Below are 72,089 nucleotides of genomic sequence, written 5' to 3'. Positions count from 1 at the left end.
TCACTACAGTCATGACAACCTGAAAACATCTTCACATAAAATCAGACTATGAAGCAATGAAATGAATGTTAAAAATTACTGAAAAAACAAACCAGAAAACGTAGCACTTTCTTATCAACACATCCATCCTTATTTTAAACTGTTTATGGTTGCAGAAATTCTGTATGTTTTCTGACAGCATTTAGCACAAGGTAGAAATCAACCCCAGGTTTATTTAGGGCACACATACAGTGCCTATAAAAAAGTATTCATACACCTCTGAAATATTCATATTTTATTATTACAGAATATTGAACCATAGAGGATTTAATTTGTCTTTTTTGACCCTGATCAACAGTAAAGACTACTTAATATTAAAGTGAAAATAGAGCTGTACTAAATGGTTTAAAGTAATTACCAATATAACACACAAAATAATTGATTGCATAAGCATCATCCCCTTAAAGTCAGTATTTAGTTTGTGCACCTTTGGCAGCCATGACTGTCTTCAGTGCACAGGTCTCTATCCGCTTTACTCATCTGGGCACTGCTGTTTTTCCCCATTCTGCTTTGCAAAACTGCTCAAGCCTTGTCAGATTACATGGGGATTGTGAGTGAACAGCCTTTTACAACTCCAACTACTCATTCTCATTTCGATTGGCATCTCGACTGTGACTCGGCCACTCCAGAACATTAACATTGTTGTTTTTCTAGCCATTCCAGTGTAGCTTTGACTTTATGCTTGTAGTTGTTGTCTTGCTGCAAAACAAATATTATCCATGATCCAGGTTTCTTTCAGACTGCACAAAGCTTATCTGCATGATTTCCATGTGTTTAGCTCCATTCATATTAACCTCACAAGCCTTCCAGGTCCTGCTACAGACAGACATCTTTACAGCATGATGCTGCCTCTGCCATGCTTCATGGTGGGGATGTTGTGTTTTTAAAAGCGTGTAATGTTTGGCTCAGTTTTATTCTCATCAAACTGCAGTTTAAGTTCTTAGAGCTGACTTCAGAGTCTGCCAAGTGCTTTGTGGCAAACATTTGTGTGTGTGTGTATGTGTTTTAAATACTGGCTTTCTCTTCTCCACTCTTCCATAAAGCTGTGACTGGTGAAGCACCCTTGGCAACAACTGTTATCTGCACAGTTTTTCAAATCTCAGCGACTATAGCTTTTAACTTATAGAGTTATCATAGGTCTCTTTTTGCCCCCTCCCTCTCTAATCTCCTTCTTGCATGATAACTCAGTTGTTTTGATGGCTTGCTCTAGGCTGATTACAACTCTTTCCATATGTTAATGATTGAATTAACTGGTCTCCCAAGGATATTCAGTGATGTGGCTATTTTAAGTCTCCATTCCCTTTTCAATCACCATTTCATGGAGTTGCTTAGAGTGTTCCTTTGTCTTCATTCTATAGGTCAGGCCACAATTCTGTTTCACCACAGGTTTGACCTTCCAGTTAAGATGCATTTATACTACAATTAAGAGAAACCCCTTTGCTACAGACAGGTTATCTCCACTGAAGTAATTATCCATCCATTATCCAACCCGCTATATCCTAAATACAGGGTCACGAGGGTCTGCTGGAGCCAATCCCAGCCAACAACAGTTTTAATCGAATCTGCGCCTCCGGATTACAGTTTTACTCGTGCAGACCGCCAGGGGAAAAAGGGGGGCGGATTGGCAAACATTTACTCGAGCCGATTAAAATGTAAAGATGTTAGTTTTGGTAAATTTAAGTCCTTTGAGTATCTCGCCGTTGTTATTCATGGAGATTCTCACGTTCTCGTATTATCCGTGTATAGACCTCCTAAATATAACGCGTCTTTCCTTGAGGAATTCTCTGACTTAATGTCAATTTTAGTTACAAACTATGACGCACTCTTAATAGTCGGCGACTTTAACTTTCATGTCGACAATCAGTGTGACCAAAAGGTAAAGGAATTCATGAACCTCCTGGACTCTTTTGATTTGAGGCAGCTCGTTAATCAGCCTACACATAAAGCAGGTCATACGTTAGACTTAGTGATTACTAAAGGACTTAAAGTTGATATAAAGCAGGTCATTGATATCGGTCTATCAGACCATTTAATTCTACTATTTAATATAGAAATAAAGATAGAAAACGCTCATGAGAAGTATTTTGTTAAAAAACGCTTCTTTGACTCAAAAGCAGGTTTAAAGCTTACAACTATTCTAAGCAATCAGTCCGTTTATAGTGCCAACTATAATACCGAGGATAATGTAAATAGTAAAGTTAAAAAATCCTCTAGTACTGTTATAACATGGAAGACCCAAAGAGTGTCTGATTTAAAAAGAACATGTCGTAGAGCTGAGCGTAAATGGAGGAAAACTAAACTAACTATCCATTATGAGATATTGAAGGCTAAAATAACAGAATACAATAACACAGTCCGCCTTGAGAGGCGCTGCTATTTCTCTAATATTATAAATAACAATGCTAGTAATCCCAGAGTCTTATTTTCAACAATTGATCGTCTGTTAAACCCAGGTAACACAAAGGAATGCCCCCAGAATACTTCCAGTGAAACCTGTGAGAACATTGCTGTATTTTTCACTCAAAAAATTAATGATATTAGAGATAACATAGTATATCTCCCCAACACTGCAGAACCTCCAAAGCCCCGGTACTCCATTATAAACAAATTAAATGCTTTCACCAGGATAGATTTACCTGAATTACATAGTATAATCTCTCAACTGAAACCCTCCACCTGCGTCCTTGATCCAATACCAACAAGGTTTTTCAAAGAAATATCAGGCGTGCTAATTGACAATATTCTGGACATAGTTAATTCGTCATTAGATACGGGGGTCTTTCCAGACTGTCTTAAGACTGCTGTAGTTAAACCCCTGCTCAAGAAAAATAATCTTGACACCTCTGCCTTTGAAAATTTTAGACCCATTTCTAACCTGCCCTTCTTAAGTAAAATTCTAGAGAAGGCAGTCATTATGCAGTTAAATGACCACCTCAATAAACATGCTATTCTTGATACATTTCAGTCAGGCTTCAGAACAAATCACAGTACAGAAACTGCACTCGTTCAAGTAGTAAATAACTTGCGGGTAAATGCAGACAGAGGCCATTTATCTGTTCTCATCCTGTTAGATCTGAGTGCTGCATTTGACACCATTGATCATAATATTCTTAGAAATCGCCTTAGTCAATGGGTGGGCCTCTCTGGCAGTGTCTTAAATTGGTTTGAATCCTACCTGGGTCAAATTAGGTCAGATTATCTCAGGTTACAACGTGAGTTACCACAGCTATGCTGATGACACACAGCTGTACTTATCTATAGCACCTGATGACTCCGACTCTTTCGATACACTAACATAATGTCTTACTGGTATTTCTGAATGGATGAATAGTAATTTTCTCAAACTAAATAAAGAGAAAACTGAAATTTTAGTAATTGGCAATAATGGATTCAGTGAGGTTATCAGAAATAAACTTGATGCACTAGGATTATGAGTTAAGACGGAAGTAAAAAATTTAGGGGTAACCGTTGACTGTAATCTGAATTTTAAATCGCATATTCATCAGACCACTAGGACAGCATTTTTTCACTTAAGAAACATAGCTAAAGTTAGACCTCTTATATCATTGAAAGATGCGGAGAAATTAATTCACGCTTTTGTTTTCAGTAGACTAGATTACTGTAACACACTTCTCTCAGGACTACCCAAAAAAGACATAAATCATTTGCAACGAGTGCAGAATGCAGCTGCTAGAATCCTAACTGGGAAAAGAAAATCCGAACACATTTCTCCAGTTTTGATGTCACTACACTGGTTGCCTGTGTCATTCAGGATTGACTTTAAAATACTGCTTATGGTTTATAAAGCCTTAAATAATCTCGCTCCATCTTATATATCGGAATGCCTGACACGTTATATTCCAAATCGTAACCTTAGATCTTCAAATGAGTGTCTCCTAATAATTCCAAAAGCTAAACTTAAAAGAAGTGGTAAGGCGGCCTTCTGCTGTTATGCACCCAAAATCTGGAATAGCCTGCCAATAGGAATTCGCCAGGCAAATACAGTAGAGCACTTTAAAACACTGCTGAAAACACATTACTTTAACATGGCCTTTTTATAACTTCACTTTAACTTAATACTGATACTCTGTATGTTCAATTCTTCATAATTATTATTCACAGTGGCTCCAAAATCCATACTGACCCCTACTCTCTTCTGTTTCTTTTTCCGGTTTCCACCTACTCAAAGCATCATGATGCACCAACATTGATGGACTGAAAGCCAGAAGTCTACGTGACCATCATCATCAGGTCCTTCCATGAAAACCCTAAATACAAAGAGGACTGTTTGGCTTATGTTAGGTAGATTGCCCAGAGGGGACTGGGCGGTCTCTTGGTCTGGAACCCCTACAGATTTTATTTTTTTCTCCAGCCTTTGGAGTTTTTTTTTGTTTTTTTCTGTCCACCCTGGCCATCGGACCTTACTTATTCTATGTTAATTAATGTTGACTTATGTTTATCTTTTATTGTGTCTTCTATTTCTCTATTCATTTTGTAAAGCACTTTGAGCTACATTTTTTGTATGAATATGTGCTATATAAATAAATGTTGATTGATTGATTGATTGAACACAGGGTGCAAGGCAGGAAACAAACCCTGGGCAGGGCACCAGCCCACCGCAGTTGAACTAATTATGTAACTACTAAAACCAATTGGCTACACCAGTAATAATTTAGGTGTATCATATTAAAGGGAATGATTACTTAAGCAATCATTTAATGTTTTATATATATATATATGCAGAGAGCTGTTTCCACTTTGGCATTAAAGAGTCTTTTTCTGTTAATGAATGTCAAATAAGCTAAATTAAATCCAAATTAAATACACTGTGATTTGTTAAGTAAAATGTGAAGACTTCCAAGGTAGTGAATCCTTTTTATAGGCACTGTATCTTTATAATCACTAGAGTACTTTTAAAGTCACAAAGTAAGATATCTTATGCATTTTATATTGAAGGGGAGTAGCAAATAGAAAGAAAATGTGCAAACTACACACAGAAAGTGCACAAAGTGGATTTTAACCCTAGGACCCTGGAGCTGTGAGGTAGCACCATTAACCACTGTGTGTCCATAGTGTACATGAATGAGTCAGTTACAGTATAAATGAAAAGAACAAATCCAAGGGAGAAAATGTATTTCATCAGGCATGATTTAAGTAATAATATCTACAGCATAGGACTCCTTGGACAAACTTAGACACAGCACACAAAGCTAAAAGAGTCCTTACTGACAGTAAGGTAGCAAGAAGGACAGTGTCTGAGTACCTCACAGGTTTATGCAGCTTGGTAGTGACACTAGATATGTTGAAGTGATGTCATCTTGTAAAGTAAAAGTAGAAGATCAAAAATGATTTTTAAATAGGTAGAAAAGCAGTTTCCCCATTTATAAAAATTACACTTGTTCTTAATAACTTGAACAGAAAACATATATCAGCAAAAGAAAAGAGGAGTGACTTAATACTTAACAGGATGTTATTAATTTCACATCTGTGAGATGCAAAAAAGTGTGAAAAGTGTGAACATTCTAAGAAACTCGTGAAAATGATAAATAAATATAAAAAAATTCCAGAGCTTTTTTTATCAACAAATATGTGCTTGCAGTGCTCTCGTCACTTTAAAACCATCTGTTTTCTGCACCCATATTTTTCATTACGGAACCAGAAAATAATGCAGCAACTGATCCCAGACAGAACTGGCTCACATGCAGCAGGGCAAACAGACAATGCAGCTTTTGTAAATATTCTAGTTCCTAAATTACTTCTTTTTTTTTAAACAGTTAACACACATTTCAGATGAAAACCCTTTAAGGCAATCTGAATTATTTTCACACCATCTGTGTTTGTATTCTTTAAACTATGAACATGTCTTATGGATGCAGATTTATATTGGCAGTGTGAAGACTTCATACAAGTTTTTCTTTGATGTGGGATATAAAATTAAACTACTATAAATAACAGTCTTATTCAGTCTTGTTTTAATATAGTGCTAAAAAGAGAGAACATCAAACAAAGCAGTGAAAGATTACTTCAGCAATTTGAGAAAACAAATATTCACTATATTAAGTTCAGTAAGTGGAAATTATTGAAACAAAATCTTATAACATATAACAGTCTTTAGTTTCTATTTAGCAGTTTGCAAAGCAAACAAGAGTACAAAACTAAGATCTCATATTCAAAATAACAAGATAAAGAATTGTGCAAAACCAATCAATAAATCAAAATATTGAGAGATATAAAGTGTGAATAGCAGGTAAACAATAACTTATAGTAGAGAGGAATGATGAGATCAAAGTCAAAGTGAACTTTATTGTCATCTCAACCATTTACAAGCATACAGATAGACGAAAGTTCGAAGCTCAGGGTTCACAGTGTAACAACATGATGTGCAAATAATAAATTAAAAACAGAATTTAAATTTAAAATTAAAACACAAACAAGAAAAGACAAAACAAAGTAGTAGCAGCAATACTAACGTGTAGTTAGCAAACAAACATTGATGCCAATGTATGGTATTTGCAATCTAGATACATAAATATAGTCAATAAATATGTAATATAATAAATAAATAATAGATACAGATAATACAGAAATTATCAGTGTATGATAATAGTTGTTTAAGACATGTGTAAACAATGACAGGTCAGAATGTTTCACAGTAGAAGGATATCAAGAGTTTTTAAATGCAAACTAGTCTTTGCAGGAAAGTGGCTTGCATGTATAAAAGTTCTGTTTTTAGAGGTGGTTGAAGCAGTGTGGAAGATTCCAGGGGCAGCATGGTGTTAAGGAGTCTGACAGCTTGGGGGGCAGTATCTTCTCTTGGATGGCAGAAGTGTGAAATCCATTTGAGGGTTGTAAGGGGTCCTGCACAATGCTGCAGGCCTTGCAGACACTGCGTTTGTAAAAAACATCCTGTAGTGAAGGGAGAGGCACCCCAATAATGTTCTCTGCTGTCTTCACTATCATTTGCAGGCGCTTGTGGTCGGATATGTTGCAGTTGCCATACCAGGCAGTGATGCAGCTGGTCAGAACACTCTGATTGGTGCCTCTGTAGAACATGGTGAGGATGGAAGGGGGAAGAATAGCTCGCTTCAGCCGCCTCAGGAAGTGTAGTCTCTTCTGGGCTTTCTTGATTAGTGATGAGGTGTTATGCATCCATGTAAGCTCCTCAGTTATGTGCACACCAAGGAATTTGGTACTCCTAACAGTCTCCACATCTAAACCGTTGATGCTGAGTGGGTTGGGGGCAGGATGTGATTTTCTGAAGTCCACGATTATCTCTTTTGTCTTGTCGACATTGAGAGATAGATTGTTGTCTTCACACCATGCAGACAGCCATTCCACCTCATCTCTGTATGCTGTTTCATCATCCCTGCTTATCAGTCCCAGCACCGTTGTATCATCTGCAAACTTGATGATGTGGTTGGTGTTGTGCATGTCTGTGCAGTCGTGAGTCAGCAGGGTGAAGAGCAGTGGACTAAGCACACAGCCCTGCGGTGCTCCAGTGCGCAGTGTGATGATGCTGGAAGTGTTGCAGCCCATATGAACTCAAGGGAGGCAGGGAGATTAGTCTTTATGTGTGACATGACTAACCTTTTGAAGCACTTCATGATGATTGGCGTGAGTGCAACTGGTCGGTAGTCATTCAAGCATGTCACTGATGACTTCTAAGGCACTGGTATTATGGTGGTCAACTTGAAGCATGCTGGGACTGACGACTGGCTCAGAGATGTGTTGAAGATGTCTTTGAGGACACCAGCCAGTTGATTGGCACATTCTTTGAGCACATGACCAAGTATGTTGTCAGGTCCTGCAGCCTTGCGTGGATTGACTCTGGATAGAGTCCTCTCACGTCAGTTATGGAGAGACAGAGTACCTGGTCAGTGGAGGGAGGTGTTGCTTTTCTTGCAGGCTCTTTGTTCTGTGCCTCAAACCGTGCGAAGAAGTTGTTCAGCTCACCGGAATGGCGGCATCACCATCGCTGCTGTATGGGTTGGGCTTGTAGTTTGTAATTGTCTGAATGCCCTGCCACATACAGGTGCTGGTCATAAAATTAGAATATCAAGACAAAGTTGATTTATTTCAGTAATTCCATTCAAAAAGTAAAAGTTGTATATTAGATTCTTTCATTACACACAGACTGATGTATTTCAAATGTTTATTTCTTTTACCATGGTCCTTAAACCAGGTGCTGGTAGCTTTGGCACTGTGTGCAGGTGCCAGGTCCTGTTGGAAAATGAAATCTGCATCTCCATAAGGTTCGTCAGCAGCAGGAGGCATGAAGTGCTCTAAAACTTACTAGTAGACGGCTGCGTTGACCTTGAACCTCAGAAAACACAATGGACCAACACCAGCAGATGACATGGCACCCCAAACCATCACTGACTGTGGAAACTTTACACTGGACCTCAAGCAACATGGATTCTGTGCCTCTCCTCTCTTCCTCCAGACTCTGGAACCTTGATTTCCAAAGGAAATGCAAAATTTACTTTCATCAGAGAACATAACTTTGGACCACTCAGCAGCAACCCAGTCATTTTTGTCTTTAGCCCAGACGAGACACTTCTGATGCTGTCTCTTGTTCAAGAGCTGAAACCCATGTCTTTGCATACGTTTGTGCGTGGTGGTTCTTGAAGCACTGACTCCAGCTGTAGTCCACTCTTTGTGAATCTCCCCCACAGTTTTGAATGGGTTTTGTTTCACAATCCTCTCCAGGGTGCGGTTATCCCTATTGCTTGTACACTTTTTTCTACCACATCTTGTCCTTCCCTTTGCCTTTCTATTAATGTGCATGGACACAGAGCTCTGTGAACAGCCAGCCTCTTTAGCAATGATCTTTTGTGTTTTGCCCTCCTTGTGCAAGGTGTCGATGGTCGTCTTTTGGACAACTGTCAAGTCAGCAGTCATCCCCATAATTGTGTAGCCTACAGAACTAGACTGAGAGACCATTTAAAGGCTTTTGCAGGTGTTTTGAGTTAATTAGCTGATTAGAGTGTGGCACCAGGTTTCTTCAATATTGAACCTTTTCACAATATTCTAATTTTCTGAGATACTGAATTTGGGTCTTTCATTAGTTTTCAGTTATCATCAAAATTAAAAGAAACATTTGAAATACATCAGTCTGTGTGTAATGAATGAATCTAATATACACGTTTCACTTTTTGAATGGAATTAGTGAAATAAATAAACTTTGACATGATATTCTAATTTTATAACCAGCACCTGTATGACGTGTGTCTCTGGTGCTGCTGAACCGATTGTTAATCCTCTGCGTGTATGCCCACTTAGCTCTCATAGCACGTGACAGGTTGGCTCTGGTCATCCTGAGGGCGGCCTTGTCTCCAGATCTGAAGGGTGCAGTGCTAAAAGAATAGAAAAATGAGTTAGAGAAAAAAGTAACCAGTATAACTGATTAAAATGTAACAGGAAAAAAGTGGGATTTCAAAAATTGTTTGAATTTAACCTCTGGTAAAGCTTCACAAGCTGACATAGAAATCCAGAGAGTAGGTGCTGGAGTAGTAAATGAGAGGTGTGTACCAAGTTTTTAGCTTAATAAAGAGGTAATAGGAAGGTCAGTACTGGAGGATCCAAGTTGTCTGGCAGGCTGACATAAGACAAGTCGACATGATAGTTAATCTAGGGTCTTGAAATCAATAGATTTTTAAAAGTAATGCAATAGTATTCTACAGGAAACTGAGAACACAGTGTTTATTAATTTTTGTCCATTCTAGAACTCTGGCAGTAGCATTCTTAATTTGCAATCTGTTAACAGTTTGTCCAGGAACACACTGAAAAAAAATTGCATGAGGTATAACACAATATTTCTGCATCAGGCAAGGAAAGGAAAGATCAGACTCTGCCAATATTTCATTGGAAGTATAAAGGTGTATGGAAATTATTCAATATTCAGAGCGCAGTAATCTTACGTGAAACAGATTAGTGATTTTCAGAATTTAGAGTGTTGTTGACATTGACTGCAGAGATGGAGACAGAGCATGACTGGACAAATTAGCAGGAACAAAGATCAGTTTTGAGCATGAGCATGAGTAGTTTTGTTTTAAGCAGTGTCAGCTGTAGTTGTTATATGTATAGATTACAGTAATATTCTCCCTTGTATATCTGACCAACATGCAACATGTTACCATTCTACAGAGACGTGATAAACAAGGCTGTATTAAAATACATAACTTCATTTAATACAAAACTCAAATCAACTTATGTTTATAGATTTGTATTTAGTTTATTGTGATTCACTTTTGTTTCATATTTATCATTTGTGTTTAGTTGTATATGTTAGGAATTGGCTTTTTGCCAGGTATTCACTCCTGGCCTTTCCATCTGTTGCTATGCAACACTAATTATGCATGTGGTGAAAAAGGCAGAGACAATATATATGAGGAACTAGGACAGTGGTGTTGCACTTGCTTTGTCTACCTAAGTGTCTGTGAAACAGCCACTATTCTGAGCTGCCTTCACAAATAGAATAACAGATTACAAGCAAAATGGCAAAGACACATAGGACACATTTCCAAGCAGTGTGGTGGAGAGTAGGACTTTAGGGCCCTTCAAATCTCATCTTGATATTACTTTAGACATCTAAGTGAATAGAATAGATGAGCTTATTAGTCAGAATGGCCTGTTCTAATCACAGTTGTTGTAATATTATAATGTATGAAGCAGATGCATGAATAACATGTTCTGGTATGTTCATCAGACTTCTAGTGGTGTTTTATGATAGATGGTCAACCTTATTGAAGGAAGTGCTGAGCTGAAATGGAAGTCATGCAGAAGGAGATCCAACATCATCAGTAAGAAGTGTATCAATCACATTGCACGCAAGAGTTTCTCGAGTGGTGCAGTGAGTATGAAATCATGTCCAGAAAAACTCCAGTGGTTGTCTATTGAGTATGTACAATGTGTTATAAAGTATTGGAAAGAAGGGGAAACTTTATTACTGTATTTTTATTTGTGATTTAGATTAAGTTGATCAAAATAGAAGAGACAAGGATTTCTTATTTTAGACCAGACAGCTTTTCCAACTATAAGTGTAGCAGTAACAAAGAATGGATTAGAGTGATGGTTTACTTAGCGTGTGTAGTCTAAAACACAAAAAATATCCCTGTATGTGTTTTATAATTACTTTGAGTCCTAAGGATGTGGCTTTCCTGAGTAATTAAGATGTCCTGAACTTATCAGTTCTAAAAATAACCAAGACATCAATGACATACAGTAATCCCTCCTCGATCGCGGGGGTTGCATTCCAGAACCCCCGCGATAGACGAAAATCCGCGAAGTAGAAACCATATGTTTGTGTAGTTATTTTTATATATTTTAAGCCCTTATAAACTCTCCCACACTGTTAACATTATTAGAGCCCTCTAGACATGAAATAACACCCTTTAGTCAAAAGTTTAAACTGTCCTCCATGACAAGACAGAGATGACAGTTCTTTCTCACAATTAAAAGAATGCAAATATATCTTCTTCTCTTCAGGAGCAGAGAATTTCAGAGGGAGAGAGAGAGAGAGCGCTCGCAAAGAAAAGCAAACAATCAAAAAATCAATACGCGTGCTTTTAAGTTTGCCGGCATTTTTTAGAGGAGCGTCAGTATCTTCTAAGCAAAAAGCCTCTGTGCAAACAGCCCCTCTGCTCACATCTCCTCCGTCAGGCACAGAGAACGTCAGAGATAGAGAGCGAGATTAAAGCAACAATCAAAAAATCAATACGTGTGCTTTTGTGCTTTTAAATATGCCGAGCACCGCAATAAAGCAGCATTTTTTTAGAGGAGCGTCAGTATCTTTTAAGCAAACAGCCTCTGTGCAAACAGCCCCTCCGTCAGGCGCAGAGAATGTCAGAGAGGGTGAGAGAGAGGCAGAGACAAGCAAACAATCAAGCTCCGCGCGGGATGCATATCTTATAGCATTGAGGAGTTTTAGTTAATATGTAATACATGCTCTGATTGGGTAGCTTCTAAGCCATCCGCCAATAGTGTCCCTTGTATGAAATCAACAGGGCAAACAAACTGAGGAAGCGTGTAGCATAAATTAAAAGACCCATTGTCTGCAGAAATCCGCGACCAGCGAAAAATCTGTGATATATATTTAGATGTGCTTACATTTAAAATCCGCGATAGAGTGAAACCGCGAAAGTCGAAGCGCGATATAGCGAGGGATTACTGTAATCGCAATTACAACTAGAGCAATTGAGTTCACTAAGTTACAAAGCAGCAGACAACATCTTACAACAAAAGGCGATACTTCTGCAAAGCAATTTTTTCATAAGATTCCCTAGTAACACAGTAATGCATATTTGTTTTCTTTAATTAACACACATATTTTTACTTCAGCAACTTAAGTATTGCATTAGGTTACTCATTACTTAATGTTGTGTTTTCCAGGACCGATTTTGCTTTAAATTTTCAATTTGGTTTATATATCGGTGTAACATTTTTAATGGTATTTTGGTTAAAAATTTGACAGTCTGCTTGCATTTATGAAATGTACTGTTTTGTAATTTCAAAGTTTTAAAGTGAAATTTAGTTTATGCTGCAAATTTATACTACAAACTACTTATGGTATTTAACATGGGATATGATGTAAATAGTTAGTAGTATGGTTGTGACTCTAAGAAAATGTGATTATTTTTTGTTGTTCATCTATCACTTCCCCATTAAAGTTTAAATCTCAAATTCCACTAATGCATTGCAGCATATAGCCATGCCAGTCTTCTACACTTTAATCTCCTTTTCTGGCACAAGTTCTTGTCCCTAGCTGTTGCCTGTTTGCCAACATCTTGGAATTAAAGGGGGAAATGTCTGTTTATTTGGGCAATGATAACAAATTCCTAAGCTTGCCTTTAGTAAACTTAAGTTTTCTCAATTGTCTGAAGACTGCTGGTCACTTCTTAAGCAGCTAAGATTCATTGCAATTTTAAGGCCCAAGGAATTTTATATATTAATTATATGGAAATTTGGTTGGCAATATAAATACAGTAAATGAATGGGCTGTTTAATGAGAAATGGTTTTAAGCCTGCACATAACAGTCAAAAAACATGCATTGTGTTTAACATTTTTAGAAGATCTGAGAGATTCATTTTTTATTGCTATTTCTCTATGACTGGTAAGTTATCTACACTGTACATCATCACATTTTACTTGTGTGTTTTTTATACAAGTCTCTAATGGGAGATCTAGGTATAATGTAGCTCAGAATTTCCAATCAGACTTATGCCTAGGGGCAACTAAAAGATTAAACTGGGTAAAGAATTAATGCCCATTTCTAGTTAGCTTATTTAAAAAATTTAAATTTTTGTCTGCACATTTGTAGACCTTGTTTTCTGGAAACCATGCCACAAGGACAATTAAACATACTAGATTTTTTAATTACTTTATAAGAACTACAAAAGTAATTTTAAACATAAATTATGTTGTGATATAATAGTTTCCTGTTAATAAATGTGGTTGGTTTAAACTCCCTTTATGTGAGTGTAGTTATTCACTACAAACATACACTATATTTTGTTGTTTATAATATGGCATGTATCTTGTTTATTTCCTTTTTTAATGAAAATGAATAGATTAAGAAAGTCACATTGCAGATTAGAAAAGTGCACTTTAAAGGAAATGTTTCTTGAAAGAAGAGTAAATAGTCAATTGATTCATTTTTATTTTCTTTTAGCCCCATTGTTTTAGTCTACTGTCCTGAGGTAATTTTAAAAGTATACAAGAACAGCAGGAATAAAATGGTTCTATAGTGCAATCTCCTCTGCATCGAGAGGAGTCAGATGAGGTGGCTCGGGCATCTGATCAGGATGCCTCTTGTCTAACCAGGAGGAGGCACCTGGCGAAGACCCAGGACACACTGGAGGGACTGTCTCTTGGCTGGCCTGGGAACGCCTTGGGATTCTCCCGGAAGAGCTAGAAGAAGTGGCCAGGGAGAGGGAAGTCTGGGCATCTCTGCTCAAGCTGCTGCCCCCGCGACCCGATCTCGGATAAGCGGAAGAGGATGGATGGATGGATGGATATAGTGCAATCTAAATTCTGAAGGAGGCAAAACACTACAAATGCACTCCATGTATATGAAAGATTTACAAAAATGAGATGGGTGATCTTGTGGTTTGTTTCTATATAAGATTTGTAGTTGCTCAAACAGTTATCATAGTTAAACACATTTGATATGTGTTTGGGGTGAGTCAGGACTCAGATAGTATCTTTTTCAACCTGTTACAGGCTGTTAATTCTTATTATGGGAGAAATTTAAAAGTTACTGAGCTGGTTTATTGATAATAAATGATTCTTACTAGTCTCTTACCAAGCTCTTTCTTCCATTTTTCAAATGCTTGCAGGAATATTTGTGAGAAGCAAGAACCACCTACCAGTGAAACAACACCATGGCTCAAAAACCCTTTCCTTTAAGAGGTGTAATGGTGTAAAGTTTTGGTGAAAGTAGCAGTTTAAAATAGGGTTCTGATGAGAAATAATGAAAATTAAATTATAAAATAAATAGGGCATTCAAAATATACATTTTGTGAAATTGTACCAAATGAAATATGCATGAAATGCATGAGACATTCAAAGTTGATATTTGCAGCATATTGTTATGTTACATGTATATAAACAAATTATGGTAAGGTAGAAGGGAAATGAGGTAAAGGGAAACTGTACAAGGAACAACTTCTATACAGACGACAAAGTGGTAGAGCCCTGGGATATTTTATCTTATGAATATGTTAATGGTAAAAATTGGTAAAAATTACAAATTAGTTATTATGGCAGAAAGCTTAGTTGGTATCAGGAAAAAATGGACACATTACAGCAGTACTGTTACATATTTTCATAGAAATCTAATCTAGCTCCAGGCGAATTCCCAAACACGTTCCCTTTCTCATATGATTAGCAAATTCAAAGTAAGGAAAGCCATCCATCCATTCATCTTTTTAAACCCATCATTCCATAGCAGGGTTCCAGGGAATCCACAGCCTAACAAGGCAAGAATTGGGAGCAAGGCAGGAACAGCCCTGGAGAGTGTGTCAGTGCATCGCAGGAGGGGAAATCCTTTTCTACAAACATGGAATCCTGGTTTGTCAATGACGGATTTATTCCTAACACGTGTCATCAATCAGAACAGTCATACTGTATTTAAAAACCCACAAATAGCACAAAATTGCCAGTTTTGCATTCACTCTTATAGTGTTAAAGTAACTATTTAAAATTTGACCAATATCTACACTGCTTATTTAACACTATTTCACTGTGCACAGAAACGTTCTTTGACGGATGGCCATGTTATATAGTACTGAAAATGGATGAATTTGTTTGATGCGGGTTAAAGGTTCAGAAAATAGATACAAGAAAGTTCTCACAGCTGTTTATTATTGCAACTGCTTATTCGTCTTACAGCCCCAAAAACACTCTTTTTCATTTTCCGTCTCTTCCTCCTTTCCTACAAGGTTAATACAGTTAATCACACTATAGAAAGTGCTACTGTTAATGTAAATCCAGCAGTTACCTTAAAAAACAAAGAACATTAAACTTGCAAATGTATAATGACTGCATAAATTATTTAAATGAACAGTTTATCTGTAAAAGATGATTCTACACTATGATGTTTTGGCTGTCGGGGCACTGCAAACACTCATTTCTAGTGTATTACCAATAATATTGTAAAAAGAAAGGGACAGAGCACATTATGATCTTGTTTATTGTTTAGCTGAAGGATGGAGTGTAAATGTTCTAATAAAAATTTTTTTTTAGTATGTTTCCCCTTATATTTTAAACACTTAAGTGTCTATCATTCGCTTCTGCGGTGTGCCTTTGTCAATGTTGAGGAATATTTTGATGTCTCAGGCAAACAGCAAATAGTAAATTAGTAAAATAACAATTATCTGTCTGCTGGCACACTGACAATCGTGTAGATTCAACCACTTGAATGGTTCTTAGCTATTCCTAATGTGGTGAGAGTTTACATCAATTCTCATGGCAAGTGTCACTCATTTCAAGAAAGCCAGTGAAAGTCTTACAAGCTTTACTCACCGGTTTAAATCCCTTCTCATTGATGAGAGGTGTTTGAGAAACCAGCTCAATACCTGCAATCCAATTAAAAGTTTAATCAGGGTGTGATACCAGTACAAAATGTATTTCCTAGAAAGAAGGAGGTGTTGAGGAAGGGTTACACTGCCAAACAGAAAGAATTGATAAAGGTTGATGTAAAGCTTTGCACAGATGAGCATATACTGTAGTGATGCCACTGGTCTTGATATAAAGGATGAAGAGTTACAGAAATGGTAAAGGGGATGGGAAGCAAGATCTGAAGATAAGGAAAGATTGTCAGTTTTAAAAACATACCTTAGTTATAAGTAAAAGAAATGGAATTCCAAACTTGAACATCAGAAACTGGATTGTCCAGAGCCCAGCATTGTTTAAAATATCAGCAAGATTCAATATGCCTAGGGAGTCCCAAGAGGCAAAATAAATGAAATGACTATCTATACATAAAGTGTTTTTGAAGATGGGAGTGTGTGAGTGCCTTTTTGAGCAACTTAATGTGAAGTTCTAAGCATTAACTCCATGGTAAGCTTAATTATTTAGATGAAAATTGAATGCATTATCCCCTAGAACCATACATTCCCTGATCACAGGACCTTTATCAGGAAAAACAGATGGAAGGTGAGATGAGATGAGAAGAGACATTTTAATTCTTCAGTCAAACAAACCATGTACTGGCAGGTGTGTAAGGCTCTTTGCTGCTTTACACCTAAATTATGCTGGATTAGCACTGGTTTACTGCAATCCTGAATTGAATTAATTGCGTTTGTGAATGAGAATAGAGGTTATAACTTGTATAGTGAACAGTGCACAGTGCACTTTAGAAGCTGTGAAATATAGTGCTACTTTAAATGCATTCGTTCAAGAAGCTGAGCCACACCAGCCAAACTTAGCATTTCCTGAGCACAGACAGGGATGACAGCCAGGACGGAGGCCCCATACAGAATGTGAGGACTAAGCACCTTGATATGGAGTGTCCTGCCCAGATGGCAAAACTGGAACCTACAGCGCAGAGTTTGACATTTTGCTTATTAGATTACATCATCCTATTATTCACAGATGGTTTCACATTCCAAATTTAGGCCCTGTCCAAATCAGTACTATGAAGGCATTAGTGGCTGCATTTCAGTCTGATTTTCAATGGTTATAAGAAATCTTGAAACATCTTTATACATTCATTTTAAGAGAACTATTAGTTGACAATTTGACTTTAAATATAAATTGAAGGAGTTATTTTTTCATAAAATCACTTTCATTTAGGCCTTAAAAATGGAACAATCAAAGGTATAACATCTTTTCTGGCTGAGTATTTTGAATAAAATAGAGCTCTGCCTTGAAATATGATAAAAGTAAACAAGGTTTTTCAGGCATTTTTTGTGTTTTGCAGGCTACTTCACATTTTATACAGTGTATAATTTTGTGTGTTTGTTATATACAGTATTTGTTCAGGATGTTGCTTGTGTATTGTGTGTTAAACTTTATCTTTATAAATGGCTTGACCAGTTAGTACATTTAGACAGATAAGTTATGGCAGAAGAACTGGCCGAACCTTTACTTTTACTTGGCTAGGTTAAGTTGACATAATGTCTACTGGCTCCTTGGTGAGCCTTTGATGATGGGTCACAGAAATTATATGACCATAATCATGGGTTTAAAATCATTTTAATTACAATACAATATAACACAATAAAATTTAGTTTTGTATAGCCTAAAATCACACAAGGAGTGCCGCAGTGGGCTGCCTTTTGACTCTCTAAGAAGACAAAGAAAAAAAACTTTGTAGGGAAAAAACAAATAATGGAAGAAACCTTGGGAAAGGCAGTTCAAAGAGAGACCCCTTTGCAGGTATTTTGGGCATGCAATGGGTGTCAAAAAAACGGGGTGGGGGGTAAATAAAATAAACAGAATAGAACACAAGTAATCCTCAATACAATACAACATTGCAATAGAAATATTACAAGTGCAGAACAGAATTCAATAATAGTATCACATAATAGGATTCGGATTTGTTCAATGTCCTGGAGACCTCGGCCATCAAGCTGCCTCCCCACATTGGCCATTCCACAGCTGAGTCATCACTGGGCCAGTCAATCTGATGAAAGGACCCATCTTTCCAATGATTCCTGCGATCATCCATCAGAGATGACTTTACCTTAAGCAGGCAAAACAACCTGGCAGGTGGGGCGTGGCACCAAGTGAAACATTTGAATACAGAGAAGAGAAGCAGAATAGGTGAGGGTTAGTAACAAATTGTAACTATCATATTACTTTTGTTTTAGTGCTGATGACTAACAACGGAGATGCAGTCTGTACAGTTAATCAGCAGCTCTAGTATGGATATGCTAAACTGAAGTAGTGAGTCTTCAGCCAAGATTTGAAAGCTGAGACTAAAGGGGCATCTCTTATAGTAGCAGGTAAACCATTCCACAGTTTAGCGGCCCTGTAACTAAAAACTTGAACGGCCACTGTTATTTTATTAGTCTTTGGAATCATAATCAGACCTGCATCTTAATGTGTACTCTGGTTTGAAAGTCATGATAAGTTCAGATAAGTAAGCCGGACCTTTGCCATTCATGGCTTTATATGTTAAAAGGAGCATTTTGAAATCTACCCTAAACTTAACCGGGAGCCAATGTAAGGATTTAAGAACTGGAGTTTTGTGTTCATATTTTGGATTAATTGGAGGCTGTATGAAGAACAGTGTGAACACCACATTGCAGTCGTCAGTCCTACTAAAAATAAATGCTTGAATTAATTTCTCTAAATCCTACTTATTTACAAAATGCCTTAATTTCCCAACATTTTTAAGATCGAAGAAACATGATTTAGACAATTTTATAATGTGTGTTTTAAATGACATGCTAGAGTCAAAGATAACTCCTAGATTGTGGGTTGAGTCAGTAAAATTAATGGTGATTCCATAAATACACTTTCAAGTAGTACAGTGTTATATTGTCAGAACTGGTATTTTATACCTACAGTATATACATTAATTTACACCTATATTGCAAAACATTTTGTGTCATACTACTAGGTTGTCATTTTAATGCTATTAGTTTTTTATTATGATATTTTTAATTGTGTTCATATGTGTAATTATTTAAATCTGTGCAGCCGTTCAAGCCATTCCATTTTGGAAAATCAATTAATTTTGATTCACCTAATGTAATTATTTAAATAGTAGAAAGAATTGAACACTGTAGCACACATAGCCATTTACTTTTGAGGAGAAAGGTATGGCAGACAAATATGAAGATTATTTCACAAAATTTGACAAAAATGGGACTTTTGTACTTGTAAAAATCTTTAGCAAGCAGAAGTAACACAGAGAGAGTCATAGAACCACTGTAAATAAAGTGTTTTTGAGGGCTGCACATTAATCAAGGACTACGCTACCAAAAATCTATTTCATCTACCAAGGGAAAATCATGTGCATGAGTTCTTATGAAACTAACATGGGCTTTAACATTAAGGGACAATCATTCAAATTCATAAACAGTGAGCTTTGTAACATTTGAAGCTTGCATGCCTTCGAAGCACTGCAGCAGATTGTACAAGAGTATTATGCACAATAACTAATGCATGTGCAACAAAATCTCAAAACCAATATAATCCTTAAACAATGTATAATTAAGCTCAGAAGAGGAAAAAAGAGTTGATAGAGTTGTTGGTATTTTAACAATCGAGTGTATGTATTTAATAGATTTTCCAGTAGAATACTGTATGTTTATCCATGTGATTTAGGGTTTCTGCAAGGATGCCACCACCTGGAAAATGTCCTGCTATTATCTGCTAGTTCTTTGAGTGATACGCTTTGTTAAGGTGACATAAGTGATAACATATATTTAATTCCTTTAAAAAAAAAAAACAACTGGTATCTTTTTAATGTATTCGATGAAATAATTATTTACTGAATGAGATATAAGACTTGTAATGACGCTGAATATAATGAAGTGCTACTTATAAATTTGTAGTCACACTTATTAGCATAATTTCATACTGTGATCATATCCTAGAGTGAATTGAAATATATATTTCTTTCATATGTGTGGAAAACAGTAATAGTATTAGAGCCACTTTGATCCTCTATATTTATATTCTTATATTACTTAATGTATAAAAGAATATACTTGTTTAATATCAGCCCAGCTACTTTTGAGAATGTTTACGTAATGAACAGCACTTTTATTTAAATTTGTCATTATTATAGACTCCTATCATAATGGGTTGAGATACCAACTTAAATAACTCCTATTCTATGTATCTTATTTCTTACAAATTAATAAAAGTCTTAATGTCTGAATGCTAAAACATATGCATTATTCATGAAACCAGCCAAAAGAATAAAGAAGGCATTTTCTTATCCAAAGGTGTACACTTAAGGAGTACAAATGGGGGCAGAATGGTAGAAGAGAATTCTTGAACGGTGTCTACCTCAACACAAACGTCCAAGTACCCCAAATAATTAGCAGTTTGAAGATATTTTTTTTTGTAAGGTAAAGTTTGATATAGTATTTAGACTTCTCAGCATTTGACTATTCAGTTTTTATTGATAATATAAACATTATATATCTACTCTCTATATATAAAATCCTATGCATAAAAGTACAACGATCTTCTGCAATTATTTTATGTGACATTTTTATGTCACTTTTTTGTCACACTTTAAATCAGGCTTATTTTAACACCTACATATATATGATTGGTATAATTCTTTTCAGAAATTATCAGACTTAATGTGATGTTGTTAGATTTGCAGGTTCTTATTCCATTTTTAAATTATAAACTAAAAAATATCAACAACTCACATCCCGCAAGACAAGACTGTGTGCCAAAAGATTTAACCATGCCTGGGGCCGGAAATAAAAGACAAAGAGTAGGACAGCTGCTGTACAGGCTTTTAAATATTCGAAGCACCATGCGAGATGCAGATCACGTGGCACAGCAGCAGCAGCAGCAATCCAGCAGCTGATCGAGCAAAGAGGAGGTAAAAAAAAACTGTATTTGTTTCCCATTGTATCACCATTTAAGAGGGGATTTCGGAGGAGCAGGCACAGTTCAGCCCCCCTCTTCACAACGCGAGTATGCAGAGATAGCTTGCGCATAGGCACAGGCCTTGGGGTTGGCAAGCGAAATGAGCAGGGGGCAAACCCCTTAGTATGCATATATATATATATATATATATATATATACTGTATATATACTGTGGCAAGCGACCTCAGCCATTACCTGGTTGGGACACCACTTGGAAGGAATTGGGGGTACATCTGAGAGCCACTACCTTCCCTGGGACGCTAGAGGGCAGCCCTCCTGACTGGCTGTGGCACAACAGATTCCCGCAGGCATGACAGGACTTGGAGTTTGGAACAGCCCTGTTGGGTTCCGTGGGGGCTGCCAGGGGGCTCCCAGGTACTGAATAAAAGGAGCCAGAGTCGGGAGGTGGAGGACAAATCTTGCTGGGAGAGGAGTGGAGGTGGCAGGGAACGAGAGAAAGAGAGAGGGAAGAAGCAAGAAGGAACTGAGCATTACAGGTTGTGTGCAGGATGTACTGTTCTTTGTGCTACCCCATGAGAAATAAACATGTTTTGCCTTGGACTTGGTGTCTCTGTGCCTGTCTGTGTGTCTGCGTTTGGGGAGCTGTATGCCCCCTAGAGTTCCACAACACATAAAGCAGCATTAAAAATAAACAAATATATCAAAATATGTTTTTAAAGAATTTGTTTTAGAATCTGGTCCCTTCTGGCACCACTGTGGTACTGAACATGTTACAGTAATACCTAAAGCAATAGAAGCATTAGGTAGTTGTTGTTTATTACTACACAGTTTTTGAGGTTCTTTTATGCCTAGACTTTTTTACATTTTTTGCATTGGGGATCAATATTATTATTATCTTCAAGAATAATAATACCTTTCGATTTTATTTTCTATTGCTGTCTTCTATAAATTAAATTGTTGTCTAATATCAGTACCAATGCAGGCTCTGTACGTCTTACATTGTTCTTATTTCGTTCACATTCCGGACTTGCTGCTGTACAATTAATTTATCAGAGTTAAAAATTATTATTCCAGTTCACAAGTATGTCAATAATATTCTTTATTATTCTCTATTCCTATATGTACTGTTTAATGATAACTATGTTATCCATCCCATTGGACAAAGTAAATGACTTTCAGAATGCAAGTCTCTCTCTCTCTCTCTCTAGATAGATAGATAGATAGTAGAGTGGTTCCATCATTTACAAAGCTATCCATTAATGTGATTTTAATTTAATGTTGTAGTTGGGTGTAGGGGTTGCTTTATTATACTACTATAATAAAGAGATTAAAAATACTTCAGGTAACTATTAATTATGAGGCAAGTGAATGGGCAATTTCTTGAAAAGTCATTAGTTGTAATCAGTTCAAACATCCAATATACAACAATCATTAGCTAAAATGATTTCAAGTTACACTTGATATGTTACTAAATGGTGAAAATATAATGAAACATTTTAAAATATAACTCAATACTAAATTAGAACTGGTGAGCAGTCATTGAATGAGAAAGGAGGATTTGTAATTACAAGGGTGCCAAGATATCCATAACAAATGCATGTGAGAAGAAAGCACGTGAAAGTGCATAAAATACAGTGCTGACCAGGTGTATATTTTATGCTCAAGCAAGTGATATTTACTTAAATGAAATGTGTTGGTTTTTAAATAAAAACATCATGGTTGGTTTGCCTCATGTGTCACTACCGTATACTGGATTAAATAAGATTAAAGATGGGTGGATTGATTTCATTGACCTCATTTATAAAAAAAGAAGTGAACTCAAATTTAAGTGTGAAGTGAATGCATGCTCATATCTGTTCAAAATACTTCACACTTTAAAATGTACATGATCCTATTGCTAGATCAGATGTCTTACCTTAGTGCTGGTGTGTGCACTTTCCTGTTACAACATTATTTTTTCCTTTACAGCAAATGAGCAAAAATGTGGGTAAAGTTTTGACAGGAACTGGCCATTTAGCCAAACTTAAATCACTCTTTCCTATTAACCAATTGTGTCCTAATTTGATGCTTGAAGGTCACCGATTTCCAACTTTCAACTATGTTTCTAGGTAGATTGTTCCATGCATCATTTTTCACTGTATTAACATTGATTTCCATCTCTTCCCCTGTGACATTGTTAAAAATCCATTTTAAAGTAACAGTTTGCTATCAATATTGCCTATTCTGTGCAGAATTCTTAACACTTCTATCATGTCACCTTCATTAGAAGAAATTGATTTCACTTTTTCAGTCTTTTTCATAGCCTATGAGCCACAGTCTAGAAGAGGTTTAGTGACTTTTCTTTGGTCTTTGTTTAATGCTGTTATATCATTCTTGCAATACAGAGTCTAAACTACACATAGTAATCAGGACGTGGCATGGCAAATAGCATATACACTTAAGTATAACCCCATTTATTGTAAACATCAAATGGACTCTGTGATGATGAGGGTCTGTTCCATGCTCCCATCTCTACTTTGGAAGCCTCTTGAACAGTGTTCAAATAAATAGTGCTGTAGCTCAAAAATGTCAATAAATAAAGTTTAAAATAATTTCAATCAAAACAAAACGCACTCACGCTCCTACTATATATAATGGGGATGTGGCACAGGTGTGGCGATTAGCAGCTCACAGCATCAATTATGGACGCGGACAATTCTTCACCTGTGCACGTAAGAGAGGAAATGCCCGCAGCACGTCGTGTCCGAGAACCATTCCGGCCACACCACCTGCCCCCTCTATAAGTCGCGAGTGTGGCGATTATTTACTTAAAAACTGCCCTTTTCTTCTAAGCCGCAGACCCACTATACCACAGATCCACTATTACTTTTAAATAAGATGTACTTTTCTGTCCTAATCTAATGCTTTGTAATAATGGCTAATATTTTTTCATTCATTGTGTTAATCCTTATATTTGTTTGCATTTAAATTTGTAGGATATGTATTTGCCAAAATCAGAGTTATGAGTAGATCGGTGTGTAGTTTAGCTGGCTATATGACATCAGTTAATATACCAAATTCACTGTAACTTACAAATGTAACCAAATCCACCTCCTTGGTGTTTTTCTAAATTGAAAGGAGCAGCGGCCTTAGCACTGATCCCTGAAAAATCACACTTTGAAATAATTTCTATGAAGATCTTATAAAATAATTCACTCTATTCTGCAACTATTTAAGTTAGTTGATTTGGTGACTAGGCTCTCATGGAGTACATTGTTAAAAGCTTTCTACAAAAATCAAAGATAATATTGCGCTATTTTATGGTTTTATTGGATTCTAACAGAACTCTAGAACATAGCTGACACAGGATCTTCCCATGTCTAAACATGTACTGACCATCTGAAAGAAAACCTGTATGTTGAAGTCTTTCTTTTTTCTACCGTGTCATTTATAAATCACTTTCTTTAATCTACATGTGATCCATGTGAGCTGCTTGGCCTATAATTGTCAGGGTTGACACAATATGTTTTATTTTACTAGGACAGGCTTATCTAACGTTCTTTTGTTAAAATCTTCCTTGATTATTATTTACTTCCAATAAAGATATTAAACATTTTTATAGGAAATGGATTTTAATATCCTAGTGAGCCTTAAAGCTTAATTGTGTGGAGCCCTGAGCTCCTGATAGATGCCTTTTGGAAGACTGATCTAAGTGGAGGGACCAGCCAAAGGGCAATCCAAAAGTGGCCTCATAGGTTGGTTGAAATGAGAATAAAGATAACCTTTATTGGAACAAAGACGCAGAATGCTACTGATGCTCAAGCTGAGCTTGAAGTAGCTAAATAGAACTACTAAAACAGACTCACCACCCACAAAGCAAAGGGTAGGGATTAGGGTCAAATATGTGCAGGAAAGACCCAGGTGAATTATACCTTGGAAATGGAATTTCTTCTTGTGATGTGAAATGTCACTTCACTTGTGGTGAAGGAGGCTTACAAGTGACAGCTAAATATAGTTACTTTCATCTTTATGAATCTTGGCTCTGTCATTGGGCTTCTTGATCACGTTGGTCTCCCTCCTGCACCACAGTAGGGAAGATTGTCAGTGACCTGTTGGATTATGAACCCACTTTGAGGGAAATTGAGGGATGTTTGTTATGTTTTTAAACTTGAAAACTATTTATGATTGGCTCGTGAAAGAATTTAGGTTTATTTACCAACTCTGCAATGCTACCTATTCAAAAAAAAAAAAAAAAAATCTGATTGAGAAAATTATATCTGTAATATATATGATTGACTGAAATGGAAAAATGTACCATAATATTAGCTTGAACTGAGAGGTAATAATGAACCTACTTAATCTTAAGTTTTAAAAACAAATGGCATAATCAAAAACAAATATATGCTATGTGTCATAAGCTTGAGAGTACCTTATCAAAGAGTTTCAAAAGCACTAGCAAACAACCTCACACATGGAATGATCTTTCATCTTTTGTCTTGTAAAAACATAATCGGAAAACAAAGAATCTTTATAAGTAAAAACATTTTTATACAAAATGCTCTGTAGCACAAAGAAGCTTGAATGAGCTGAAAAAGTTTCAGAAAGAGTTGCCATTCAAAACAATAGGCAAAACAGTCGCAAACAAGTCCCAATACACTAATCCAAAGAGGTTGAAAATCAGAACAAGAGGCTGATAATCCAGTAAATCTACAAAAAGGCACTACAATAAATATGAGTAGAGCTAACCATAACCACAGAGTGTATTCAAATTAACTATACGGGACAGCTTTTTTAAACTTTTATAGGGCTGTGGGCAGTCCCTCGATGGTAAAGGACAGGTGGCCCTGCGTTTTGGGGAACAAACCACATGGAACATAGTAAAAAATACTGTGACACATACATTTATTTTTACATGCACTTTAATAACCAAGTTAGCATATGTAGATTTCTCAGCGAGTAACTTGGTTATTTAGCCATGTAAAACCTTAACAGGGTTACTGATAAGGATTTCATAGTCTGTGCATGTCAATAGCCAGTGCATGTGTTAGCTTCGCACATGCTTCCAGCAGCCATGGGTAGAAAATGGTGGAAGCGCCCGCAAAGATAAATTTCCTGAGGCAAATGCTCAAGTGATCACGTTAAACCTGCTCCTGGCTGAAATAATCTGTCTCAATATTTCAGAATTTACTAAATGTATGTTGATGTGTTGAATGTATAATGTACGTTAAGTAGTCCGATTACTTTTTAAAGTAATGAATAACCCAAAGCAATACTTTTTACTGAAGTAAAAATGTCTGTGTTATTATTATCCCAGCATAACCGAGTGTAAGGCAAGAAGCAAACATACCAGTACGTCGCCTTTTGCAGGTATCAGCCCCACAGCCAAGTACAAAAGAGTTGTGTGCAATCCAGTAACAGAAACCTATTAATAAAGAGTCAATTAGTTTTCCTCTACCTATTTGCTATATATATATATGTTGAAACAGTGGGGTCGGGTAATGTTTATACTGCAAATTATTTGTGGCTCCGGTCGTGAATGTAAAAAGGGTCAGAATATGATTTACTTCACAGCACATGAAGGGCGAAATGTTTTTAGAAACCACAAGAAAATTATAACATTTGTCTGTTTTTCTGGTCAGTTTAATGAAGGTTCATATGATTTAATAACAAATGTCAAATGTGCAGTTTTTCATACAAAAGAAGAAAAACTAACACAAAAGATTACATTTTTATAATAATTAATTATAACACATATTTAGTTACTTTTTTTGTAAGTAATTAGTAATGATTCCACTATGAGACATTAAGGGCTAAAATAACAGAATACAACAACATAGTTTGTCTTAAGAGGCAGTGTTATATCCCTAGAATTATAAATAACAATGCTAGTAATCTCAGAGTCTTATTCTCTACAATTGATCGTCTGCTAAACCCAGGTCACTCAATGGAATGCCTTGTGAGGCTTTTGCTATATTTTTTAATCACAAAATTAATGATGTTAGAAATAATATAGTACATCTCCCAAGTACTGATCCTCTTAAACTCAGGTACTCCATTTTAAACAAATCAAATTCTTTCACCAGGATAGATTTACCTGATTTATATAGAATAATGTCTCAACTGAGACCCTTCACCTGCATCCTTGACCCAATACCAACAAAAAAAAAGAAGTATCAGGCATGCTAATTAATAGTATTCTTGACATAGTAAATTCATCATTAGATATGGGGGTCTTCCCAGACTGTCTTAAGACTGCTGTTGTTGAACCCCTGCTCAAGAAAAATAATCTCGACTCCTCTGCTTCTGAAAATCTAAGAACTATTTCTCACCTGCCTTTCTTAAGTAAAATCCTAGAGAAGGCAGTCATTATGCAGCTAAATGACCACCTCAATAAACAAGCTATTCTTGATAAGTTTCAGTCAGGTTTCATAACAAATCACAGTACAGAAACTGCACTCATTAAAGTAGTAAATGACTTCTGGGAAAATGCAGATGGAGACTGTTTATCTGTTATTATCCTCTTAGATCTAAGTGCTGCATTTGACACCATTGATCACAATATTTTTAGAAATCACCTTAGTCAGTTGGTGGGCCTCTCTGGCAGTATCTTAAATTGGTTTGAGTCTTACCTGGCAGGTAGAAAATTAGTTGTGGTAATTATACTTTGAAGACACATGATATTTTATATGGTGTTCCACAAGGCTCTATCCTGGGTCTGCTGCTCTTTTCGATTTACATGCTTCCTTTAGGTCAGATTATCTCGGGGCATAACGTGAGCTACCACAGCTATGCTGATGACACACAACTGTATTTATCAATAGCGCCTGATGACCCTGATTCTATTGTCTCACTGACCCAATATCTTACTTGTTTTTCTGAATGGATGAATAGTAATTTTCTTACACTAAATAAGGAGAAAACAGAAATTTTAGTGATTGGCAAAAATTGATATAATGAGGGTATTAGAAGTAAACTTAATGCATTAGGATTAAAAGTTAAGACATAGGTAGAATTTAGGGGTAATTATCGACTCTGACCTGAATTTTAAATCACATATTAATCAGATTACTAGGACAGAATGTTTTCACTTAAGAAATATAGCAAAATTTAGACCTCTTATAACATTGCTATTAGTTCATGCTTTTGTTTTTAGTCGACTAGATTACTGTAACCCACTCCTCTCAGGACTAACCAGAAAAGACATCAATCGATTGTAACTAGTGCATAATTCAGCTGCTAGAATCTTAACTAGGAAAAGAAAATCCGAGCACATCTCTTCAGTTTTGATGTCACTACATTGGTTACCCATGTCATTTAGAATTGATTTTAAAATGCTGCTTATGGTTTACAAAGCCTTAAATAATTTTGCTCCATCCTGTATTTCAGAATGCCTTTCACCGTACACTCCAAATCGTAACCTTATATCTTTAAATGAATATCTGCTTATAATTCCAAGAGCTAAACTTAAAAGAAGTGGTAAGGCGGCCTTCTGCTGTTATGCACTTAAAATCTGGAACAGCTTACCAATAAAAATTCGCCAGGCTACTATGGTGGAGCACTTTAAAAAAACTGCTAAAAACACATTATTTTAACATGGCTTTCTCATAGCTTCATTTTAGTTTAATCCTGATACTCTGTATATGCATTTAATTATCATTATCATTCATGGTGACTTCGAAATCCGTACTAATCCCTACTTTCTCTGCTGTTCTTTTTCTGGAATTCTGTGGTGGCGATCTGCGCCACCACCACCTGATCAAAGCACTGTGCTGTCTCTACATTGATGGATTGAAGGCCAGAGGTCCCCAAGACCATCATCATCAGGTTCTTTCATGTGAACCCTGAAAACCATGAGGACTGATTGAGATCTTTTATGTTAGGTAAAATGCCTAGAGGGGGCTGGGTGGTCTCGTGGCCTGGGAACCCCTGCAGATTTTCTCCAGCTGTCTGGAGTTTTTTTTTTGTGTCCTCCCTGACCTTACTTTTTTTTCTATGTTAATTAGTATTGCCTAATTTTATTTTTATATTTTGTGCTTTTTCTCTTTCTCCATCCTGTAAAACACTTTGAGCTACACCTTTTGCATGAAAATGTGCTATATAAATAAATGTTGTTGTTGCTGTTTCTATAATGTCTGGGCATTTTGCTAAAGGAAAACTCTGTAAGGAGATGTACGCATATAAATGCAAGAGCTGAAAATGTATTTAATTTTATGTCATGGTATAGAGAAATGTGTATACAGTAATCCCTCCTAGATCGCAGGGGTTGCGTTCCAGAACCCCCCGCGATAGATGAAAATCCGCAAAGTAGAAACCATATATTTGTATGGTTATTTTTATATATTTTAAGCCCTTATAAACTCTCCCACACTGTTAACATTATTAGAGCCCTCTAGACATGAAATAACACCCTTTAGTCAAACGTTTAAACTGTGCTCCATTACAAGACAGAGATGACAGTTCTTTCTAACAATTAAAAGAATGCAAACATATCTTTTCTTCAAAGGAGCGCCATCAGGAGCAGAGAATGTCACAGAGAGATAGTGAGATAAAAGCAAACATTTAAAAAATCAATACGTGCTTTTAAGTATGCCGAAGCACCGCAATAAAGCGGCATTTTGTAGAGGAGCGTCCATATCCTCTAGGCAAACAGCCTCTGTGCAAACAGCCCCTCTGCTCACACCCCCTCCGTCAGGCGCAGAGAATGTCAGAGAGGGTGAGAGAGAGAGAAAAGCAAACAATCAAACACCGCGCGGGAAGCATATCTTATATCATTGAGGAGTTTTAGTTAATATGTAATACATGCTCTGATTGGGTAGCTTCTAAGCCATCTGCCAATAGCGTCCCTTGTATGAAATCAACTGGGCAAACAAACTGAGGAAGCATGTACCATAAATTAAAAGACCCATTGTCTGCAGAAATCCGCGAACCAGAGAAAAATCCGTGATATATATTTAAATATGCTTACATTTAAAATCCGCGATAGAGTGAAGCCGCGAAAGTTAAAGCGTGATATCGAGAGGGATTACTGTACTTTAATTTAAATAATTAATGTGAATTATTATATTAAAACAGAAAATTAATGCATTTATATATTTAATTGTTCCATACATTTTGTGTTGTTATTAAATACACAAAACTAGTCATTAAAATATCTAGCTATTATATACCAAATATTAATAATAATGAAAAATTATGCAGTATTCTGTAAGTGAATAAATAAGTAGGTGCAACACTCCCAGTGCTTTGAATCCCTTCATAGGTAAACCTCCATGTGCAGTACATATTCTAAATGGCTCTGTCTGTTGTTTTGGTTTCAGAATAGTAACTCAAGCCATTTACCTCACTGATTGTTGAAAAGGGATTGAATGGCTAAATCATTTCTCTAGACATAAAAATGTATTATTTCACGTACTGCAGCTATATGATAGTTGACACCTGCATTTGCATGCATTTCATACAAACTACTGTGCAATCTACTTTGTGCTGATGTCGCACAGGCCAATGAAACAGATGGTTAATAAGGATGATGAGATATTTGCTGATCAAAAGTGAGCTAAAATGAAAACAGGCAATAAATTACAAAAAAATGCATTACTATCATTAATTAAGGCAACCCTAGAAGTTAAACAAGGCTGAATTAAATATGAATGCTACCCCATTCTTCTTGTCCTGTGTTACAGAAATATTAATCAATATAAAAAGATAAGGAAAAAAAAAGCACCAAACATTTTCTTGTTTATTTTTAGAAAAACTTAACATTGTTACCTCCACCTGATTTTCCAAAGTGGACCCTCCAGTGGCCCACTATCCTCTTTGTTACCCTAGACACACACTCTGTCTCTCTTTCTCTGGAAGGGACCTTTCTTTCTTCTACTTTAATAATAAAAATATTAACTAATTACTTAATTTAAAGAGAGAAGAAAACACTGAAATAACAAAGTCAAAGTCTCTCATTTATAAAATAACTTGATATGAACAGAGGTCTAAGAATAAAACAAAACTTTATCCATATTTAATACCTAATTTATCAAATGTGCTCATGAATTTTATTATAAATTGGAGCTTGGAATTAATCAAATTTGATTATCAGCAACTTTGATGTACAGATTTACTGTATCTTAAAATAATATTCAAGAATGTCTGAAAGCACATCTACATTTTTGGAATCTTTGCTCAAGTTATCATATTGTACCACAAACTTGTGACACTGTCTGAATAGTTGTTAGCATCCAGGCTTGATCTCACAATTCTACGTAATTTCATCTCACTGCCGCAGTTTTCTTCAAATTGTGCTTAAACTCTTCTTTGATTAGTAGAGAACCAGGCCTTTTTTAGCCTAAAGCATAACGATCATTAATGATACAATTAGAAAGTGAGACTGACATGATTTGACTTTTATTTTCCATTATAGCCTAAAGGCACGTCTAGGGTTACCTAACAAAATAGAAAGATAACCTTTGCAGCATGATCGGTCATAACATGTTAAATGTACATATATTGCATCTACTTTCCCATTTTTTATCATATTTTGACTCTCTCAAGGTCTGTTAGAGATGGCTGTTTTAGTGTGCCAGAAAGGAGCATAGGTACAAGTCGCTTGGGAAAGCAATCATCAAACCTCCTCATTTATTAGTTTGAATTTGACATACTGTATCTATATCTATATCTATATGTATGTAATGTAAAGTTGGCTGACTGACCAAGTAACCGACTCACTCACTTACTCACTCAATCACTCAATAATTGAGATGTTTCACTTGGGCAAATGAATGTAGCATTATAAAGAGTGAAGAGCTTCAGTAAACTGATGATATTAGACCCTAGGGGAAAAAAATAACAAAATCATTAACAGAAAATGAATCAGTTATTTACCTGATTAACTGACATCACTATGGCCAAGGCCCATTCTCTTAGGAAATTCCACAGACGAAGCTGGATAATACGGCTAGTTAAAAAAAAAAAAAAACTGTCAAAAACTAAAAAAAATACAAGGAAATACAATAGAAATCCACATTGATGAAAGCAAAAAATAATTTATGAAAGCAATAGACCAGCACAATATGGTAAGCTTTCAAAGTGAAGATACCCTTGTGTCAGCCTGGTGGAAGCACCAGAAAAAATTAATACTGTATGAAACTGGCAGTGCATTGGCACTACAATGGCCACACTTGATCAACAAAGATGCTGAGGCTCAAGGCAGCCATCTCTATGGAAAATATGCCCTTTAAATATAAGAAAAATATAAGAAATCACAATCCTGTGTGTAATTGAGTATATGAACCCAGACTCTTGTCTTTTTGTTTGTTCTTAACATTGCAGATCTACTACTGCTACTATTTGAATCTGCTTGACAATGTATTTGAAAATCATTGCAACAGATGCTACAATACAACTGGCATTATGTAAAGAAAATGCAGGTCAGCCCTCAATAAAGATGGCAGTGATGCAAGGATCACTACTTGTTGTTAACATGTATTTACAGCACAAAAATAACTGGGAAGTCAGCACCTAGCCTAGAATGGGACCTCATGAAGCTACTTTCATGAACTTATTTAAAAATGTTATCTCACCTTCCTAAAAGGTTACTAAGCAATAGTTAAAAACAAGAAGAAAATGATATGTGTGCCTTTAGACGTACTGGTCTGTATATTTATTTTGCTTATATCTATGTATAGGGCACATCATGATTTCAGTTTTCAGGTTAAATGGCCAGGTATTAAATTAAAAACCTGTATTCTGCAATTTTGGTTTGGAATTATTTATATTTTTCTCTTTTGAAATGTTTCTCATTTATATATTAACACAGTGAATACTGATGATTATTAATGTTTGATGGTTGTGCATTATTCCTTAAAAAATTATATCCAAGACTTCCTGTTAAGCTGGTAAACCCAGCATGCAAGACATTTCTTGTCACCCAGTTCTATTTTGTTTCACAGTCCATAATAATGTGCAGCAGATGCTTTTTTTTCCCTTTTTTCTTTTTTATGGCAGGCAGCATTTTTTTTCAGCTCCTTGCCTGGCTGATATTTTGAGACCACTCCTTGTGACATGCAAGCAATTTATGCAATCTTAGTTATGGAACAACACCTGCCAGCTACATTCTTCATATCCTGCCTCTTTCAAAGCCCTCAGGATTTGCTCTAATGCACAACTTGGATAGGCATCCTTCATACTGCATAGTCCTTGCACACTGGTGTATTCATTTACATTTGATTTGTTATAAAAATCACATTCCAGGAAAGCAACCGTGGCGAGTCAAGGCACGTCAATTGAAGGAAGTTTATGAACATAAAGTTATAAAATACAAGGCAATAACAACTGTTGCAAGGTTTGAATTTGCAGTTATTCAACTACATTTGTATTATTCTGTGGTGCAGTATATATAAACGAAGTCTGTTGCAAAAGCAATTAATCATCAAATTAATTTATTAAAAATCACCAGGTGATCATTGTTTTCAGAGACATAAAATAGAATGTGGGAAACTGATCTAAACAGAAAGAGACTCTTCCCTAATTAAGAAGAATATGTTAATTAAAGGCTTCAAAGTTGATCAATGAGTCTGATGCGTGGGAAAAATTGAATTACGTTTCCATAGAAATTACAGGAAACCAGATTGGAAGCCCTAAGTTTTCTGTATTCTGATGTCTTCCAAGTATGAGGATGAAGGTACCTATCAGTTTAAGAACATAGAAGTAGCACAGCTTTCTACAGCAGAAGATCAGTAATGTATAAAACTTACCATCAATGTGCATAATGAAATTGAAAATATTAAAAATCTTAAACTTAAACAGATGTCATATTTCACATTTAAACATTAAACCCTAGGTCCTATTGTCACATGCTAGGTTGTCTTACTTTTTATCTTTTTTAATAAAGAGTGTCTACCTTGTTTGACTGACAATAGGCTCTTACTCACTGAGTGAGTATAAAAGAGATTGCATCATATTTTAGTTGCAAATCTGAAAGAATTTAACTAAAATCATTTAAATTACTGTCAATTTCTGTACAATTTATTCTGTTGTCAATATAATTTTAAATGAATACAATTTGCCCAGAAATATATACTCAATAACAACAAAGTGAAAACATGTTTTCCTAAAGGATTGAAAGTTTATTTAAAAAGCAAAATCTGAAAGCACTCTTTCATATAAGTATCCAGATCCTTAATTCAGCACTTTATAGAAGCCCTTTCGGCAGCCCCTATGGAAGCAATAACAACTTGGGGTCTTATTCAGTATGTCTGTACAAGCTTTGCACACCTGGGAATGGGCCACTTATCCCAGTCTTCCTGACAAATCCTCTTAAACTCTGTTAGAGTGGATGGAAAGTACCTATAAACTGCCATCTTCAGAGCTCTCCAAGAATGTTGTATGGGGTTTAATTCTGGGCATTTTACAGTTGATGAGCAAACAATGAATTCGAAAATGTAACCAGGAAGTAGTACAGAAGAATTTAATCCCATTATAATACCTTGAGTTTGGTTTAAAGCTCAGAAGATGTTGAGTCATACAGCCTAACATTTAACTCATCCACAGGCATAAATCATAAACAGAGTGACTTAAATTCCGCATTTTAGAATGACCAAGTAAGAGTCTTGACCTCAGTGCTATTGAAATGTCATTGCTTGATTTTCAAGAAGCACTTCATGCAGGATATTCCACGAATATAAATTAAGCAAAACACACTGGACAGTTTTGATTCACAGCTATGGCAGGACTTGGTTGAAATTATTGAGGCTAAAGGAGGATACAAAATTTACAGCTTGCATGGAATCATGTTTTTTTTCTATCATTGACCCTGATTGTTTAAAATATATTGTATATTCAGAAAAGATACAAGAATGTATAATTTTGTATTGTTTGTTTAATCACACTTTGTTTATTATCACAATTGGAATGAAGATCAGACCACATTTTAGCAAACAGCATGCAAGAAGAGTGTTAGTATTTGTAACTGTTCATACAACTTTAGATACATAAGTCTTCAAATGAAAAGAGACTGATATGTAAATAGATGAGTGGAAAAAGAGAACCAGAACGGCCATTATACAAATATATAGATAAGGCACCATGAAACATAATTGAGATATATATATAGTATAAAGTAATAACTATGGAGGAACATAATAAAAAAGACAAATACAGGGGTGGGCAAAAGTAGGTTTACAGTTGTTCATATGGAAAAAGGCATGCAGATTATTACAATAGCTTTACTAACTCAACAGCTTTATTAACTTTATTGACTCAAAAGAATGTCACAATGGGACAATGCACTTAGGTACAATCTCATAAGTGCTCAAATTACCTAAAAGATATACAGTATATATGTTTTGCATACTCACAACTGTAAACCTACTTTTACCCACCTCTGTATAAAAAAAATCATTAAGTCTAAGCAATTAGAAACCTTGCAGCTGACCATGATGTTTAATTTAGTGCTCTCCCCTGCAGCCATCCTTTTTGACAATGGTAATGCCAAATAATTTATAATTTTTTTTAACTATCATTGTTTTGGCCTGAACACATATATTGTGCTACATCAACCATCCAATTTCCAGAGTCTGATTAATACAATTCAGGATCACAGTAGTATCAAGTGAAGTGCAGCAATCAACCTTGGAAAATTAAACTATATACACCATCAATTTTGAGTTTCCAGGTAACTAACAAATACGTTTTTGGGGTGTGGTAGGAAAATAACTGGCAATATGCTTGAATCCAGCTTTTATTCTGAAAATGTCCTTTATAAATTTTAGTGACAGCTTAAACAGGTGCTGCAACAGGAGAAGGTTATATTATGCTGAAATACTGCTTGTACTTCCTATTTTAGTGATGTCTCACAAATGCAGGCTACGCTTTCATCTATAGTAGTTGTACGCCTATGACCAACGCACTACAACCTGACCAATATAGTAGCAATAGATTTTCTGTCTTTGACCGCAATACTAAAGTCCAATACTGGCCTAGAACTCATCTAAATATCTAATTAACAAACAGATTATGCTGCTGAGGTGGCACAATGTCACAGTGGTAGTGCCACTGCTACACACCAAGGATGCTGGCAATTTAGATGGATTGGCAATGCTAAATTGTACCCAATGTGTGTGTCTCTGCCATGACTTTGCTCAGTATAAAGCAAATTTGGAAGATGGATGGATGGATTGTGCTGGTTTTTGAAAATATATGAATATCACAATGACACCCACCAAAAAATTTTTTTTATTGCATCAACCATGTTTCATGAAAATACTTAACCGACTCCAGAAAACTATAGAACTGTAAAGCTGAAGGTAAGGTAAATGTACATAGCAAGGTAAAATATTTGGGAGTGAAATTGCAACAACCCAATGAAGATTGTTGCTTGGAAAACAGAAGATTACATGAGCAATTTCTCATTGCATCATTTTTTTCAAACATCTTGCCAATAAACTCTGGCAATTCTCCTTGAGAACATGCATTACCATATTTGAAAGGCCACTTTGCTGTTATTGTCTGCAGAAGATTAATTACAGGGACAACTTGAACGTAAAAGATTTCATTAACAGAATGTTTTTACAGTACAGAAAATCTTTATGAACTGTGTACTGTGGACAAGAGCCGGTTGTGCTAAAACAGAATATCTGCAAAAGCCTGAACCACTATCATTAGTCACTTCTTTTCCAATATGACTGAATGTAGGAGATATATGGTCCAAGTTTTGATATCCACTGTTGTGGGGTACAAAATCTGTACATTTTGGTTTATATTTTCATTACATTTTGTTCAAGGCAAAACAACAGATGAGTTTAAACACAGGACACAACAAAGCATGTATTCTTTCCAATTCTGCCTCACTTTTAAAACAGCTGCTCAAGCAAAAGAGGAAGACATGGCAATGCCTCAGGCTATCAGTCAATTTATAACCTGAGAAAGGATGGACATCTGGGACAATAAGTTGCTAAATGGGTTTATAGCCTGGGACATGCCAGTAGGTACTAAGCAACATCAAAAAAAGTTTATTTTGGGAAAACAGACAGTGAATTCATTCATAATATTGACAGCCAGCCAATCAGAATATCTAACAATCACATCTTGCAAACTAACGTAGAATTTTATAATAAATATGCTTAATCTGAAGAGCGACATAGGAGGGAGGAAGAAGACGTCAGGGGAAGAGAACAGATCCAACGTCAGAAGAGGGCGCCGGCAACGTGCAGCCGTTTCCATCCGATTGTCAGAAACGCATCTCATGAACAACTACAAGTGCTAGATCACAAGCCGCCTGCAACATTCATTCTTGTCATCTTTAACTTTTCATAATCTTTTTCTAAAGACTATATGTATCCAGACTTTACTGTCAGTCCTATTTTTTATTATTCCTTGTACCACTGGTATTATTATTATCCTGTAATAAATACCATGCTGCTTTTAACTTCCTATGTTTTGTCTTAATGTCTAGAGTTATTGAAGTAATAAGGTAGATTTCTTTGAGCACCTGGAGAATCCGGAGATTTGCCATTACCTCTGTGCTGTGAGATTTATTAAGGGCTGAGGGTGAGAGCTCCACCCAAAATTAGGGAACAGTATGTAAAGTAAGGTATTGCTGGCGGATAAATTGCCTATAGTCAAGGATGCTGAGCCTTTGTATATTTAAATGTATTCTTAAAGACCAAAAGTAATATTTAGGTGTGAGATATATTTAAAACATTGTATGTTGTTCGTGCCGATAATAAGTAAGTCTCCTGAAGTGCTGAGAGAGTGACAGGTTGTGTTATTCCTAAGGCACTTGTGTGGTTTAAAGTGCTATAGATTAACCAGCTGTGTGTGTGTATATCTATGTATGTATGTGTTAATCTTAAGATGCAACAGTAGACCAACCCAGTAATGAATCTGATGAGTACACTTACCCCTAGGTAAAGGGTAAGTAGAGGGTAATACTATGATGATACATCCACTTTACAGTGCTACTACAGATATGTTACCTGTACTGCAGGGTTTTTTCTAAACCTAATACTGCATTTGAATCTGAATTTAAGAGAAGTCAGGAGAAAATATTCTGTTAAAGATAGTGCTATGATTATGCAAAATGTTATATTTAACACAACTTGCCTAATAGTAAGCAAAGTGAGTAAAGAATTTTGCATTCTTTATATGCTGATTGTTTTGACATAAGCATTTCATTATTTACTTAGCCATGCTGGTCAGGTAAAGTCTATGTTCACTTCTACGGGCATACTCATCTGAAACTGGCACCTAGTGTCTTTACATTCCTCTTTTTATGTTTATAAATGAAAACAAGTCCACTGATGTGCTAACCACTAAGTCCAAATGCTGCCCCTGTAAAATAGCTGTATGGCTAACAAAAAGCTCACAGGGAAATAGCTCTGATGAACCCCACTTTCTTGTAACAGCAAAACAAAATCAACAAAATAGTCAGTAGTGTTAATTAAATAAGGTTCTGTGTTTCTTACAAGAGAAAAGACGCATTGGCACATGAGGAGATGAGTGAAACTTAGACTGATACTGAATAATATTAAAAAATATAGATGATTTTGTCCTAGTAGGATTCCTATACTCTTACAAATCATGGAGACATAAAAAGAATAATTGGTTTCTTCTTGTTTTATTTACTTATTTAAGTGACTTATATGTTACATCAGCATAAAATCTCTTCTCTAGAAGACAGTATGAACTAAACTCTATCTATTTTATAAAAAAATCTTGGGACAAGACAAGACTTTTTCAGAGAGACACGACGAGACATTTTCAGAGAGATAATTTCATGTCCTGCGAGACGAGACATTGTGCCGCGAGATGAATTGAAAACCTAGCAGGTCCAAGCGGGGGCAGAAATAAATGGCAAACAGTAGAAAAAGAAAAGACAAAGTAGAACATTGTAAAAAGGTTTAAAAACTTTGGCACGATACACATGCAGAGCAGGTTAGAGATTATGAAAGTACTAAAATTCAAACATCTCAAAAAACTGATAGTAAAGATCGCATTAGCGCTAACAAACAGAAATTATTACTCGGTGAAATAACGGAACAGCGAAAACAGATGGAATATATGGACATACAGTAGGTGATATGACAGAGCCACTACAAGTTTAATTTCAAAGAAACCACAATGTGGTTTATATTTATGATCACAAAGAAGCGATGCAACATACGTAGAATAGAACAACAACAACAACAACAACAACATTTATTTATATAGCACATTTTCATACAAAAAATGTAGCTCAAAGTGCTTTACAAAATGAAGAATAGAAAAATAAAAGACACAGTAAGAAACTAAAATAAGTCAGCATTAATTAACATAGAATAAGTAAGGTCCGATGGCCAGGGTGGACTGAAAAAACAAAAAAAAAAACTGGCTGGAGAAAAAAAAATAAAATCTGCAGGGATTCCAGACTATGAGACCGCCCAGTCCCCTCTGGGCAATCTACCTAACATAAATGAAACAGACCTGTTTGTAGTTAGGGTTCTCACGGAAGGATTTGATGGTGATGGTCACGTAGACTTCTGGCTTTCAGTCCATCAATGTTGGAGCATCATGATGCTTTGAGTAGGTGGTGGTGCTGCAGGCCGGCACCACAAAGAAACCAGAAAAAGAAACAGAAGAGAGAGTAGGGGTTAGTACGAATTTTAGAGCCACTATGAATAGTTATTATGATGAATTGAACATGCAGAGTATCCGGATTAAGTTAAAGTGAAGTTATGAGAAGGCCATGTTAAAGTAATGTGTTTTCAGCAGCGTTTTAAAGTGCTCCACTGTATTAGCCTGGCGAATTCCTATTGGCAGGCTATTCCAGATTTTAGGTGCATAACAGCAGAAGGCCGCCTCACCACTTCTTTTAAGTTTAGCTTTTGGAATTCTAAGGAGACACTCATTTGAGGATCTAAGGTTACGATTTGGGATATAGGGTGTCAGACATTCCGATATATAAGATGGAGCGAGATTATTTAAGGCTTTATAAACCATAAGCAGAATTTTAAAGTCAATTCTGAAAGACACAGGTAACCAGTGTAGTGACATCAAAACTGGAGAAATGGGTTTGAATTTTTTTTCCTAGTTAGGATTCTAGCAGCTGCATTCTGCACTTGTTGCAAACGATTTATGTTTTTTTTTTTGGTAGTCCTGAGAGGAGTTCATTACAGTAATCTAGTCGGGTCTAAAATTTTCAAAGGCAGAGGGGTCAAGATTATTTTTCTTGAGCAGGGGTTTAACTACAGCAGTCTTAAGACAGTCTGGGAAGACCCCCGTATTTAATGACCAATTTACTATGTCAAGAATATTATCAATTAGCACGCCAGATACTTCTTTGAAAAACCTTGTTGGTAATGGGTCAAGGACGCAGGTGGAGGGTTTCAGTTGAGAGATTATTCTATGCAAATCAGGTAAATCTATCCTGGAGAAATAATTTAATTTGTTTATAACGGAGTACTTGGGCCTAGGAGGTTTCGCAGTGTTGGGGAGATGTACTATGTTATTTCTAATATCATTAATTTTTTGATTGAAAAATACAGCAATGTTCTCACTGGTTTCACTGGAAGTATTCTGGGGGCATTCCTTTGTGTTCGCTGGGTTTAACAGATGATCAATTGTAGAAAATAAGACAATGGGATTACTAGCATTGTTATTTATAATCTTAGAGAAATTGCAGGGCCTCTCAAGATGGACTGTGTTATTGTATTCTGTTATTTTAACCTTCAATATCTCATAATGGATAGTTAGTTTAGTATTCCTCCATTTACGCTCAGCTCTACGAAAGGGTTAAACGATCTGATGTATTAGAAAATCTACAGCCAATAATGGATACAAATCCATACGTCCAAAAGTATTTCTCTTTACATGAAATTTACCTGGAAAACATGGACAAAGAAGTTTTCTTCGATTTCTATAAGAATCCGAAAGATCACGCTCGCATATATTATAAACCAACATGTAACGAATTGTCAGCGATTATAGTTTTGAAAGATGATGATATCAAAGACAGAGTTGATATTCGTGTTTATCCAAAAGCACAGTATGATTTATCGCAAGCAGCAGAACTGGGAAATGACTAGTGACCTAACTTACAATTTTATTACTGGGCAACAAATATACAAGCTGTAAAAAACTGGATATGGACACAAACAGATGAACATACGCAGGTTTGGTCCGCAATAGAAATAAAATCCTGCAGTACGTCTTTATATTCCTTGCTTTGTTACAAGTTATCACCAATATACTAACAACCCAATTGTGCTTCACTCACTCAGAATATGGGATCAATGTAGGAAGTATTTTAAGATAGAGAAGTTTTTATCTGTGGCACCTCTGCACGAGAACCAGCTTTTTCCACCTTCTCAAACGTACACAGTTTTTAATGTCTGGAAAATATTCAGGATTAAATGACTTAGAGATCTGTTCATAGACAACATCTTTGAATCCTACGAACAATTACAGTCCAAATTTTATTTTCCAGCAACACATTTATTTCACTACCTTCAAAGTAGAAACTTTGTTAAACAGAACCTGCCCAATTTTCCTCACCTCCTACCTACCTCTACGCCAGAAAAAATATTGATCAGTCTTGAGGACTCGGACAGCTTTGCATAATATATAACACCATTTTACAGTCCCTTTTAAAGAACCAAGAGTACAGTGGGAAAAGGATCTCTTACTCAATATTTCAGAAAAGGAGTGGAAACTAGCAATGCACAGAATTCACTCGAGCTCCATATGCGCAAAGCATAGAATTAGATATCGAGCACACCTATCTCACTAAAAATTTCCAAAATGTTTCCAGGGCAAGATCCAACCTATGAACGCTGCAATCAAGTTCCAGCCTCCCTGGGCCACATGTTTTGGGCCTGCACCAAATTATCATTCTGGACCAAAATCTTTAAATGCCTATCAGACAGCCTTGGTGTCACAATCCCTCCTAATCCATTAACAGCTGTGTTTGGTGTAGTTCCAGATGGGCTTAAAGTGGAGAAGGACAAACAAACTGTGATTGCCTTTACTTCACTATTGGCACATAGACTTATCTTGCTCAACTGGAACAATGCTAACTCTCCTGTTCTAAGTCAGTGGGTAACTGATGTTATATACTAAAAATCAAATTCACACTTAGAGGATCTGTTCAAACCTTTTTCAAAACCTGTCAGGATCAAATCAAAAACATTTTAGAATAAGCATTTAAATTGAGGAAGCAGGTTCTCTCCCCTCTTTTACTCTATTTATCTTTATTTCTTTATTAATTTATCTATTTGCTTATTTTTACTTGCTTAAAATTTTACTCAGCTGGCCTAGCTGTCTTTCTCAGGGGTGGGGGTTGATTTGTTTTGAACCTATTTCTGTAAAACTTGATTTATTTGTATGTAATGTTATTTGATTTTAATAAAATCAATAAAGTAAAAAGAAAAAGAAGAATTTTAGAGATTATAGTTCACATATGCTTCCTCAGCTTTAGAGGTGCTCCTTATCCTCAGACTCTCAGATTTTCAGGCACTTAACAACTCAAACCTGCCTAAGCTTTGACTGCTTTTACATATTTCTTTTCTTTAAACAAGAAACCAAACACTGTGACTTTCATTATACTAGAGACCTCCTAGCTTCTCCTTTTAAGTCATTTTTATGAAAGGGGTTGGAGTTTGCTTTTGTCAGGTGCCAGTATCAACCTCTGTAGGTTCAAAGCAAGGTGTTTATAAAAATGAATAAATAAATAATAACTAAATGAGTACATACTTAGAAACTAAGTTGGATAAAACTTTCTCTGAAATGAACCTTGTCACCTCTCTGTCTCTTAGTATTAGTCTTCTAAAGTGTATATTGTCATTTGTGAGAACAAAGGGCTTTGCAACTGCCAAGAGAATACATATGGCTAATAAAATTGGTGATTATTTTAGCATATTTGACAGAATTCAAGGATAACAGGGTCCGGAGGTAGAAGAAGGAAGAAGAAGGAACAAAAGGAAAGAAAGAAAAATGAATTTCTATATAGAAGGCAAGGGTGTAATCAAAGAATGCAGACATTCAAGTACAGAATTCAGCCAAAAACACAAATCAAGAAGTATTGCAGAGTGCAACACTACCCAAAAAAAGAAGTTTACAAAGAGTAAGAAATAAATTATGCATTTTTCATTATCATGTTGATGATAAGGAATGATGATAAGGAAAGCAACCTAACATCACTGGTGGTTCCTTTTTATCTAGCACATAAAAAGTATGGTATGTCATTATAGAGGGTCATTGAAGACGGTGCAGCAATAGGAAGTGTTAAGGAAGATTTAGATGAGAGAAGAAGACTAGTGATACAAAAATTACGGAAAGTTAAGGAAAAGGGAGAGTGCTGATCTGTTGCATCAAGATATAGTAAAGTCAAAGATCCATTCCATCCGATTGATAAGCCTGCCTAGACAGGCCAAGTGAGGTGTCAGTATTTCATTTCTTCTAGCTTGCCTTGTTGTTAATGTTCTCCTTCTATGGATTCCCCACTTTTGGTTTATGTTTTAATATTGATTTCCATGTTAATATTACTCTTTGTTATGGACATTATTAAGAAATGTGTCTAAGGATTATTGTGAGCAGCAACAGAAACCATATGATGATTTAGGAGCCAAAAGATGTGGTCAGAAACAAGAAGAGACAAACTAATGAAGCAAACAAATGGCCAATATGTCAGAAAACAGAAGACAAATGAAACATAACACTAGAAGAAACTAACTATCACTAACAATTTAGTTGTTTGGAATCTTCACCAAGGGCACAGCCATATTTATAACACTAGTGCCATCACTAATCACGACTCCTGCAACAATTTTAACGGGAAAGTAACAACACATAGACAATGTGACATCAAGCAAACAAAAATCTAAGATTGCATCCTAAAAACAAACACAAAAATGAAAAGTAAATTCAGAAATCTACACATCTAAACACTCCAAACTAAAGAAAATTATAAGTCTGAAAGTGAAGAAGTATTAAAATATTCTTTTGATGTTTTCCCATTTGCCTTGATTTCCCAGTCTATTTTTCTGTTCTTTTCACTAAAATTAGTGTTTTTTACATTACTTTTAACGACTGTACCCCAGAGCCATCCACTAACTTTAAAGACTTGACCTCTTAACTTCTGGCTTGCCATACATTAACAGGCCATATGATCTTACTCGTTCCGCTCATGGATCAAGTGTGCCACAGGATGACTGGAGACTAACAACGATCTTCTTGTCAGTCCTCCTAGACCTCACCTTCAAAAATACAACATAGTCTCACTCCTGAGTCACTACTTGTTTTGTCCTCTTCCCAATCTTACCTAGCCATACTTGCTTTCTTGATTTTGTGCTCTATTTTCTGCACTTCCACTATCCTGTCCATATACTAAGTGTATTACCCTTTAGTGGTGTCTTTCTGTCAGGTTGGGGTGAAAGTCTGAAAGTTTTTTTCTTTCTTAATACACTCTGTCTCTTCCCTATATAACCATTCCTTAACTAGCACCCCAAGGTCCTCCAATCATAATATAATTATATATTTTGATATGTATTTGAATAATGCTTCGTTCATTTATGCTTAGATACTTTTTACTACTTCAATGTTTATATTGACTTTTATTTTTTTGCATAAAAACATACTCTAGGAATGAAACTGGTTATGCTGTTGTCTCCTTCAAATATATTTTTTTGACTACCAGAATTGTTCTAATTTAGTTTTCCTACTTTTTTCAATGCATTATTTCCTCTTTACATTACTTCCCATTACCAACTGACTTCATTATCTATTTGGAAAAGTAGTACATTGATTAAAAAATGTAACCATTTATTTTCTTGTAAAAAGATGTTATAGTAACTATAGCTTTTCTAGAAAAATAAAGCAGCTGTTCATTTTGCACTAAGCATCCTTTTAAATTCTCAGACCAAACTGTTAACAGCTTTCCACTAGCACCATGACTGCTCATGTATCCTAGATACAAACCGAACTGCATTTATTAGAAAGAAGAGTTGAATGCTCTCCAGACGTCTTGTGAAGCCTTAGCTTTCTAAGCCATGAGCTTTTTGGCATTTACAAGTGCTTTTAATCAGGCAACACCCCATGACATAGCTTTTCATATTGCCCTCTTGAATTTACAAGCACATCTAAGTGTTATATTGGAAATCAGGTTAAAGTTAGGGTGTTAACTTATTTCTAAATCAATGCACATTGCGTTTTTTAAAATTATTTTTATTTTTCTTTGGAAAAACACTACATATTAAAAATAAAACAAGTCCATTCATTTAATCAATTTTAATAAGTGAGATGTTAATAAAAAAACAAGAAAACATCTGAATATTTCATGAAATTAGTTTATTTATTAATGTTTATAAAATACAAAATTTTAAAAAATTGTTTCCAGAGTCCACTTCAAACAACAATGTTCAGTAAATGGTTACTTGCAGTTTCAATTTTGGAAATGTTAAAAAAATGTGCCTTTAATTCATCAGCCGCTTTTAGAAGTTCAAACACTGTGTTTCTCTTCAACCCAAGAGATGTAACCCTCAGGCTTTGCAGCTGCCCTAGAATATAACACCATGCCAGGGGGCTCAATCAAGCAATAGATAGATAGATAGATAGATAGATAGATAGATATATAGATAGATAGATAGATAGATAGGAAAGACTGACATTATCCATTTAGCTACACCTTGGCATGAAAGACTTTGCTAAAATAGCAAACTGCCAGATAATTCTAGCAATAGTTTTACTTTTCTCTCCACAGGTCCTCTTTGGAATGCAGCTTCTGAGTCTTATCTGATAAAATGATCAATCACAAAGAGGCACCCAGAGATGTCTCCCAGATGTATCATCTACTTGATCAGGGACAAAGGGCTATAACTCAAAAAAGTGGCAACATAGATGGACAAAACCTTGCACCAAATGTCAACCAAATTATTGGGCTTATGCGTGTCCAAGAAACCATTGGCAAAATGTCCATTCTTACCTTTAAATACCCATTGCCAGCACTAGATCTACACTTTCTCTACATGCTCACTGCTCTCAACAGCAGGGATTTTATTGCGTAGGTTGTGGTTGTAATAAAGGATAACCTGGAGCTGGGCTGGAAGAGTGAAAGACTATCTGTAAAGGAGTTGGTCAAGGGGGCCACAAGTCCAAACCTTGCTAAGGAAAAGCAAGTGCACAAGCAAATGAGAGCCCACATGAAAAATCCACCTAAAGATAGGAGTTGACTGCTCACCAACTTCCCATCAGACATAAATTTTCTGCTAGGAACTGAGGACATTTTATGTAAAAACCTCAAAGAGAAAACAGCAGTGCTGACCATAACCAGGAGGTGCAACCAAGGCAAAGAAGGAGAAGAGATACTGAACAAAAAAAGTGAAGTGCAATGATGATCCTTCCACATATGCTGTAGAAAGCCGACCAGGAAAGGAACAAAGCATTGCCGACAACAAACCATAAGTATGCCTACTCTGCAATTTAACACTAGAATTACCAGAGCCTACGAAAAAACTCGTAGATCCGTCCCACCTTAAATCGCTTCTTAAAATCGTTCACAGCTCTCCACTAACGTCTTTTGTCATCTAAATGTGCTGATAAAATCAGGCTGCAAGCAGCTGGCTATTCCATCCCCCCTCCGACTTAGAAAGTGCACAAACTTCTCCCAGCTCATGCCTTGATTGATTTTCTGGGAGTGAAGTGGAGTTTTAGAGTGGAAATAATAGATTCTTATTTGGAACACACGCATTTCATGTGTGTTCCGTTTCTACAGCAATCTGTGTAAACACATTTTTAAAACAGAAACGTTTTTCATATTCTAGTAGTAAATGACAAAATGTAGGCATAAACTATATAATGTATGAAGCCTGAAGTCCAAATATCAAAGAAACACTTTCACAAAAGGTACAAATATAACAGAACAAATGCACTTTTATTCTAAAGTTTAACTGCAGAAAAAAAAGCCACCTTAGCAGACCATATTGACATATATGCACTACAACTGGCGCGGTGGCGCAATGGTATCCGCTGCTAACTGGGAATCAAAAGGTTATGAGTTCGATCCCTCACGACTCCGTTTTGAGAAGTAAACTGATCTTATTCTTACTATTTTAGAATAAAAACATACATTTGATTTCAGTTTGTAACAGCTGGTGTAATTTATGATACTTGTAAAGGTTAGCTTTGTTTTTTTTTTTATTCACTTTTCATTCTCTCAGTCGCGTTCAGGATCCTTCCCTAAGCCCCACCCCCCCATTTGACAATGCTGTTTTCACATAAAAACGCGCTATAGCTCTGCAGTGTATCATGATACATTCTCTTACCAATGCTAGCGAAATGAAGTGTCTGCATGCACTTTTTGTAGCATGACACGTGTATTTTTTGAGCATGTCTGTGCGAAATAAATAACATTCGAGCTATAGAGCGCCTTTATGTGAAAAATTGGATCACATAAAGATGCACTACAGCTCGAATGTTACTTATTTGGAGACATGCTATAGCTTGAAAATTATTAGTTGGGATCACATAAAGACGTGCTATTGCTCAAATGTAATTTATTGGAGACGTGCTATAGCTCGAATGTTATTTATTTGGAGACGCGCTACAGCTTGAATGTTATTTATTTGGCACAGACATGCTCAAAAAATATGTGTTATGCCACAAAAAGTGCATGCAGACACTTCATTTCGCTACCATTGGTAAAGAGAATGTATCGTGATACACTGCAGATCTAGTGTCGGAGCAATAATGCACATCACACTTTTGCCATTGCTGTACTTATTGTATATGTACTGTATATGGGAAGCTCTGCATTTTTCATGTGCCTTTACGCTGTAGGAAGTGAGTAAATAAATAAAGGTAACTAAAGGTAAATAAGGAACCGAAGCTTGTTGATGCTGCATCATCTTTTCTTTTTCCATCGCCTTTTCCTGTAAGAAGCGCTGTACACACTTCTCTCTATGCTGTGGTTTCTATTACACACCTGAAAGAAAGAGACAATATATGTGAAAACATCATCGCACAAATGCAATATTATTTGAAAACGAACAGCGTCAGATCAGGTTTGAATTTATGCTGGCGCTATTACTTTGAGTCAGATCAGGAGCTTATTCAGTGTGTGCAAGAACATGCAGGTGGCCAGTTGCTGTGTGCTACATACAACATGCTGGCGGTGATCAACACACATTTTAAAAAAAGCTTGTGATAGTACAAGCAACCGGCCACCTGCGTGCTCCTGCCACACTGAATAAGCTCACGCCTTCTGGTGCACGATGTCAGCGCAGCAGCGGAATATAAAGAAGGAGACAAATACATGTGACATTTTGAAGAAATCATTTTATGATCTGAAATAGTACCAATCAGAAAACATCGTTGCACTAATGCAATATTATTTGAAAACGAACAGCGTCAGATCAGCTGTAAAAGTATGGCATTTCTAAATGTTTGATTTTTTTTAGTCTGATTCTCACAGTCAGACTGTATATTTGTCTCTTATTCAGTACGCTTACTCAGTGTGCGCAAGAACATGCAGGTGGCCAGATGCTGTGTGCTACAACATGCTGGTGGTGATCAACGCACATTTTAAAAAAACAAAGAGACAAATATATGTGACGTTTTGAAGAGATCATTTTATGACACAATTTACCTTTATTTATTTACTTACTTCCTAAAGCCTAAAGTCACAAGTAGTGTGCAGAGGGCATGCTCAAAAATGTGTGTAATGCCACGAAAAGTGCCTGCTGACACTTTAGTATGCAAGCAATGGTATGTGCATTCTTGCTCCGATGTAGAAGGGAGCGGAGTTTACCTCTGTTATAGCGCGTCTATGTGAAAACAGCAGTGTTTCTTTGATATTTGGACTACAGGCTTCATACATTATATAGTTTATGCCTACATTTTGTCATTTACTACTAAGATATAAAAAACATTTCTGTTTTAACAATGTGTTTACACAGATTACTGTAGAAACGGAACAGATATGAAATGCGTGTGTTCCAAACAACGATCTATTATTTCCACTCTAAAACTCCCGAAAATCAATCAAGGCATGAGCTGGGAGAAGTTTGTGCACGTTCTAAGTTGGTGGGGGGATGGACTAGCCGGCTGCTTGCAGATTTTCTTTATGAGCACATTTAGCGGACAAAGGACGCTGGCGGAGAGGTGTGAAGGGATTTCAGAAGCGATTTAAGGTGGGACGGATCTACGAGTTTTTTCATAGGTAATTCTAGTGTTAATGATGTGTTTACATAGATTGTTGTAGACACAGAAGACACACAAAATTTACTGTATATAATTCTAGGTAGCTCACTCCCAGATAATCAAGGCTTCAACTGGGAGAACTTCTTGCCCATTCTGCGGTGGTGGGGGGGGGATGGTATAGCAGGCTGCTTTGGCTTATCAACACATTTACAAGAGAAAAGAAGCTAACGGAGAGTTGCGAAGGGATTTAAGGTGGGCCAGATTTACGAGTTTTTTTGTAGGCTCTGGTTATTCTAGTGTTAAGAATCATATGCTGTGATGTATTAGTGGGGTAATGGTAATTAGAAAAAGTATAAAAGCTAATGATTTGTTTAATTGACTGCTTACTCATAGACTGAGACATTTTTGCATTAACAATGTCAAATAATAGTTTTGCATTTTCATCTGGATTTTTTCCACAACATTATTTGAAATATTTCAACAGGGTGAAATACTACCATTTTACAAGTTGCAAAAAAAAAAGTAAAGAAAGAAACACAAAAAAATCTAAAAAGCTCCTAATACAAAAACTTCATATTATCCCACCATTTACCCATAAAATATATGCTGTGGTTTGATTGACTTATGAATCACCACCAGAGACACTTTCACTTTAGTTATTATTTAGTTCACATTTTTTTTTGTTTTGTCTGGAGAGGATTAGCAGTTGAGCCCACAGTTCACAAATGGTTCTGATAAACCAATGTCTGCAAAAACAGTAGCAACTTCTGCTAATATCCCATTCTTACCAACTTCACACAGAGATCAGAGATGCCTCTACAGAGATTTACTTTGCTAAAAATTATGATTGGAAAGAAAGGGGTCGGGTGGCAGAAATTTCTAGAACTCCATGTGACGATGCGGGTCCTGCTCCATGCTCCCATCTCCCTTTCGGGAGCTTCTCGAACCTGTCACCGTCAGTAATGTAACTGGATGAGCTGGGCAATGAGGACACTAAACAAATCCAAATAGTGTTCAAAAGAAAGCACAGTGCTTTAGAAATCAATAAAATAATAACCCATTAAAACAGTGTGAAACTCCAAATAAATATTCCATTTAAAAATGACGTTTAAAGCCAGTAATGACTGGAAGCAGTCCTTTAAAAACTCGGTGCCTTCTTTAGCTGGTGGCTCCCCTGTTTCTCCCATCTGGGCCCTGCACCGGGGAGTTACCCTACCTGCAGCTGACCTTGTCCTACTGGTCTGGAAGGCTTTCCATCCCTGGCTCTGTAGGGCTCCGCTTCCCAAGCCTCCTATTCCTGTTGCCTTCCACGGCCTTACCTGGCAAGCCATCCTCATTTGTAGTTACTCCTGCTCCTCTGCAAAACTGCAGGAGTGACCCAATCCATCTGCCCGCAGGTGCCAGCCAAACACCCCACTAGGGCTCGATTCCAAGCTGTTTCTCCTTATTACAGCGAGCCTGCTCTCTCTGGCTCCTTTTCTTCCTGTCTTCTCCCTTAGCCTCCGTTCTTTTTTTTTTTTCCCCTCCGCATTCGCGCTTTTCCTATATATAATGGGGACATGGCACAGGTGTGGCAATTAGCAGCTCCCAGCATCAATCGCAGACATGGGCGATCCCACACCTGTGCACTTCAGTGTGGAAATGCCCAAGCCCACATCGTGCCTGGGTACTCCTCCGGCAACACACCCCCCTCTTTATTATTTATTATTTATTTAAATGCTGGCCTTTTCTTCTAAACCACGGACCCGCTATACCACACTCCAACTTCTCATTATAAATTAAATCTTTACAAGATGCTCCCATATATTTAGAGTTTTATTGTTTGGTTGAGCTCAAAGTCACAAGGAGTATTTATACTTCCAGGCTTCTGTCTGCTGGTAATTCCTGAGTTTGAATTTGAGGATGACTTACCTGAATTCTACCTGGCTTGCTTGTGAAGTGCATCTGCCAAGTTCACTGGGTTAGAGTGAATTGGAGTTTTTCCTGTCCGTGTTTTTAATCTGAAATACACTGTGAGATTACAAGCATACAAAAGGACTCCAGTCTGAAGTCTTTTAAAAGCCACAGAACCCGAGGAAGTGACACAATGTTATCTTGAAAAAAGACAAAATAACTTGAAAAGAAAGAGCAGTCATTTTTCTGTATGACACTCTCCTACTTAAATAGGAAACTACGCAATTTGACCCTCTCCTGCAGCCCTATTGTCTAAATAAAGAGTCCAAAAATCCATTAGTCAATTACTACCGGGAAGGGCTACAAATATGTCCAAAATGATTTTGTCTGTCAAAATCAACTTTTCCATAAAATATAGTGTACAAAAACAACACCATATCAAGCTTTTTCCATTAATGTTGCTTGCTTAAATACACCAATTATTCATAAAAATGAATGTTGAATATTAAAATATCTGCACTTGAGGCAGATCAAATCTGTTTTCTCTACATTTGGAAAATATTTAGCCCATTAGTTTTAAAGTAGTTATGAGCTGTTTTTTTTTTTCAAAAACCTGTAAGAAATATAGATACTTAATACAAAAAAAAATACCTTATTTCCAAAAAAGGAACAAAGTAATTGTAAATAAGCAGATCCTACAACATATTGTATGTGTTTCAAAATGGGTAAACATTTTCTGCATTTATTAATTAAAAAAATACATTATTTCTAAAGAGATAACAAAGTAAATATTCTATTTGTTTTTATTTCTGGGTTTCTTTTTGCCTAAAGCAGATATAAATTCAATGACAGCTATCCCGTCGAGATCACTGGCTCATTCAATCTGACAACAGCTGCATACAAACATATTCACATGTTGACTATAATACACAATCTTTTGTTTGTTTTGTTAAACAAATAAACTACCAATGAAAAATATGTGTGATGCATTCACATAGTTAGCCTTCTTTCAACATCACGGTACTGATGCTTCAAGGTTATTGATTTTGATAAAAAAAAGGCTTTGTATCTTTGTTATTTTGTTGTTTGACCTTTAAAACATAGCTACTTCTTGTTTCTCAAAAAAACAAACAAAATGTACATTGACTCAGCCTGCTTTTTTGAATTACATTCACATATTATCTTCTTTTATGTGCATGGAGAATACTTTCTCAAAGTTAATATAGCAAAAATTAATGTCAAATGTAATTTTCTCCTTTTAATGACAAAAGTTTATTTTCCAAATACCACCTCTCAAATATTATCAGATTTGTTAAATTCATTTCAGCTTATTCCAGTGACTCAGGCATCTGGTTCAAGGAATAAAACAATGAAAACATAAGATGTGTCAGGATTAAAAACCACATCCCAAATGTTCATAAGTATTACTTCATTTTTTGGTTAAATGTTAATTAAGTAATTGGATGGCACAGCGACTTATCCTGTTTAATCCTCACATATCATTGAAGCCACCTTTGGAATAGCTTTTTGTATTAAGAAGACAGGCTATCAATAGAGATTGATTTACATTTTAGGTTGGTGATGGAAACTGAGAGAATATACTGTACATACTGTACTTCATTACATTTTTGTTTCAATATACCGAGCAGTGGCTAAAGTCGTAAAAAGAACTGGTGGTTCTCCCAAGTGCGCTGACATACAGAAACTGTTTCAGAGAGTGGGGTGCCACTTTGGAAGCGTGAAAGCTCAGTGAAAGGACAGAACTTTATTTCTAAAAATGTGCTGACTGTTTTGTTCTGTCCTTTCAGTAGCAATTTTCCAATGTGCAGTTTAGTTAGACTATAACTCTAATGCAGTGAGTTATGGAAAGTGTGTGAAAGAGGCTTTTAGTGCCACTCCAACCACCAACTTGTCAATATTGTTATGTGTTATTACACACCTTAGGAAAAACCTTCTACTTGACTTTGAATGGCACTGTTTCTCCTTTTTTGTTATTGTTCAGGATTTGCATTTTATTCCAGTTTTGAAGAGGATCTTATTGTTGGAGTCACATGCTAACACTAGGAAAGAGATGTTAAAGTCATTTTGAGGCACGTGAAGGAAGCCACTCGATCAAGAATCACTCAAGATAACTTTGATGCTATATTAATTAATTAAGTACTAGTTTCACAACCATTTCTAAGATTGTTGGAATTAGGCATCCCCTATTTTGTGAGAAAAAATAAAGAACAGAAGTATAAGTAGAACAGACAACCAATTAAAACTAAGGTTTGACCCCAACCTAGATCAGCACACAACCAATGACCTGACAGACTCACAATCAACAATACAATCATTTTTTCCACAAGGGCGGAAGGCTTCGGAGCTTGGCTTTCAATGATATCTAATTTAATGAAATGTTGTCAAATATCAAACACATTGACAATTGTATGCTTCAAAGAATACATTGTAATAAGAAGAGACTTGAGGCATGGCAAGGTTTGGGGCAGCCACCCGTTTAATGCGGTCTCCTGGCTGCAAAAGCAATTGATTCATGTAAGACAAGTTTACACGACAGAGTCCAAAACAGAACTGCCTCCCAGAGCAAAGGCAGGAGGCTTTATAGGACGGTGGGCGGAAGTGATGTCGTCCTCTGTGCCGGAACCGGAAGTGATGTCGTCCTCGGGGCCGGGACCAGAAGTGATGTGTCTCGCTTCGAGGTGGCGGCTCCTGGTGGGATTTCCCGGGAAAGACCTGTAGAGAACTCAGAAAGAGTGTTAGCGTACAGGGCAGATGTATAATCAGTCCTCTCTAAGCCCTTCAGCTGCCTCCAATGCACACGTGTGTGACAACATACAGGAATGTACAGTAATATACACCAAGGAAATGGCCACTGGCATCTACAAACCATAAAATAACTTCACAAAGAACACAATTTTATCACTACTGAGAAAAACAAATATAAAACCATTACAATACAGAACCATTTAACAGAGGAAAACTCAGAACCACACAGTAGGCTTTGATCTTGGCTAAGCATCTGGCATGCTTTTATTATGAACAGTAAGTATTCAGCAATTTTTATCTTTCTTGTAAATGAAGAAGAGTAGTGGGATTTTTGGCATAAAAACTTTTGGGAGACTGTACCAGAATTTTCTAGCAGTACACATATGAATTCTTTTCTAACATAAACATTTACCTAAATAACAAATTATTTCTGATTAATGACTAGTAAAATGTGCAAGTTCACACACCTTTCATGTCACAAAAAATCAATCAAACAATGGGATGCTGCAGTCTGGTCTGTCTTGAATGGTATGAACCCACTTTGTCATTGACATCATCTAACAAAATACAGTTGTTCACATTTAAATATTTAGTAAAGTAAGAGCCTTGCAATGATTAGCTTATCAGGAAATAAATTGGCTATGATCTTAAATGACAACACCTTATGTTTAGAATCCAACGGCTTTAAGGTGAAGATGGATCAAGCCACAATAACAGGGAAAAAATGATCAGACTGCACACACTTCAAGACCTGAATTACACACTGCATGTCATGTAGCACTGCTAGCTACTGTGTGACCAAGTATTTTAGGCAAGGAAACAAGTGAAAAAAAATCTACATAAATATGTGACATCTCTGTACCAGAATTCTCTGTGTCTTTGAAATAGAAGCATCATATTAATGTCTTTTTTTAATGAAGAGGAAGGCACACATGTAGGCACAAATTTATTACAGTCCTCCTCAGAGGTGGGTGAAAATCAAACATTGCAGAGGAATGTCCTATGAGTGATGCATTCTTATTTTTTTAAACTACTGTGACTACCATTAAGGGATCAAAGGGTTATAGACTTTTCTTACTTCTTCTGTAGCAAGTACCAGACAGCCCTATAATGCCCTGGTTGCCTACAGTCTTGGAATTTTCCTAATCCCGGTATATCCATTTTCATTAACCGGGAATGGACTAGTGAAATGAGGACACAAAACAACAAGAATGGTGCAAAGGTGTTTTATTACAATCAGACAGCATCCACAGAAAAGGTGCAGTGACAAAGATCTTCAATAGGTAAATAATCAGGAAACACCAGTGTTCTTCATGGGAGTTCTTATCAGTCAATAAATATATCTAAAAGAATGCAAAATCAAGAGTTAAAATCATCCCACCACCATCTCTTGGTGTCCAAGAGAATATCTTGACAGCCATCGGCTGCTCCTGCTCCTTTACTGCTCCACATGAGTGGCCTGCCCCAGGAGTGCTGTCCCTCTCGCTCACTGCAGGGTCTCCTGACCACCTTGCTTCCTATCCACTACATTGGCAAACATCTGATCCACTCTTTGTTCTCTCCCAAACTCTCTTTCTTGATTTTCTCACAATCTCAATTCTTTCTACTTTTTATCTTCTTTTTCTTAACTTCTGTTGTTTTGTTGTTCTGTAGCATGGAGGATTCAGTCTGGAAAATATCAGTAAATATTTTTTGCCACTTGCTTTTGGTTTGATGTTTTCTAATTTTGTTGTTTCATTCTGTTTATTAATTTTTAAATCCTTTTCCTTCATTCTTTTCTGTAATGTTTTTTTTATTTCAATTAGGTCTGAGCTTTTGGACTGTATGATTCTATATGATTTCTATTCATGTGCTGTGTGGAGCTCATTACATAAAAGATGACGAACTGATTGCACAGCATCTGAACTTTGATTTTATCAGGGGAAAGACCGCTCAAGCTCAAGCAAAGAATCAAACTACAGTAATCCCTCGCTATATCGCGCTTTGACTTTCGCAGTTTCGCTCTATCGCGGATTTTATATGAAAGCATAACTAAATATATAACGCAGATTTTTAGCTGCTTCGCGGGTTCTGCGGACAATGTGTCTTTTTACTTCCTGTACATGCTTCCTCAGTTGATTTCATACAAGGGACGCTATTGGCGGATGACTGAGAAGCTAACCAATCAGAGCACGCAGTTAAGTTCTCCTGACTGAGAAGCTAACCAATCAGAGCACGCAGTTAAGTTCCTGCTTGCTGAATGCAGTGTTAACCAGGAAGTCTCGTCTCGCTCATTCAGCATCAACGTGTTTCGCTGTGTAAAGAGTTGTGCTCTTTTGTGTTTATCTTTGTGCATAGTCAAGCCCTTCATTATGGCTCCAAAACGATCTGCTACTGCTTCAGGGGCCGTGCCCAAGCCGAAAAGGTAAACGTTTTGGATTTGTTGAAGGCTACGATTCTTTTTATTTAAAAAGTAGGAAAGGAATATAAGATCTACGGCCGCAGTGTCCTTTTAACCAGGGTGCAAAACAAGTTGTAAGTGGATGTAATAAGGCAGTAGTCTGGATGGAATCTGCTTTAGGGATTTGGATTGAAGACTGCCAGAAAAAGAACAATGGCAGTGCTACACAATCGCCTGAAGTGGCTCCTTTAAGGGCTGTAACGCTCTCCTTTGTTGTGCAGTAAAATAAAACTCATCTTATCGGACAAGTCATTGTGTCATTGTTGGTGAGTAACCATAATTAATTTTCTACTTACAGTACTTAGTACATGTATGTACGTTTAGTGTCACTGTACACACACATTTACTGTATACTATTTTTGTTGCATTGTACGTATTTATTGCTGGTGGCATGTCTATCGTAATGGCTGTAACATGTGACATCGGAGACACTCAATATCTTTAAAATAATATTTAGGTTTTACTGTATATAAACAGTGTGTTTATATACATAATTTCAATGAATCTTACCTAATATCTAAGGGAATACAAAGGGATTATGCTGTATAACTCTGCGGGGAATATTTATAAACAGTGTGGGAGAGTTTATAAGGGCTTAAAATATATAAAAATAACCATACAAACATATGGTTTCTACTTCGCGGATTTTCACCTATCGCGGGGGGGTCTGGAACGCAACCCCCGCGATTGAGGAGGGATTACTGTATTCAGGAAAGTCTTTCTATTTTGAATTTTTTTCTTTTATCTTTGATTTTAGTTTGTCCTAAAAATGCTGATGAAAGACGTTATGATGTTTACGTTTCAACACTCTGTAATGACAAGAACAATTCTCCTGTTTTTCCATATTTTAATCTCTGTCACTCGCTCCATCTTTAAATTTGGTCACAATAAAACTTACTGACTGCCATTGTACACATTACAATAAAGACAAATCTTTAAAAGACATGAGACACTGAAAAAATAACACCTGAAACTTGTTAGGAGTCAATTTTGTCATGTAATCTCATTTCATCCAAGAAATCAATGAGAAGAGAGAGGAGATATCTGTTTAGTTAAACCAAAGTCACATTATATGACATCTAGTCAGAAAGAGTCAAACTTGATGACTGCCCTTGCTGAGTATGTTAGTTTATACCATTAGAAATTATAGGGCATTTGCTTAATGACTTTGTAGCACAGTTTCACATTTCTAAAGTATTAAATGCTTGTCCCCTTTACTGACAGCCAATAATGTGGAGTTAGTTCCAGGGTTTACAGGTATGGCAAGTTCAGCTGCAATCTTGGCCCTTTTTTGTTTTTTTTCCATTCTATCATGGTATGTAAAACATGAGAAATTAGACAGACAGACTTTCTTCTGATTGCAGCGTTCACAAAAGCTGCATTCCTTGTTGCTTGTCACTGCATTATATGTATTAACAATCATTTTTTGTCTGCTCTCTATTGCACACAGAAGGCCCCCCTAAAATTTAAGACATGTTTGATATTGTCAGGGTTAAGCCCAGACTAGTTGGACTGAGTCTCTAGGTGTTACACTACATGACTACCCTTCACTGGAGCATGTTGCGACTTCCCCAGACTCGCTAAGATTATATAAATAAAGCCTATGACTGAAAATTCCTGCAAAGGTCATGTAATTTGACATGGCTGTAAGGTATAGTTTTTATAGAAGCAATTTAATGCAAGATTTTACCCTATTAATTGATGGTAAGCTACGGTCAGTGCAGAACGACGGCACTTCAATTCTCCAAAGGCTCTTCATTTATTTATGTGATTCTTACAAGAAAGCAAGAAAATAGGTGATACCATTTTTGGTTCAGAGTTGGATTCTGAGTTCAAGATGCAATTTCTCAGAAGAAGTATGTTCACAGAAAGGAGAAAGGATTTATTAATGCTTTAAAATGAATAAAGAGGATTATGGAACCAATTACATAATGCTTTGTTGACTAATTAGTAAAATAACAAGAGAGTTTTTATTTTCACTTCTGTGGACTATATATATTAGAACTTCATGTAAACATGGTGCACTAAACATTTATACATTCAGTTCCTCTACCTTTTGGATAAAAATGTTTTGCAGAAGGATTTGTATGCTAACAGCAATCACATCGATGTTGCGGGTTCAGATTCTGTCTTTTCTACACTTCTGCAGCAATAAATTGTCTAATATGCCATAATGAATAGACTTGCTGTCTTTGGAAACATGCACTTAATAAGAAAATAAAAACATAATTCTTGCAAATGTATTTGGTGATTTTTTTTAGTTTAAGCAGGAGCAAAATACCTTGTTGGAAGCTGCTGTATATTAACTTTTGTAAATGGCAACATTTAGTTAATAATCAACAGATTTGTCAATCTTCTCTTTATAGCATTGCATGCATTATGCACACTGCCGCTCTGTTGAAAAGGCATGCTTAATCTGTCTGACTGAATGAGATTTCCAGTTATACAAAATATCCATTTCTAATGCTAGTCTTAAACAAACCAGTAGGGAAGCTCTTTAGCTGTGCTTCTTTGCTAATTATTTGGGAGTTGTCCATTTTCATATGGGCAGAAGGCTGATTGATTTCTCTCTGTCAGATACTCAAAACCAGCCTGGCAGAAACATACTGTTTGAATAGGAAATTCTGAATTGCAGTTATTAAATCCTAATTCTAGAGCTGTCAGCTCCCATTACTTCCACAGAACTCACAGACTAAAGGTTATTGATTTAAGCTGTAATATACAAGCAGATGTACATTACCTTGGATTTCTAGACAGAGAGCAATGTTATGCCAAGGGCAAACCCACTGAACTCAGCTAGACACAAACATAAAGATCTTCTTAAGTAATGTCCTCCTCCTCCTTCTACAAGAAGGCAAATAATTAATCCATTATATTCACCATCTTAAATGACCCAATGAGAAACAAATTTAAGGTGCAGTAATTAAAACAAAAGGGGATGAAAATCCAACACTGTTTTCAAATGAGGAAAGCAGGCTTCTCAATGTGGCTTGAAGCAGAAATAATGCATGTGTGTGCAACTTAAAATGACAAATATTTCTTTGTGTAGAAAACAATGTACCAAAAAGAAAATATTGGCCCTTAAGCATATAACCTTTCAAGGACAATGCAGTATGTGATTTGTACACCTCAGCTGGTTAGTCCTTCTGCCCAAGATGCTTGTAGTAACAGACATACAGTATATGTGAGAATTAAGCAAACACCCCTAGCTATCCCACTCCATTGTGAGGGCCCAATTAGTTGAATAGATTCAAGAAACACACATCTTAAAAGAACACATTTATTTTATTTCATTGTTAGCAAAAACAAAAACATCTTTGGTGCTACTATATGACTCTGTGTATAGTGTAAATACAGCAGAAATCATTTAAAGATTTGATTGATTTGGATTTCATCTACATTTAAGGCAGGCAAATATACAACAAAACTGTTAAGGTTAAAAATGGATATCACAAATTAGTAATGCTGCACTGGGCCTTACAAACTATCTGTGAAATCATTACCCAGGAAGTCCCTAGACTCTCTTAGTCTCACTGATTTTAAATGGTGTTAAATGAGCAACAATTCAAATGATGCTCCTACAGCAAAAATTAACCTAATGTCTACAGAATGGTCATAGCACTCTATTGCTATGGCTAAGGGGCAGGTGACTTGTAATAGGAAAGAGAGTGGCTAACGCAGCTGCTACACTACATGCTTGTAAATTTGAATCAATCAATTGGGGAACTGCATTAAATACCATATCCCAAAAAAAATAAATAAAAAAAAGAAACAAACAGAAATGCCATGTAAACTGATAATTAAAGTGTGTGCTGTCTTAAGAGTTCAGACAAAAGTGGAGCTCTCCTCATATTCTGCAGATAGCACTTGTAAAATACTTTATGGTTAAGTGAATATAGGTTAATATTACGCTGATGCCCCTTAGATATATAACATAACAAAAGATGTGGTTGATATATATATATATATATATATATATATATATATATATATATATATATATATATATACACACACAACAATGCTTTTTTATTTTTATTTTTTCCTCCAGCTCAGTTCCAGCACAGCACAAAACACCTTATTATCTTTTCTTCTCTCTTTTCCTCCATTGCTCCTGGCAAGCTTCATGTTCTCCCACCCAACTCTGGCTCCTGAAGTAGTGGCTGCTGGCTCCAGATGTTTGTAAACCTTTTTCCGGCAGCACTTCTGGCTGTGGTGGAAGTGCTAAATCAAGGGTTCAGCAGCAGCTGCAGCACCCCCTAGCAGTGCCCACAGAACACAACATGGCTGCACCAAACTGCAGCTCCTGTGGAGCCTTGTGGAAGTCCGAGTCACTGCTGCGACTCGGGGGGGCTACCACCTAGAACTTCAGGGAAGGTAATGCTGTGGGTACGCTCCATCCCCCGATACTTCAAGCGTAGAGGCGTCCCAGTCGGGCATATATACTGTATATCTATCTATCTATTGTTCCAAAGCTATACATTAAATTATGTGCTAGACATAATTTAAATTGAAGAGCTGGAGTTTATGGTGGCTTTAGTGAGAATGGGGGTTCTCCTGTGTGATTACATATATCTTATAAAACTGTACACTGTACATGACATCAAAGATGTGTTAAATGGGACACAATGCTTAAAAACAGGATGTGGGATCAGCCTAGGTATGTGTGCAAAATTTTGTTGAGAGACCAAAGGTATAAAAAACAAACACACACACTCATATACCCACACCTATATACATAAAAATGTTTTATTGTGATATGTTTTTGTTTTTGCTTTAAGTGCAACACATACAAACCTACTTACTGTGGTCTGTTGGTTACAACTTCAAAATATATACTTTTGCAATTATTTTTACATATATAGATAAGTTCAAGTGGCAAGTTATGTCTAATCTTTAGCGCTACTGCTTCATGGATGCAGAGTCTCAGCTTCAATTCATGCAGTCAATCCTTACCCTTCTACAGTCTGCATATTCTTAAAATGTCTGTGTGAATGTTGGTTTGGTTACTTCAGTTTTCTTTTCTCAAACCAAAGACATGTTAGTTAATTGGTGGTTCACAATTATCCTGTGTGGGTCTGCGTGTGAGTGAAATGACGTGTGATGACTGGTGCTCCATGGGTTAGCTTACACTGTGTGCCTGGTGTAGGCTCCATTTCCACAAAGTGTAACCTTAAACTGGGTTACGAAGTTGTGAGAAAGTTATGCTGTCATTAGACTAAATGTTTGACATATTAAAACATAGTAGTTCTTTATATGGATGGAGCAGTGATTAGCTTACTACGTCACAATTCCGGGGCTCTGCATTCATGTTTCAGACTGATAACAGTGGGACGCATGAGTGCTCTCCACATGTCAGTGTTGATTTTCCTCTTGTATCTCAAAGACTGACTCATTATGATTTCAAATTGTAAGAAAGACAGGTGATGAATATAATTAGATTACAGAGAAAGATAACTCTATAGTATACAAAGTCTTTTTTTCTTCATATTAATGCATTCATTGGTTTACCTTATTTCTTAAAGCAAACTTTAAACCAAAGGTATGATTTTGGAAAACTGCTGTGTAAGAATTTTTACATGTTTTGATCAGGTAAGTCGGCATAGCGACAAGATGAGCTAAAAGTTAGGCTGAAAAAATTATCATTGAATGAACCAAAGAGCTCTTTCTTTCCACAGGCTCTCCTGAGGATATGCAAGTAGGTCAGAGGCTGTAAGTAAAACATCAATCAGCTATTTAAAGACTAAATCATAAAGTTCATGATACTAAGGGAAATCATTTTCGAGGATTATCTGCTTAGCTGAATTAACTGTAAACACGAATACTATGTAGCCACTATTCAGTCACAAGTAATATCATTTAAAAAGATGTTTTTGTTCCAGTGATATTTCATTTTATGGTGTGTCAAACAAAAACACCATTAAGGAAATGCAATGCTCTCTAGTTACTCCTTCTGTTTGTGAATTGAAAGTCAATAAACTGAATGCTGCCCCACTCTTTTTAGTTTGACATGAAATGGCTGGCTGTCTTGATTCATATTTTTCGACTAGGTTTCAAAGTTTATGCAGCATTAAAGAAGTCATGCTAATGCACGGATGCTTAATATCAGATATGAAGGTGTGGGGGTGTCATCATCATTGCAAGCAACAGGGGACTGAAAGAATAACTTGAGGATAAAAGGACTACCTCCAGATGGCGGAATGGGAAGTGCCATGTAAATAGTAACTGCATAATATATAATAATAACACCAGAAATATTAACTATTTAAAAAATAGCTAAAGAGCAATGCGTATAATAACGAATGTTTTAGAATTCATCCAATTGTATTGCTGGTAGCATGAAGGCAAAAACGTTATGCATTAAATTATGTTATACAAGTTGAGTTAGGATTCAGGGTGGTAGGAAAACCTGGGGGCACTATGTGTATCTCCAGGACGATGGTTCCAAAAGTTCTAGAGGGCATTTCTGACACCAGACATGGTTAATTTTTGAGGGTTGTAGCTGACCACGGCTTAACAGCTCCTTCTGTCAAGCAGTCCATTGGAGTTGAGAGTTTCTCATTGGCAAGGTCTCAGCTGGCAGAAAGAAGGTAATAATGGGAGAAAAGCAGGAAATGATATTGTACTCGGTCAAGTAAGTGAATAGCCATGACATTTTTAAAGCTTTTTGTTTGACTTTTTTGTAATTGTTTTGTGTTTTTCTACCCTCTGTTCATCTGTCTATCACTTTTAGTCTAATAAACCTTTTTTTTTTTGTATTATGGCCTCTTTGATTACTTTTTGTTTCCTGGTTGGCTCAAGAGCACCTCTCACTGTCCACACAAATGTTTGCAAAACATACTTTTTTCTAAAAGTGAACATACAATATAAAAATATATGCATTCTGAATTTCTATAATGTTTGCCATTGTGACCTGAGTTTAGAAAAAGATCACCATTTCTCTTGTGTGCCATTAAAGGCAAAAAAAGTAACTTGCCATGAAAGGGCACCTGGCTGTTGGCAGCTAGTCAACCTGGGTGAACCTAATAAATGTCCATAAAACAGACATAGGGGGAGACGTTAGTGTAAAGTTACATGTTTCATTTAAATGACTCCAGATTCTAATAGCAAAGTAATGTTATCTGTAATTATTGTGATAATTTGGATTAATGAACTTTAAAGTGGATTTCATGCATTTCATTGTCCTTGAATACTTTTTCAGTAAGAAGTACAATAAAGAAATATATAATAACAAAATCTCCACTACATTTTTAACTAAAGCTTTGTAAAAATATAATTTTAGTCAAGTTGGAAACAGCATACATGAGTTTCATTTAAACAATATCTGATGAGTGCTTGGTCAAATTAAGTGAAGTACGTGACTACCATCTAGTGGCCTTTTTCTTTTTCTCATTTACTGCATCCCAGTATTTGTTCTTAGAATGCACCAGAAAAAAGATATTATTTCCATAATATGTACCAAGTCAAGGACTCTTTATTTTCTAGGTGTAAAGTCTAAGATATGATCAAGTGTGGATATGAATTGCTAAAACTGTTCCCTAATCTTTGCAGTGCTAAGAAGTAAAATTTTTAAAATATACCATGTAAACATTTGTATAAGTCTCAACATTCAAAAATGATTACAAGACAGTGGAAGTTGTGTTTTTATACAAGTGCATTCATCTTATCCCTGTTGTATAAAGAATTTCAAAAGGCTGTTTGGACCAGAATACGTCATTACATTCTTCTGTAAATTATATCTGCATTCACTTTTAAAGTTTCCTCCTACCTTTTAAATCAATATGCATGTAAAATAATACAGTATAGAAAATATGTGCTTTTAGTATTTGAGAAAATTTTGATGCATTTTTATACTATAAAATTCTGTGTCCTGATATAAATATTAGCATGTTGTTATATACTGCATGTATAAGTAGCAATACAGTTTTGTGGTGGAATCACACCACAGTCCTTCCCAGTTTGAGCATTTTTTACTGTGGTAGCTACTAGTGATCAGAACTGAACCTGAGATGTCTGGATTACAAGGACATTTAGAAGGAGTTCCTTTACAGTGAGAATGATAAGAGAACTCTTATGCTTGGAGATGCAGGGACTACCAGCAAGCACTGCAAGGCCATGCTTCATGGTGACGTCATCTGAGTGCTGTCTCTCACTTAGTCCACACCATTTGTGAAGCACTGCCACTACACTCCACCCATCCACAGTGAAAATCCTTCTGACTTTCCCAAGTGTCTTGTTGTGGAATCACACCATGATCCATCCTAGCTCAGATGTTTTGCACTGTGGCAACTGGCAGTGGTCAGCTGTGAACTTCTGATGTCTGGATTACAAGAACCCTCGAAAGCAGCTGTTTTACAGCAAGAACAATAAGCAAACATTTATGCGTGGGCATGCAGTGTCTGCCTCTCAGCAATGCAAGTGGAGTGCTTCCTGGTGACATGAACTTAGTTCTGTCGTTCTTACTTAGCCCAACTTTTCTGCACAGCACCACCACTATGAATACATTAAGCTCAGACTATAGGTAATCTCATTGTAACTGTAGACTTTTCAAAGTGGCTTGATGGTTAGCACTGTTTTCTCTCAGTTGAAAATTCCTGGGTTGAAGTAGTTTAGACTGCTTAATGAATGTTAATATTTAAACAGAGCTATACTAAATTAAAATGCTTTATTCAGCTGAAAACGTTAAAAAAATGTTGCATACAGAGCAGTGTTCTGGTTACATAATTCACTATTTAGTATATGTGCAATACTCCCCAAAAATCCTATAAACTAGGTTTCTTGTTTCCCATAGTGTAGGACTCCAGAGGCTGTGTTGCATGTTGAACACCAATTTTTTCCTCACAAGACAAAGTAAATGCCAACAAATACAAAGCAACTGATTAATCATGTTAATCCTGTGGGAGGCAATTCTAATCCTGATAGTATCACAATCTTATAAAAAAAATCATGGCTTCATTCACAGAGGTCATTGGACGCCAGTGCACAGTTTGAAGAACATGACAATGATGTAAACCATGCTTTATGCACATGTTGGATTTGATTTTTTCAGGTTTCTGCTTTCATGGAATTGCATTAAGGTTTTCATTCCAATGCAGCCGTTCACCTTCAACCAACCAGCTTTAAAGTTGTATGCATAGAGGCATACAATTTCATGTCCTTTAAAAATAGATTAAAATTGTCCTACCTTAAGAATTTAAATGCTGACAGCTTTGCTTCCTCCAAACTTGGAGGATTTAGCATGCATGTTCATGAAAAATGAAAGAATGACCTTTTACTTTTCTTGAACACTGGATTGTGTGTGCCTTTTCATAAAATAATTGCTTTATCAGGTCAGAAGCTAACTTTAAACCTTTTTGACAGTCATTTATATGTTTGGATGTAAGTGACTGTCGTACATAAACTAAATTGATAAGGTACATCATTGAAGCCAACAACAATATAAGCACTTCCCAGTCATCAGATCTCAAGTCATTTTAAACTATAATGCAAGAATCTGAAAAAAACAAATGACAGAATTTCTCATGGAAGAATGGTAGCGCAATATAGTCTGAAACACTTGCAGAATCTGTTACAGAGCTTCAATGCTGTTATGGTAGCATTATGTCGTGCCGTCTTTTCATTATTAGGTCACATTTACACTTCCAAATTTCAATGAAGTGCCTTTCACGAATGGGCATTACCCATGTTTTCATTTGTGGCAGTCATTTTGCAATGCTTGCCAAATCAGTTTGTGCTTCTTTATCTTGTGATCGTGTGAATATACAAAGTATATTTTGTTTCTATCCTGACAATATTTCTACTTTTACATAATGCACCATTAGCTCCTTAGTGTTTTTTGACTTTGTTTTATTAATCTGTATTTCAAATCAAATGGTCTCCATTCCCTAAATTCTCCTTGTAAAATTGTTAGCTTCTTTCATGATATCCTTATTGTTTCCAATTTCAATGTCTAAAGTGTAAATATTAACTCACCTCAAAAATGTATTGCCTACTTATCTTAGGTAAAGGTAAACATTCCCCCACATATGGATCAGCATCTGCCTAATTCTGTGAAACTCTAATTCTGCTGTCAAGATGAATACAAGTATTGTACTTCAGTTTTGTAAGTTCCATGATGATTCTTAGTCTCACCAGTGCCAATTAAGTAATGCTCAGATGTAAATGATATACCTGTACAGTGTAGATTTGGGTTAAACTGAAAGACACCTTTCATAAATATTTCACGGGGACTCACAAAATTGTCTTACAGTGCTAGGTAAGTTGAAACATAATAGATCCCTATCCCACAGCATTGCAGTCTTAAATGTTTTAAGCCCTTCCGGTTGGTTGTTAGTACTTTTCACAAGCAGCTGCCAGATCACAATTTGCTTAAGATAAAAACTGAAACCTTTTCATTTATACAGATGTGGCACCTTAATTTATAACATATTTTTATTTCTTTACTATAACTTAATGTATAGGTTACTGGGTTGAAATCTTAGTGTCACATTAGAGGGTAAAAATATAAGCTAGTCCTGGTTTTTTGTTTACGGTACTTTTGCCACAATGTTAAAATCTTTGTCCTCACTAGCACTATTTACAATTCAATACATTCATTCATTTTTTTCAATTATCTTTTGATAACTAAAAGGCCTCAACTGAAACCCACCTCCTGCATCCTTGACCCAATATCAACAAGTTTTTTTTTCAAATTAGTATCTGATGTGCTAATTGATTGTGCGCTTGACATATAAAAATTCATCATTAGATATGGGGGTCTTCCCAGACTGTCTTAAAACTGCTGTTGTTAAACCCTAGCCCAAGAAAATTAATCTTGACTCCACTGTTTTTGACAATTTAGACCCATTTCTAACCTGCCTTTCTTAAGTAAAATCCTAGAAAAGGCAGTCATTATTCAGCTAAATGATCACTTGAATAAACATTCTATTCTTGACAGGTTTCCGTCAGGTTTTAGAACAAATCACAGTACAGAAACTGCACTCGTTAAAGTAGTAAATGACTTGTGGATAAATGCAAACAGAGACTGTTTATCTGCTCTCATCCTCTTAGATCTGAGTGCCACACTTGACACCATTGATCACAATATTCTTATAAATTGCCTTAGTCAGTGAGTGGGCCTCTCTGGCAATGTCTTAAATTGGTTTGAGTCCTACTTAACAGGTAGAAAATTCTTTGTTAGTTGTGATAATTATACTTTAAAGACAAATGACATTCTACAGTATATGGTGATCCACAAGGATGAATTCTGGGTCCACTGCTCAGTTCAATGTACATGTTTCCATTAGGACAGGTTATCTCAAGGCATAATGTGAACTACCAAAGCTATGCTGATGACACACAACAATACAATACAATACAGTTTATTTTTGTATAGCCCAAAATCACACAGGAAGTGCCGCAATGGGCTTTAACAGGCCCTGCCTCTTGACAGCCCCCCAGCCTTGACTCTCTGAGAAGACAAGGAAAAACTCCCAAAAAACCTTGTAGGGAAAATGGAAGAAACCTGGGAAAGGCAGTTCAAAGAGAGACCCCTTTCCAGGTAGGTTGGGGGTGCATTGGGTGTCAAAAGAAAGGGGTCAATACAATACAATACACAGAACAGAACAAATCCTTAATACAGCATAATAATAAAGATTTTAGAAGTACAGCAGAATTTAACAGTAGATGATATCACATAATAGATTTGGATATTTTTAGAGTCCTGGAGACCTCATCCATCAAGCTGCCTCCCCATTTGGCCATTCCACGGCTGAAACGTTGCTGCCAGCCAATCATGAAAGGACCCCTTTTCCCATGATTCCTGTGATCCTCCATCAGGGATGACTTTACCATAGGCAGGCAAACAACTTGGCAGGTGGGCGTGGCACCAATTGCCACATTTGAGTACCGAGAAAGAAACAGAATAGGTGAGGGTTAGTATTCAAATTATAACTATCATGTTACTTATGTTTTAGTGCTAATAACTAACAACAGAGATGCAGTCTGTACAGTTAAACAGCAGCTCTAGTCAGGATATGCTAAACTGAAGTAGTGAGTCTTCAGCCGGGATTTAAAGGCTGAGACGAAGGGGCATCTCTTATAGAAGCAGGAAGACCATTCCACAGTTTAGGGGCCCTGTAACTAAAAGCTCGACCTCCCACTGTTATTTTATTAATCCTTGGAATCCTAAGCAGACCGGCATCTTGAGATCTTAATGTGCGCTCAGGTTTGTAAGTCATGATAAGTTCAGACAAGTAAGCCGGACCTTGGCAATTTAATGCTTTATATGTTAAAAGGAGGATTTTGAAATCTGCCCTAAACTTAACTGGGAGCCAGTGTAAGATTTAAGAACTGGAGTTATGTGTTCATATTTTCTTGTTCTTGTAATAATTCTTGCAGCGCATTTTGGATTAACTGGAGGCTGTATAGAGAACAGTTTGAACAGCCAGTGAACACCGCATTGCAGTAGTCAATCCTACTAGAGATAAATGCATGAATTAATTTCTCAGAATCCTGTTTATTTAGAAAGCGCCTTAATTTCCTAACATTTTTAAGATGGAAGAAACATGTTTTGGACAACTTTGTAATATGTGCTTTAAAATCAAAGATAACTCCTAGATTGCGGGCTGATTCAGTAAAATTAATTGGGATTCCAACTGAGTTAAATGATGACAAAATATTGCTGTGATCAGCGTCATTCTCCTCAAAAATTAACATCTCTGTTTTATCTGTATTTAAAGACAAGTAGTTCTCATTCATCCATTCCTTTAATTCACTAACACAACTAATTAAAGACAACATCGGAGAAACTTCATTTGATTTAAATGAAAGGTATAACTGGGTGTCATCTGCATATGAGTGAAAATTAACATTATGTTTCCTAATGAGAGATCCCAGTGGAAGCATGTAAAGTGAAAACAGTAAAGGTCCCAGTACTGAGCCCTGCGGACACCATATTGAACTTCTGTGTATAATGATGGAGTACTGTCAGCACATTTCTGTACATATTGGAATCGATTTGATAAATAAGAACTAAACCAAGCGAGCACGGAGCCTGTAAGCCCAACATCGTTTTCTAGCCTGTGCAGTAAAATAGAATGGTCAATGGTGTCAAATGCTGCACTTAAGTCCAACAACATAATTACAGTGGAGTTTCCTTCATCAGAGGATATCAGAATGTCATTTACAACCCGTGTTAGTGCGTTTCTGTACTATGACCAGTCGAAAACCAGACTGGAATTTCTCAAATAAATTGTAATGCATAAGGTGTGACTGAAGCTGACTGGCGACTACTTTTTCTAGTATTTTAGAGAGAAATGGTAAATTTGAAATAGGCCTATAATTATTTAGTATGTGTGGGTCTAGGTCTGACTTTTTAAGTAAAGGTTTAATGACTGACACTTTTAGTGCATCAGGTACGGTGCCATGCAGTAATGAACTATTGATAATGTTTAAATAGGCGGTGCAAGAACATCCATTGCACTTTTACTAGTTTTGTTGGCACTGGATCTAGGGAACAAGTAGTGGGCTTCATTTTAGTAATTAAAGTTAAGACTTCCTGCTGAGTTACAGGATTAAAATTACTAAAGTGCTGAATGCAATGTGCAGCAGGGTCTGCTAAGCTAGTATTTGGTTTGTACTGTGATGCTGAGATCTGGGATCTTATATTTTTAATTTTCTCATTGAAGAAGTTCATAAAGTCTGTACTGCTAATATCTGTTGGTATTTTGCACTGTTGATCTGAATTCCCATTTGTTAATTTAGCCACTGTTCTAAACAGTACCCGAGGATTTTTATTATTGCTATCTATTAATGTAGAATAGTATTCTGAGCGAGCTTTAAAGAGGGCTTTTTTATATTTATTAACACTCTCTGTCCATGCAATTTGAAAGACATGTAGCTTTGTTGTTCTCCATCTGCTCCAGTTTTCGACATTCTAATTTAAGAGCTCGAGTATTTTCATTAAACCAGGGAGAGTTTCTATGTGCTTTGATCATTTTTGTTTTAGGGGAGCCACTGTGTCCAGAGCATCTCTCAAGGTCACATTATAATGTGATGTTAGCTGATCTAAATTGTTTTCCATGTTTACATTTGATGTTAACTGATCTAAATGGTTTTCCACAATTACACTCGACTTACTCAAGGTATCTATAAATTTTGAAGCAGAATTACAATCTAGATGTCGCACTGTCTTTGTTTTAATCTGTGAGTGCGTTGGCATGGGCAGAACTAAATCAAATGTAATTAAGAAGTGATCGGAAATAACTACATTTAATGGAGTAATATTTAAATTTTGAATTTCAACTTTGTAAGTTATAATTAAATCTAATGTGTGGTTATGATTATGAGTTGGACCTTTGACAATCTGACAAAATCCTACTGAATTTAACAAATAAGTAAAACATTTGCTAAAAGTGTCAGTTTCCACATCAATGTGTACATTAAAATCCCCCATCAGAACTACGTGATCATAATTTATAGCCAAATCAAATAGAAGGTTGCTAAATTCAGTCATGAACAATGAATATGGCCCTGGTGGTCTGTAGACTAGCACTATAATTGTGTTGGAATCTGTTTTAATATTTAAAATGAATGCCTCAAAGGATGTAAAGTTGCCTAAATTTTTAGAAGTGATTTGCATACAACATACAACAGTATTCGTCAATAGCGCCTGATGACCCGACTCTATTGGTTCACTGACGCAACGTCTTACTTGTGTTTCTGAGTGGATGAGCAGTAATTTTTTTCAAACTAAAAAGGAGAAAACAGGTGATTAGCAAAAATGGACATAGTGAGGGTATTAGAAGTAAACTTGATCTATTAGGCTTAAAAGTCAAGACAGAGGTAAAGAATTTAGGGGTAATTATTGACTTTCAAATCACATATTAATTAAATCACTAGGACATCATTTTTTTCCACTTAAAAATTTAAAAAAGTTAGATCCCTTATAACTTTGCAAGATGCTGAAAAATTAGTTCATGCTCTTGTTTTTAGTCGACTAGATTACTGTAACACACTCCTCTTAGGACTATCCAAAAAAGACATCAATTGGTTGCAACTACTACAGAATGCAGTTGTCAGAATCTTAACTAGGAAAAGAAAATCTGAGCACATCTCTCAAATTTTAATGTTACCCATGTTATTTACAATTGACTTTAAACTACTGCTTAAGGTTTACAAAGCGTTAAATAATTTTGCTCCATCCTATATTTCAGAATGCCTCTCACCTTACACTCCAAATCATAACCTTAGATCTTCAAATGAGTGTCTGCTTATAATTCCAAAAGCTAAACTTTAAAGAAGTGGTGAGACAGGGTCTGTTATGCACCTAAAATTTGGAATAGCTTACTGACAGACATTTGCCAGACTAATATGGTGGAGCACTTTAAAAAACTGCTAAAAACCCATCATTTTAACATAGATTTCTCATAGGTACATTTTAATGTATTCCAGATATTCTGTAAGTGCATTGAATTACCGTTTTTATCATGACTTTGCAATCCGTACCAACAACTATTTTCTCTGCTGCTCTTTTTCTGTTTTTCTGTGTTGTTGACCTGGGCCACCACCACCCAATCAAAGCACCATGCTGTCTCTACATTGATGGATTGAAGGCCAGAGGTCCACATGACCATCATTTAGATCATTGATGTTAGGTAGAATGCCCAGTGGGGGCTGGGCGGTCGCGTGGCCTCAGAACCCCTGCAGATTTTGTTTTTTTTTCCCCAGCCCTCTGGAGTTTTTTTTTTGTTTTGTTTTGTGTTGTTTTCTGTCCTCCTAGCCATCAGGCCTTATTTTATTCTT

This window comes from Polypterus senegalus, chromosome 2, assembly GCF_016835505.1.
Source record: "Polypterus senegalus isolate Bchr_013 chromosome 2, ASM1683550v1, whole genome shotgun sequence".
Classification (NCBI taxonomy): Eukaryota; Metazoa; Chordata; class Cladistia; order Polypteriformes; family Polypteridae; genus Polypterus; species Polypterus senegalus.
This window is presented reverse-complemented; position numbering follows the sequence as displayed.